The 65,707-nt window shown below is 43.5% G+C and overlaps 1 protein-coding gene across 1 annotated transcript; it reads right to left on the bottom strand.

The window, feature by feature from the left end:
- Nucleotides 1-6,678: 6,678 nt before the first annotated feature.
- dcaf5 (ddb1 and cul4 associated factor 5) lies at nucleotides 6,679-47,901 on the bottom strand. Its single transcript, XM_078406292.1, has 9 exons — nucleotides 47,507-47,901; nucleotides 36,707-36,850; nucleotides 36,008-36,044; nucleotides 32,556-32,692; nucleotides 29,077-29,206; nucleotides 27,393-27,606; nucleotides 18,740-18,806; nucleotides 17,380-17,507; nucleotides 6,679-9,247 (listed from the first exon to the last, which is right to left on the bottom strand). The coding sequence occupies exons 1-9, from the start codon at nucleotides 47,736-47,738 to the stop codon at nucleotides 7,382-7,384; spliced, it is 2,955 nt and encodes a 984-aa protein (XP_078262418.1). The 5' UTR covers nucleotides 47,739-47,901; the 3' UTR covers nucleotides 6,679-7,381.
- Between the last annotated feature and the right edge of the window lie 17,806 nt (nucleotides 47,902-65,707).

The following is a 65,707-nucleotide window of genomic DNA, read 5'->3' on the forward strand; positions in this document are numbered from 1 at the left end:
TATCTGCTCCTGCATTTGCAGATGTAACAGCAGAGACTGAACTCCAATATTATGAATTAGGTGGAAAGACAGTTCATGAGCAAGTCCTTTCGCCTATAACCAGTTAACATCAAAACTCAATAGTTTAACATTCTCTTGGCCCTCTTCTCATCTTTCACCATGCATATCCTGTACAAACTCTAGCTCAGGCTTCATCCATATCCAGACCCATCCAAATTACCAGGTTCTCCCACTGACTCAATTCTGAAAATGTCATCCTTGTTTTAAATCTCCTTGTGCAAACATTGGCAGCACAGTGGTGCAGCGGTAGAGCCGCTACCTCAGCGCCAGGGACTCAGGTTCAATCCTGACTACGGGTGCTGTCTGTACAGGTTTACATTCTCCCCATGACCGCGACGGTTTTCTCCCCGTGTTCCAGTTTCCTACCTGTAAGCTAATTGGCTTCTGTACCACCAGGTGGCGCCAGCAATGGCTGCCTCGCCAACAGTCTGTCTGTCCCTTTCTTCTTCGTTGTCTTTTTAGTATGTGTTAAATGTATGTGTTAGTGTTCTTTAGCTTGTTTTATGTGGGGGAGGGGGTTGGGGGAAACTTTATCTAATCTCTTACCTCGATGGAGATGCAATTTTTTTCCGTTACTTATCGCCGTCTGCACTGCGGCCTAACATCGAGGAGTTGGCGGCCTTCGCTGGAGACCGATTTCGAGAGCACCGCGGAAGCCTGCGGACTTAACATCACGGAGCCCGCGATCCCTTTGCCATGGATCGACCTCTAAGCTCCACCGCGGGTGCTTGCAGATTTTAACATCGTGAAGCCCACGGTATCTGGTCAGAGACCGACATCGGGAACTCCAAGCTGCAGGAGCTTCGACCGCCCCGATGCGGGAGCTTCGATCGCCCCGAGTCCCATCGATAGTCTCCATCAATGCATTGAACAGATAAACAGCTGGATGAGACACAATTTTCTCCAGCTAAACAAAGATAAAACCGAGATAATTGTCTTTGGTGCACATGACAAAAGATCGATAATCAGTGCCCACCTTTATTCTCTCTCTCTTCAGACTAAAAACCAGGTCAGAAATCTTGGTGTAATTCTAGACTCTGATCTAAACTTCAACAGCCACATAAACTCAATAACTAAATCAGCCTACTATCACATGAAAAACATTGATAGAGTTAGAGGTTTCATGTCTAAACAAGACCCTGAAAAGCTCATCCACGCGTTTATTTCAAATAGGCTTGATTATTGTAATGGTCTTCTGACAGGCCTATCTAAAGGGGCTGTTAGTAAGTTGCAGCTCATCCAAAACGCCACTGCTAGAGTCTTAACAAAAGCTAAAAAATCTGAACACATTACACCAATTCTCAGATCTCTACACTGGCTACCAGTCTGTCAGAGAATCAAATTCAAAATACTCCTAATTGTCTATAAATCACTAAATGGTCTTGGACCAAAATACATATCAGACCTTCTCTCACCTTACATTCCAGCTAGACCCCTTAGGACAGCTGGGACCAGTCTATTAAACACTCCAAGAGTAAAAGCAAAACACGGTGTAGCAGCTTTTAGTCACTCTGCTTCGTGCATCTGGAATAAACTCCCCGAAGAACTCAAACAGGCCCAAACTCTAAATATATTCAAAACTAGGCTTAAAACCTTCATGTTCTGCAGTGTCTATGACTAGCACTTTGATTCTTGTTACTCTATATGTCTTACCTTTGGTCTATTCTTATTACTTTTTATCTAATTCTATTACTCTATCGTTCGCTCGTGTGTCCGATGATGTTAGCTCGCTGTCGGCTTCTGTCGGCGTCGTACATGTTGACAGAATTTTCCTACCTTCTCTCCTTGTTCTGTATTTTTATGCTCTGTGTAAAGCACTTTGAATTGCCATTGCTGTATGAAATGTGCTATATAAATAAACTTGCCTTGCCCGATACGGGGGCTTCGACCGCTGGCTGTGGGAGCTTCGATCGCCCCAACAGATTGTTTGACTGCCCCGACCGCGGGAGAAGAATGAGGGAAGAAGTTTGGACTTTATTGCCTTCCATCACAGTGAGGAATGTGGGGAGTCCGCTGTGGTGGATGTTTATGTTAACTTTTATGTAGTTGTGTGTCTCGTTGCTGTTTTTTGGTATGGCTGCATGGTAATTTGCATATCACTGTACCTTAATTGGTACACGTGACAATAAAAGACCTTTGAAACCTTTAAATTGCCCCTTGTGTGTAGAATGTGAAAGTGGGATTACAGAACTAGTGTACAGGGATTAATGGTGTCTTCAGTGGGCTGAAAGGCCTATTTCCATGCTGTGTCTCTGAACTAAACTAATTTCTTATTACCTCTATTGCCCTTCTTGTGCAAAATACTATCTCTCCCTGAATAGTGCAATCCTCCACCCCCAAATATTCAGAACCCTTCACCCTACCAAAGATAGATCTCCTTTCATTAAGGCCTCCTGTTCCAAACCACTGACCTTTCAACCTCCCTCTTGTTCTAACAGCCAAATTAAAGCCAGGCTTCATCAGTCATTCTTCATCCTTTCCTCTCCATTGAATATCTTGGACTGAGTTTGCAAGTTTAAAAAAGGTAGCCACTTCTTCCCTGCATCCAATGGCATATTTACTTTGAAAAGTAGTTGTGACATTTACACATTATATTACAACTACCGTGGTAAGAACCACTGTTTACTGCTGAGCCAACACCAAAATAACAAGTTTGCCAATTATTTAAAAACTTCTTCAGAAACATCATCACCTGCTAAATGCTAGTGGTCTGTATTTTCAATTAAATATCTGGTTTAGAGCATTGATAGCGACAGAAAGGTCATATTTTGTTGAAATCCCAGTCTCTTAATGAGTACATTGATGAACCAGTAGTCTGGATAAAGTTAACTGTGTATATTGTAATTTAAAATTAAAGAGGAAATATTGATCAGACCACACCAGTCTTGGTTCAGGACACAATCAGCCAAGTTAGATTTATTAAAAGGTTCCTTTGCAAGTAATTTGACAAGCCACCTCTGCTTGGAATAGGGAGAGGTGGGGGGGGGGGGGGGGGTCACATTTCATTAAAGTTGGGCTTTGAACCCTGATTTATCTGGGGAATTAAATGCATTGCTACAAAATTGATACTCTGAATACTCTCTCTTTTGCTTTAAAAAAAAAAAGCCAAAACAAAACTTGGTATGTTTCCTGAAATAGTTTATCAGTCTGGGGTTTTGCACTTTATGGCAGTGTGAACTCAGTAGCAACTTTAACCGAGTCGGCAGGTTATTAATTCTAATCCCACTCAGATGCAACAAAGCATGTGTTTCACTTGGCTGACACTTTAGGGAACGCTGACATGAGATGAAATGTCTTCACTCAGTGCACTGCAAGCCTTTGAAATTTTCTATCCCAGGAGAATACGAATGCTGTCAATCGGTATGCTAAAGGCTGAGACCAACAGGAGGGTAATCAAAGGATACAGGAATTGAGCAGGAACATGCACAAAGATCAGGGTCAACCTTTCTGAATGGAGATGTAGTCCAGAGTGGTCATAACACCTGCGCCTGCCTTTAGTGTTCAAATGCTTCACTATCAGAGATGCTGCCTTTCAATTGAAATGCTGTAGCTGTTCTCCCCAGTGTGTGGAGGGGAGAGGGAAGAGAGAAAATCCCATGGCATTATTTTTCTCGAGTGGAACCGCTCTCACCAAGTGTTCTAACCAGTATCGATCTGGTCTCGACCCGAAACGTCACCCATTCCTTCTCTCCAGAGATGCTGCCTGTCCCGCTGAGTTACTCCAGCATTTTGTGTCTACCTTTGATCTCTCCACAGATCAATACAGCTTACTGCTCTACAGGAAAGTGAACATACCAAAGAGTAATAGTGGCAGGTAACTACAGATCTTGTCCATTCACGAGTTGTCATATATAGAGCCAACATAACACTTTGCACCCCCGGTAAGAACACTGAATGTTTATACAGATACTGGCGACAACCTGGACGGTGGTAGCACACCGATTACATGACAGGATGAGTAAACTGTGAGCCTGAGTTAACAGCGACCAGAGATCAAATCTCACTGTTGCCGTGTGGAATTTAAATTTACTTAATGACCTGGAATTAAGAGAAGAAAAGTCAATTGCACAATTGACTGGAAAACTCTCAGATTATTTTTAAAGCCTAGTTAGTTTGCCCTTCTTGAGATCAAATTTGCCATTCCTAACTGGTCTGCCTCGTATAACGCTCAGCACACCAATGTAGTGGACTTTTAAATACCTCTGCAATGATCTACAAAGGTCAATAGCTACTGGTCTATTTAATGGATTTTTTTTGCAATTTGCGAGAGGTCCCTGCCCTGGAAGAGAGAGAACTGATGGAAGAGGCACAAGAGACTGCACATACTGGAATCTGACAAAAAAAAGAGGATCTGAAGAACGGTCCCGGCCTGAAACATCACCCATCCTTTTTTTCTAGAGATGCTGCCTGACCCGCTGAATTACTTCAGCACTATCTGCTGGAGGAACTCAGCGAGTTAGACAACATCTGGAAAGAAATGGACAGTTGACCGTTTGGTTCAAGACCCTTCATGTGGCTGCATACAATGTCTTTATTGCATTTTATGTCTTGTACAAAACGTTAATTTTACCATTTGAATGTGTTGATAATATGAAGTCATATTTTCAGGTTAACTAAGTAGAAAATTGGTACTTTTACATCAAAAGTTCATAAGTCACAGGAACAGAAGTAGGCCATCCGGCCCATACTCTGTCATTCAACCATGGCTGATCCTTCTTTCTCTCTCAACTCAATTTTCCTGCCTACAACCCACAACCCTTGACACTCTTACAAATCAAGTATCTGTGAAACTCCACCTGAGAAACACCAAATCACTTGGCCTCCACAGCAGTCTGTCGCAATGAATTCTACAGATTCACCACCTTCTGACTAAATAAATTCCTCCTCATCTCCTTTCTAAAAGGTATGTCCTCTGGTTCCGGACTTTCTCACTAGTGGAAGCTCCCAGCTCACATGAAGCTCAGGGTAAACAATATACATACAGTAATTATAAATACAAGTGCTAAACAACAGAACAGTGCAAATTGTAGTGCGAAAGAATAAAACACAATAAGAGATCAAATAAGCTTGAGTTAAAAATAACAATACCTGGCAACTTCAGAGACTGTGAAAGAGGTGATTGGTTCAGGCATCAATCAGATAGCTGTAAGGTAGGTGTTCTTAACGGGATGGGACGGCACGGTGGCGCAGCGGTAGAGTTGCTGCCTTACAGGGAATGCAGTATCGGAGATCAGGTTCGATCCCGACTACGGGTGCTGTCTGTACGGAGTTTGTACATTCTCCCCGTGACCTGTGTGGGGTTTCTCCAAGATCTTCGGTTTCCTTCCACACTCCAAAGATGTACAGGTATGTAGGTTAATTGGCTTGGTAAATGTAAACATTGTCCCTGTGTGTGTCGGATAATGTTAATATGCGGGGATCGCTGGTCGGCGCAGACCCGGTTGGCTGAAGGGCCTGTTTCCGCACTGCATCTCTAAACTAAAATTCCAAGCTTCTTTTTCTCCTGGAGGTGGAAAGGAGGAAAAAAGGGAACAGCTAGGGTAACAGGCATGCTTTTGACGATACCACCGGCCTTTGTGAAACAACACATGGTGAAGCTGGACTTAATGAAATAAAGCGATGAGCCTGTGATGAGGCTGTGTTCACCACTCTGCAATTTTCAGCAGTCAAAAGCAATCAGTTGCCATACCAGGCTGTGTTGCATCCTGTATGACTGCTTTCTATAGCGCATCTGTAGACGTGGGAGAGAATCCTTGCGTACATGTCAAATCTTTTGAGGCACCCAAATAAGCTGATGTGCTTTCTTGATTACCGCATCGTTGTGAGGGGCTAGGTTAGTTTGCTGGTGAAATGAATGCCAAGGAACCCAAATTTGTTGACCATCTCGACAGCAGCTCAGTTGACGAAGACAGGATTTACTCCCTCATTTCCTTCGGTCCAAAACCATCTCTTTTGTCTTACGGTTTGGTTTCAATGGCTCAAAAGAGGGATCACGCAATGAGGTTTTGAGTTGTGATCAGAGAAGAGACTGTATGGTCGGGAGGAGAGAGAATAACACATATTGGGGAGGAATGGCATTAGAGCACAATCGAAGAGTGTTGAGAGTAGTGAAAGACAGGTAATGGCATGACAGTCATAAGGAACAGGTGAAGTGTGTGTGTGTGTGTGTGTGTTTGTGTAGATCTGATTTATGTTCTCACAAACCTTGTATGCATAGAAGAACTTTGTCTAAGAAAAATCAAACAAGCATCTTATGTTATTTAGTGTCAGGCCACATGCTCAGCAGCTGTAATGTGCTATTGTGTCATGCAAATAGATGTGCCAGCAATAATCTTGGTTGGCTATCTTCTGCTCTAAACTGGAATCGTCCAAGCCCAAAAGATGGGGCACCTCTACACCAGACTATGTTAAGCAAGTCCATTTTCCACTCTTTTGAGACGGAAGTACACATATGACAAACTCATTACACCTACAATGAGGATTGTGGTTAAAATTGACAATTGACGATCTCCTTTGGCCTGTGAAGCAGCTCTTTGCCTTCTCAGCTGCATTAGAACACCATGGCGGTAGGAACACAGAAAAACACAGATTGCAAATGGCAATGTTTATTTTTCTCATCAGATAAAGAAAGTGATAGCTGATCAGGTGCCCACTGTGCAGGTGTTGTGCTTCAAATAATTCTTCTTAAGAAATTAAACACAAAAACTTTATTCCTGACCACAGTTGTCTAACTTGTCTTCATCAACAGATCCATGTACACAACCAACTTCTAAACATTTTTCCTAAAGAATCAAACTGTTTTACCACTTGCGTGAATAAAAAGACTACCATAACAAGGTGGCAATTTAAAATAAAAACAAAAATACCTCGAACTATAAAGTGTTAGACTTCAAAAACACTTCATTTGTTTACTTGTTATTCTATGGGCTTTAATATTTTAAATTCAATGTCAGCCCCAATGTAGAAATTTGCAGAGTGAATACGAGGGAAAGCTCTGTAACAATATGATCTTTGAGACACCAAATGCACCATTAACCCTTGCTTGGCATAATGAATACTTAAACACAAGAATTACAAACCCTCTGGGCCAAAATGGATATTTGAATCCAAAGTTAGAAGCACTCCAAATAATTTGTATTTTATATACCATTATCATACACATTCTAAAAAAAAAATCTGTATTAGCATTTCTTCAGGAAATTTAATTATTTACATAATTGTTAAAAATTCTCACTCTTTTACAGACCAACAGTTTGTTGAGTTTGAGAAAAATGCTTTTAGTGACATTACTAAGCACTGGTATTGGATGTGTGCAAATCTATCATGTCTTCTGTTTCTTCTCAGCTGGGGAATAGTCCGGATCTCGTTCTTTTCGCAGTCTTTTTAACCCTCCAGAAGGCTGGTCAGCCTCAGCTGATGACAGAGTCCCTTGGGGACAATCAAAAATGTTTACTTTGGCTGCCAAGCCATTCTTAGTACATTCTGAATGCTCATTTATCCCAGGCTGGGAGCAGTCTTCCTTATGGTGCAATGAGGCTACCTGTGCACAGTCACCAGATTCAGACTTGGATGCCGTGGCTGATTCGTCCAGTTGGTTTGCATGTTGCTGATCAAATAGCCCATTGTTGTGAAGATTGCAGGGAGCCTCTGAACAGGATTCTTCCACGTCACAAGTCCTGGTTTTGGATTTATCAACATGGTCTCTCCACCATTCATCAGAATTACTTTGCGTTCCAACCAAAGTAATTTCTGTAAAAGGGGCAGTTTGAGATGATGTCAATTTAATGAATTTCTGTCCAGATTCATCTCTAGTTACTTGTTGAACATGCTGGGATTTTGCACATTCTAATACCTCTGTGCGGTCACACAGTTCTTGTGTTTGGTTGCCAAATATTTGATACGGGTTAGTTAAATTACTGTTGTTGCCCAAAAGGACCGATTTCCCATTAAGCTTTTTGGCCTCATAGCAGTGCTCTGTGCTACTCGGGACATCTTCTACACCATGTTCCTGTTCTCCAGGCATCATTTCTTTTGCAGATGCAAAAGTACCGCCTTCATGAATAAGAAGGGCAGAGTACTTGGTCCTTGCTTGCAGAGAGGTGCTGCTTTCCCCATTATGTTCATCCAAACATTTTTCTACTCTAAATCTTTGATGAGATCCTGTTGCACTTTTCCTCACAGCATCACTTTCTTGGGTAAACATACCCAATGTGCCATCCTTCTCACTCATGTCTGGTGCATCACAAAGAGATAAAAATGACATGGAACACCCTTTTGATTTCAATTGTGACTTAAAGGTACTTTGGATCTTGCTGTAGGCCTTATAAACCTTTCTTACCTCAGACTCGCTATCTGAGCAGGGAGATACCCTTCCTCTAATGTTTTCGACCTCGGCACTACTCCTTTCTGGTGAAGATGAAGCAGACGAAGAATGGTTACCTCTTTGTGATCGAGAATCGTTGGCATTATTTTCAGCAATATTTTGTTTTACTTTGAGGTGTGGAATATTCCTTTTTTCTCGGCGGAGTTTCTGCTTAGCTCTTGAAGCATTTCTTTGGCGCATCGATGCACGCCGCTTACCATTGCTACTGGAACTACTGGAATCATTTGCCTCTGGGCTTGGGGATTGAGGCCTTGTCACAGGATCAGTATCTGATTCTGTAGTTACTTGGTGAAAGTTGTTTTCTGAGGAATCAGAGTCATTAGAAAGAGTCAGAAGTAGCTCGTCTTGATAGCGTCTGAGCGCGGACAATCTTTGTTGACGAGACCGCACGTCCTCCCTGGTTGTTGAAGTGTTGGAGGGCTTCTGTCGGCCCAGCGTGTGCGTCCCCTCGTCAAATTCATCTCCTTGCTGGGCCGATAATGGCAAGGAGGCAGAAGATTCAGAATCACTGTATCCCGATCGTTCACTAGCCCCTGTATTTAGCTGAAGAACTGTATTCTCACTCAGGTCACTGTCAGAGTCAGAACTCCAACCCTCTATCTCTCGGCGTACAAGAGAATCAAAAAAAGCCATCATCCTTGGGTCTTCCTGAACCGATTGGTTAGCATAATCATGAGATAGACCACTGCCACTGTTTAAGACCAAGCTGATGTACTCTTCATGAGTATAAAGGTTGCGGGTGTCATCATCCACTTCTTCCTCCAGGTCTCCAGCACACTCTGGTTGGAGATATGGACTCCACACCTGGATTAATGAAAGCACACAAACATTTAATATTTGCACCTACATTAACATTGCAGAAAATATATATTTTTCAATTATAGGACGGCACAGTGGCACAGCTGTAGAGTTGCTGCCTTACAGCGCTAGAGACCCGGGTTCGACCCTGACTATGGGTGCTGTCTGTATGGAATTTCTCCCCGTGATCTGCGTGGCTTTTCCCCGGGTGCTCCGGTTTCCTCCTACACTCCAAAGACGTACATGTTTGTAGGGTAATTGGCTTGGGAAAATTGTAAATGTTCCCTGGTGTGGAGGATAGTGTTAGTGTGTGGGGATTGCTGGTCGGCGAGGACGAAAGGCCTATTTCCTCGCTGTATCTCGAAACTAAACTAAAGCACATTAATGTGACAAATATAAATCAAACCCAATTATTCTGGTTTTGTCATTTAATGATCTGAAGGTAAAATGTATTAGATTTCAAGAGCTTTGTCAAAACAAATCTAAATTGTGGCATAATCACATTTATATTGAATCCTTTTGTGAATAATTTATAAGAATCAACCAGAGGATAAATTATATATAAAATTAAAACCAATTCAGTTTTGTTATAAGCTTGCTGGTGTGTCTTGGCCACAACAACATTGGGCGGCACAGTGGCACAACTGGTAGTGCTGTTGCTGCCATCTCATAGGTTCGATCCTGACCTCGGGTGCTATGCGTGTTGAGTTTGCATGTTCTCCCTGTGACCATGTGGGTTTCCTCAGGGTGCTCTGGTTTCTTCCCACAGTCCAAGGACATGCCAGTTTGGAGGTGAATTAGCTTCTGTAAATTGCCCTTGGTGTGCAGGGAGTGGATGTGAAAATGGGATAGTACAGAACTGGTGTAAATGGGTGATTGGTGGTGTAGACTTGGTTAGTGTGGACTTAGTGTGCCTGTTTTCATGTTGTATCTCTACACTAAACAGCATGACCAAATTGCTTGTACTTAGTCCTAACTATTCCAAGTTACTGTGGACTGGTGGAATAGAACAGGAGATAGCCGAGGATGAAGAGAAAAGATTTTGTTACGTCAGGGAGCTAATGTACGAATATGGGAATGCATGAGCAGGGTTCAGTAGTGGAAAATAGCCAGATGCATTTTTCTAGAAGTGAAACATTATAGGGGAGGAGACATTTATAACAGTCAAATCAATGCTAAAAATTGATAGCTTTGATAATTTGTTGGTCTGTTGGAATTGTGGTGAATCTTCTGTGCCTTAAGAATTGGCAGACAATATAACAATTTTGAAGTGGTCAGTGATAAGAAAAGATGACAATTGTGGGCAGAGAATTGATAAAAAGCTGCAAGCTTGTATTCATGTGGTTAAAAGTTGCAAGCTGAGAAAGGATACATCTGGGAAAGGCTACAGAAAATATCATGGCTGGGTTGTGTGATCAGGAGATGGGTTAAGATGACATAGAAATTCAAATGTTGTTGGATAACCAAATCTGTCTAATTACCTCTTGTATGCAGGGAGTGGATGTGAAAATGGGATAGTACAGAACTGGTGTAAATGGGTGATTGGTGGTGTGGACTTGGTTAGTGTGGACTTAGTGTGCCTGTTTTCATGTTGTATCTCTACACTAAACAGCATGACCAAATTGCTTGTACTTAGTCCTAACTATTCCAAGTTACTGTGGACTGGTGGAATAGAACAGAAGATAGCCGAGGATGAAGAGAAAAGATTTTGTAACGTCAGGGAGCTAATGTACGAATATGGGAATGCATGAGCAGGGTTCAGTAGTGGAAAATAGCCAGATGCATTTTTCTAGAAGTGAAACATTATAGGGGAGGAGAAATTTATAACAGTCAAATCAATGCTAAAAATTGATAGCTTTGATAATTTGTTGGTCTGTTGGAATTGTGGTGAATCTACTGTGCCTTAAGAATTGGCAGACAATATAACAATTTTGAAGTGGTCAGTGATAAGAAAAGATGACAATTGTGGGCAGAGAATTGATAAAAAGCTGCAAGCTTGTATTCATGTGGTTAAAAGTTGCAAGCTGAGAAAGGATACATCTGGGAAAGGCTACAGAAAATATCATGGCTGGGTTGTGTGATCAAGAGATGGGTTAAGATGACATAGAAATTCAAATGTTGTTGGATAACCAAATCTGTCTAATTACCTCTTGCATTTGGAAAACAAGTTAATCACTAAATTCAGTACAAATGAGCATCTGACACAGGGAGATTGCTATCATCCAAACAGTTAACTTATTCCTAAACATGAAGCTTCGCTGGCTGGAAAAGCAAAGATTGCATGTCCTTTAATGGTTATGGAATGCTGAACAACTCCTTTGTTAGATTTTATTGATCCATTAATTTTCTAATCACCTCACGATTGAAACAACATGCTTGCACTCCAGTTTTGTGGGTTCTGAGATGACTTAATTGGTGTTGAGTTGTAATGTTTGCATGCACAATACAAACAATTCTATTCATAGAATTGCACAAAACAGAAGCTGGGCCTTTTATCCATCGTGTCCATGCTGACCTTTATGTCTATCCGTGCTGATCTTAGTTCCCAGCATTAAGTACAATATCAAAAAGATCTTTTGGGGAGTGGAAATTAGTCTATAAAGGTAATATTTTTATGTCCAGATTTATGTCCTGATTTCTATACTCGGGAAGCAAACGTGATAGTGTATAAGAACAGCACCTCATATTCTGCTTGGGTAGCTTACAATTCAACAATATGAACATTGAATTCTCCAATTTCAAGTATTACACCCCCAATGCCTTCACTTTTTCCTTTGTCAACCATCCACCAGCACCCATTTCTCCCACCCACCAGCTCCCATTTCTCCCATCCTGCTCCTGTTCCGTCCACTATACTCTCACCTCCCATCCTGGAGACCCTTATTTCCTTTTTACTTCCCCTCCCAACTTCTCTTTCACATTCATCTCTTCCTCAAGCTTTACATTTCACTCCTCCTCTCTCCTTATCGGACGGACACCATAGTCTTTGTCACTTATCTGCCAATTGTCCACCCATCTGCCAATTAACCCCCCCCCCCCCCACACCCTCACCTGCCAGGCTTAGTCCCACCCCCACCTGTCTTTTCCAGCTTTCTCCCTTGACTCCAATCCGTCTGAAGAAGGGTCCCAACTGAAAACGTCACTTGTCCATTCCCTCCACAGATGTCCCCTGACCCGCTGAGTTGCTCCAGCACTTTGTTTTGTGAAAAACAGGTGAATGGTTTAGCTGTGGCACACAACGTTTTTTCCCCTCAAATTCAACAATGCACTTTGGTTGCAGAGTCACAGGGAACATGTCGGTGAGGCAACCATCAGCTGAACATTCAAAAGCACCTCTTTAAATCCACTTTTAGGCAACATCTGGATTTACATAGATCATAGGTACCTCATATAGTGAAAAAGAACTTGTAGTGTTAAGATCCTCCATGCTCCCCAACATTTTTAAGTAGCTCATCTTTCAAATGCAGTCACTAACAGTCTGCAGGAAATTATTCCGGATTTTAAACCTGAATTGTAGTTATGTATTGGATATTCAGAATCAATTAATTTTATTCATTCATAAAAAGATGACAACTTTTGTTGTCGATCCTTAACTACCTGTGAACTGAGGTGACATTTCAGTGTCAATTACATTGGCGGGTCAAGTGTCATGTATGTGCCAGACTCGGTAAGAACAACACATTTCTTTTCTCAAGGACAGTAGTAAAGGAGATAGACTTCTAAGACAATCCGTAATTTCATGTTGACTTATGGAGAAAAGCATTTTTTTTTAAATTACACAATGTTTAAATGAATTACTCAAACATGCATATTTGACAGACAGACACACAACCACACACAGCATTTAAGACTCATGGGTAGTCTTGGACCAAATCTGCTGCAATCTTGGAATAACGTGGAATTTACACACAATTTATATCCTGCCAATATTATATATCGTGCTGACTGAGGTCATTACTTCCTGTAATTAAAATTTTAATACTAGAACACCAAGTTGGTATAATTTGGAATGGTTTCCTTTGAGATTGGTTCAGAACCCCTAATATAAAATAAATCTTGGAAGCACACAAATCTTTGCCCCGGGCTGTAAATATTTATTGAAAGAAAATCTCAGTATCACGAAGAAATCAATTATGATGAATAATTAAATACTGTCATTAGAGATTTTGATAATAACATTTTCCAATTCACAATGCAAAGTTACACGCCTACACAAACACTATAAACCTTAGATTTCTGGTATTTCAGAACATAGGAAGTAAGATGTAAAGTAGGCCGTACTGTACCTGGAACACACAGAACCAATGAATAAGATCTGGGCTGCTAGTATTTTTGATTGCAATTTCATTTTTCTTTCTGACCCCAATAGCCTTAAGGTAGACACAAAATTCTGGAGTAACTCAGTGGGAAAGGCAGCATCTCTGGAGAGAAGGAATTCTCTCCAGAGATGCTGCCTGTCCTGCTGAGTTAGTCCAACATTTTTTGTCTACCTTCGATTTAAACCAGCATATGCAGTCCTTTCCTACTCAATAGCCTTAATTTCTACAAAAAGCTAACTAAATCTCGTGCCTCGGTTATACTGAATATCTCAGCATAGACGACAGGAAGAAACTTATCCTTGGCACAGCTGCTGCACTAGTTCCAAATATGTGGCTAAGGGAATTATTAGTTCCAAATATATGGTTAAGAGAAATATCCTAAAACCATCTCGACTACATAATCTTGTGGATCTCAATGAGATCACGTCTCATTCTTTTAAACTCCAGAAAGTATAGACACAATATGCTTCATCTGTCCTCAGTCGACAATTCTCTCATCCCCCAAACCAAACTAGAATTTCTCTGCAACATTGCAAAGGTATAACCTTCTTTAAATGAGACCAGAGCTGCAAGGGGTATTCTAAATGCGGCCCTGTGTAGCGCTAGGAAAACTGTTCTTCAAATCTACCTTCTTTTTTTTTCTAGTTCCAATCTGATTTTGTGTTCTTCCTAAAATGGTTCTTTCACTCTCGTCTGATTCTTATCTCCTGAATGCCAACATCTGTGAAGAATGTTTCTTTTCAAAAGAATGTTGATCGGTTAAGAATTCATGTCCTTTACTACCTTTGATTGTGAACACAAAACTGTGTTGAATTCTTTAAATGTTCATTTCCCCATTGTACATGTGAGATCATAAAATCTTTTCAAAGCCGCAATATAAGCTTACTCAAAAGATTGAACACACATTGGCATGAAGTGACCACCCTTACTTTCACGAAAAAATCAGTGACATTAAAAAAGCTAGTAAGAGATACTGATATCTTTTCAAGAATTAAACTTGGCATTTCAAACTGCGTTTATCAAGGATGTAAAAAAAAGTTTTTTATGATTAGCTACCTCTAAAAGGTAGTAAGTAATAGAGAAAACAGTTACATTCACAAGCATTATGAAAACATAAGTAAAGAAATTTTAATCCCAGATTTCACTCACAAGACAGTTATTTTCCTGCATGGCATGCTCAACAAATATGTGCTGCAATTAAATTTAAATGTATTAATTAATTACTGGAGCTAGCCAAGGCCGAATGGAACAGGATCCCAGCAGGAATGACAATAGAACAGCAATGGCAGGAATTTCTGGGCATAATCCAGAAGATGCAGGATCATTTCATTCCAAATAGGAAGAAAGATTCTAAGGGGAGTTAAGAGGCAACCGTGGCGGACAAGGGAAGTTAGAGATGGAATAAAACTAAAAGAAAAGTTGGATAACATAGCAAAGAGTAGCGGGAAGCCAGAGGATTGGGCAACTTTCAAAGGACAACAGAAGGTAGCAAAAAGGGCAATACGGGCTGAAAAGATGAGGTACAAAGCGAAGCTGGCCAAGAATATAAAGGAGGGCAGTAAAAACGTCTTTAGGTACGTTAAGAGAAAAAGATTAGTAAAGACAAATGTGGGTCCCTTGAAGGCAGAAACGAGTGAAATTATTATAGGTAACAAGGAAATGGCAGAAGAGTTGAACAGGTACTTCAGATCTGTCTTCTCTAAGGAAGACACAAAACAATCTACCAGATGTACTAGAGGACAGAGGATCTAGGGAGACAGAGGAACTGAAAGAAATTTGCATTAGGCAAGAAATTGAATTGGGTAGACTGATGGGCCCGAAGGTTGACAAATCCCCAGGGCCTGATGGTCTGCATCCCAGGGTACTCAAGGAGGTGGCTCTAGAAATTGTGGACACTTTGGTGATCATTTTCCAATGTTCAATAGATTCAGGATCAGTTCCTGTGGATTGGAGGGTAGCTAATGTTATCCCACTTTTCAAGAAAGCAGCGAGAGAGAAAACAGGGAATTATAGACCAGTTAGCCTGACATCGGTGGTGGGGAAGATGCTGGAGTCAATGATTAAAGAGGTAATAACGGAGCCTTTGGATAGCAGTAAAAGGTTTGGTCCAAGTCAGCATGGATTTATGAAAGGGAAATCCTGCTTGTCCAATCTTCTGGAATTTTTTGAGGATGTGACAAGTAAAATGGATAAAGGTGAGCCAGTGGATGTAGTGTATCTAGACTTTCTGAAAGTCTTTGATAAGGTCCCACAGAGGAGATTGGTGAGCAAAATTAGAGCACATGGTATTGGGGGTAGGGTATTGACATGGATAGAGAATTGGTTGGCAGGCAGGAAGCAAAGAGTAGGAATAAATGGGTCCTTTTCAGAATGGCAGGCTGTGGTGAGTGGAGTACCGCAAGGCTCGGTGCTGGGGCCGCAACTATTTACCATATATATTAATGATTTGGATGATGGAATTAGAAGTCACACTAGCAAGTTTGCAGATGACACAAAGCTGGGTGGCAGTGTGAACTGCGAAGAGGATGTTAGGAGGTTGCAGGGTGACCTGGACAGGTTGAGTGAGTGGGCAGATGCATGGCAGATGCAGTATAATGTAGATGAATGTGAGGTCATCCACTTTGGCGGCAAAAACAAGGAGGCAGATTATTATCTTAATGGTGTTAGATTAGGTAAAGGGAGGTGCAACGAGACCTGGGTGTCCTTGTACACCGGTCACTGAAAGTAAACGTGCAGGTACAGCAGGCAGTGAAGAAAGCTAATGGCATGTTGGCCTTCATAACGAGAGGATTTGAGTAGGAGCAAAGAGGTCCTTCTGCAGTTGTATAGGGCCCTGGTGAGACCACATCTGGAGAATTGTGTGCAGTTTCGGTCTCCAAATTTGAGGAAGGACGTCCTTGCTATTGAGGCAGTGCAGCATAGGTTCGCGCGGTTAATCCATGGGATGGAGGGACTGTCATATGAGGAAAGATTGGACAGACTGGGCTTGTATTCACTGGAGTTTAGAAGGATGAGTGGGGATCTTATAGAGACGTATAAAATTATAAAAGGACTGGACAAGCTAGATGCAGGAAAAATGTTCCCAATGTTAGGGGAGTCCAGAACCAGGAGCCACAGTCTAAGAATAAAGGGGAGGCCATTTAAAACTGAAGTGAGAAGAAACTTTTTCACCCAGAGAGTTGTGAATTTGTGGGATTCTCTGCCACAGAAGGCAGTGGAGGCCAATTCACTGGACGAATTTAAAAGAGCGTTAGGTAGAGCTCTAGGGGCTAGTGAAATCAAGGGATATGGGGAGAAGGCAGGCACAGGTTACTGATTGTGGATGATCAGCTATGATCACAATGAATGGCGGTGCTGGCTCGAAGGGCCAAATGGCCCCCTCCTGCACCTATTTTCTACGTTTCTATGTTTGTACTAATTATGATGTACATGCCCATAAATCTGGAATTCAGAGCAACTTTGTAAACACTTGACCAGAAATACATTTATTTTGAGCCGAGAATATGCTGGATATTGAGGATTTTCTTTTGTTTCTAAAAGAGTAAATTTGTTGATGGCTATTTCAAACAATACAAAGAAACTATTAAACCAAGTATATTAATAGGAAAATCAATGCTGGAAACACAGTGTTAAATTCTGGCCAAAACACCATTCTGCTTTAGTTAAACATTTTGTTCAAGATGGCCGCGCCGTTGTGTTTGGCTGCCTGCCACTGTATGTTTCTTTTTTTTTTTCCTAATCAGATGTGCAGCACTTTGGTCAACGTGGGTTGTTTTTAAATGTGCTATACAAATAAAATTGACTTGACTTGACACGTACCTTGATAATTTTTTCCACTCCTGATGAGCAGATCATGTATGAATGAGGGTTGAAGCGCACTTGATTGACAATGGAGCGATGACCTTTCAATATCATGGATGCACCATTCACAATCCTGGCAGGGCCACCTGCGAACAGTTTATAATCAAGATTATGGCCACTAATCTTGCTTTTAAATACTTTGTGAAAAAATAGCAATGACATTATTCTTAACAAATGCAAATGATGCTCCATTCAGTTAGTTAAACTGGTTCTATACAAACTGTCACCATAATTGAAACCGAATGCATTATTGAACAACACAACTTTTAAAGGAAGTACAGATCACCCAATTACTTAACCCTAACAATTTCAGAATTCTTCACATTCTTTGTTCTTTTTCTAGAAGAATTGCGCCAGGGGGCAGGTGTAAACTTCAGCGATAACCCAAGCTGGATCCGAGAAGTCTGACAGCCTTACTCCGACTCTTTTCAGCCACAACTAATTATAAGGCTTCATTGTGCAAACTCCACTTCCAATATGGCGCTGGGATCCCACTGATCATATCCAACCCCGCTCCAAACATGTCCAAACATGGAAGGTGATCTCAGAGGTGTACTAGATCATGAGGGGAATAGATAGGGTGAATGCACAGAAGCTTTTACCCAGAGTAAGGGGATCAAGAATCAGAGGAAATAGGTTTAAGGAAAAGGCCGAAGATTTAATATGAACCCGAGGGCCATTTTTTTCTTAAACCACAGAGTGGTGGGTATACAGACGAGCTGCCTGAGGAGGTAGTATAACACCATTTAAAAGACATTGGGATAGGGACATGTACAAGAAAGGCTTAGAGGGATATGGGTCAAACATGAGCAGGTGTGTCTAGTGTAGATGAGGCATCTTGGTTGGCATGGATAAAACGGGCCGAAGGTCTGTGCTGTATGACTCTATGAGCTCTTAATAAATTTCTGAAATCTTGTCAAATTGCTCTAAGCAATTTCATTACTTGTCACAATGATCTGACATTAGCCAGAGAAAAAAAACAGGGCTTTCTCACCTGGAAGTCACCAAACCTCCCAGAGAAGATAACTAGACTAGCGACATATTTCTAACTCCAACAATTGGAATGAAACTGCTTGATCTTTGAACCAACATCATCATCCAAGCTCACTCTAAATGAAATCCCCCTAGCTGAAAAATGAAGATTTCTTAACAGGTCAGAGAATAAATAAAACATTTGAAGGAAATTAGTTAATCTAATTTAGCATTGGAAACATATTGTACTTGGAGCTTAAAGAGGGTACGGTCATTCTATTTGCATGTAGTTTTCTCTGCAGAGAAGCCATCAATAAAATTCAGTTCAGGCTGCTTCGTAACTCACCTGTCTCTAAACTGGAAGGAATACGCCACATGTAGAGATTGAAGTCATCTGAGCCGGAAAGAACAAACTGGAACGAAATGAAAAGGATCCATTATTCATGCAAATTTCAAACAGGTTGCTTGTTTTATAAAGCTGAAGATTACAAAACTTACAGGCTTGCTAACATTGCTTTAATACAGATAAATGAGAGGTGAATGCATACACAAGTCAAAACATATGCAGCCCAATGTGTTTTTTAAAAAATTCACCTCATGATGTATTGCTCAAAGAAACTGGCCAGAAAGCTTTTAGTTCAATTCATCTACCAAACTTTCTGCCTGAAGATTAAAAAAATCTTTACCACCTCTTATTTTTTGCTTCTCTCTCTCCATTTTTTTTCAGTTAGCGAGCCTTCATTTGGCACTAGCTAGCTCTAATTTCCAACCATGACATTCTACTTTTCTTTAGATTACAGATTATACTTCAGCAGTGCTATTTTGTCATTATTGTTAGCATTACTTCCCTCTCCTTTTGCAATTTTTCTGCTTTGTCTAAGCATCAAATAATACGAAGGGTGAAAGGAGACAAAGGGGGGGGGGGGGGGGAGTTATAAAGGGTGTTAGGTTAGTACCTAAAATTGGTGAATTTAATGTTTAATGGATCAATGTAAAATAGAGCACAGTGACAAAGGTATTAGGACTAGCATTTCACCATTGCTTGTTAACTCATCCAAGTACATCAAGTGTCACAATTTCCTGCAATTTGAAAAGCAGTCACATCTAACACAGAAATGAAAGAAACTTAAAACTAGCAATCGACCTAACAATGGAGCAAAATGAAAAACTTTAGCTCCATTATTCTAACCCCATGGATTGTCAACAGGGTTGTATCATTAATTCTCAAAATGCATATAAAAAAGCACCTTGAGTAATAAATAGACTTCATTTGGTACCAAACAGCGATAGGTTATCACCAAGTAAATGCATTTTATGCTGAGAATGTTAGCATAAAATAACTCTTGCAATAGTTTGCACTTATATCATACCTTTATCATAAAAAAATAAAACATTACATTTCTTCACAAAGTAATGAGCATAAAATGTATGTTGAGGTAGAGAAGTAAATGGATTTAAAGAAAAACCTTAGTCCAATTGGTCCATTTTAAGGAAGGTCTATGCAGTGAAGGAGCACAGAAATTTACTGAGGCAAACCAGAGTAGACTGCCTAAACAGCAAAGGAGATAGCAATCCAAGTTTGGTAAAATGAAAACACACAAGCCAGTTTCGCAAAGGATTTGAGAACGGTGCAGTGGGTTAAAAAAGTGTGAAGCAATGAAAAGATTTCAATATGACAGCTGAGAATGAGTCAGCTTGAAAATATTTTACATGAACGTGTCAGACACTTGGGAGCCCAAAGAGATGAATGAAAGCATGATAAACTAGACATGATAGAAAGCAAAGTATTGGAAATGCTGACATTTATGGAGAATGGAGTGTGTGAGAAAAATCGACGATATAATTGCTTTTGGATTTGACAAAGATATGAATGCGTGTTAAGATTGATAGAATGACAGGTTGAGAGCTTGATTTGGAGTCACAGAAGATTACATGCTCAAGGCTGATTGATACAAAATAGATTTTGAAATTACTAAAAATTTATGCTGGTATTTATACAGTAATGTATACACCTATTAAAATCAGGTAAAGTATGGTATTACATTTTCCACTTGAGTAAATTGTAGGCCTAATGATTGTGGGGCTTCATCATCTAACTACCAATTAATACGACAAACATTTTATTTGACAGGAATTGAAACCAGGAATTTTTGCAGTATGCTCAATCAAACTGATCGACAATACTTATTTTACAATGTTAAGTACAGATTGCTTGAAGTTATTTTTTCTATTCAGCACACACAATTGTTTGCTCGGGAAACATTAGGAAATAAATTCAGCTTTGCAAATTAAACCAAAGACTTGGGCCTTTTGGAAGGGTGGGCTGAAAGATGGCAGATGGAGTTTAATGCTGATAAGTGTGAGGTGCTGCATTTTGGTAGGACAAATCAAAATAGGACGTACAGGGTAAATGGTAGGGAATTGAGGAATGCAGTGGAACAGAGGGATCTGGGAATAACTGTGCATTGTTCCCTGAAGGTGGAATCTCATGTGGATAGGGTGGTGAAGAAGGCGTTTGGTATGCTTGCCTTTATAAATCAGAGCATCGAGTATAGAAGTTGGGATGTAATGTTGAAATTGTACAGGGCATTGGTGAGGCCGAATCTGGAGTATGGTGTGCAGTTCTGGTCGCCAAATTATAGGAAGGATGTCGACAAAATGGAGAGGGTACAGAGGAGATTTACTAGAATGTTGCCTGAGTTTCAGCACTTAGGCTACAGAGAGAGGTTGAACAGGTTGGGTCTTTATTCTTTGGAGCGTAGAAGGTTGAGGGGGGACTTGATAGAGGTTTTAAAAATTTTGAGAGGGACGGACAGAGTTGACGTGGGTAGGCTTTTCCCTTTGAGAGTGGGGAAGATTCCAACAAGGGGACATAGCTTCAGAATTGAGGGACAAAGGTTTAGGGGTAACATGAGGGGGAACTTCTTTACTCAGAGGGTTGTGGCTGTATGGAATGGGCTTCCGGAGGAAGTGGTGGAGGCTGGCTCGATTTTATTATTTAAGAGTAAATTGGATAGGTATATGGATAGGAGGGGATTGGAGGGTTATGGTCTGAGTGCAGGTAGATGAGACTAGGTCAGGGAGAATGGTCGGCGTGGACTGGTAGGGCCGGACAGGCCTGTTTCCATGCTGTAGTTGTTATATGTTATATATTAATAGTGTAAATTCAAAATCTTAAAACGGATAAGGAATTACTTGAAACAAATGAGTCATCACAATTTGCAACCAGAGAGAGCAGGGGATGAAATACTGTAACGTGTATAGCATAGTGATTGGACTTCACTGCATGCTAGACTATTATGGCCTTGTACAAATAGTTCCACAAACAATGTGCGCATTCTAAAAAGTGATGTTACAAAACCAATACTTAACCTAAACAGACTTGCCTATACCATTCGTTGTGAAAATTCCCAGGTTTAGTTCAAAACCAGTCTAAATCCAGATTACCAGTGTTTAATAGGAAATATAAAATTAACAGCTCCCACAATGTTGGTTTCCTAAATTCTTCTTGAACCTCAAACACAAAAAAGCCACTATTAGCTTCCCAAGCAGAAATGTATTCAAATAAATTGAAGGAACTATGAAGAATATATTCCATGAAGTGACTTTAAATAGTAGCTTAAATTTAAATCACAGGGCTATGGGCCAAACGCAGGCAAGTGGGACTAGTCCAATATGCCAACTTGTTCAGCATAGACAAGGAAGGCCAAAGAGCCTGTTTCTATGCTAGGCAGTTCCATGGCCTCTTTAAAACATGGAGGATCTTTCCCCAGGCAAAGGAATCTACAACAAGAAAAGTCAACGTGGTTATATGAAATAGGAACAAAGAGGGCACTTGGCCCATCAAGCTTTTTCTGCCATTTAATAAGATCATGGCCAAACTGATTGTACCCCCAATTTTGCATTCCCATCTACCAGTGGTAATTTTTCACGGGCTGCAAAGCAAAATCAGGCAGCACTGCTGGCGATAGTTCATCCCTCCCTGATGAACTTAACACATTCTATGCTCGTTTTGAGCAGATGGCTATCCCCTTATCTTGTAACCATGTCAATGTTTGAGATTCTTAGCTTTAGTTTAGTTTAGAGATACAGCGTGGAAACAGGCCCTTTGGCCCACCTGTATGTCTTTGGAGTGTGGGAGGAAACCGAAGATCTCGGGGAAAACCCACACAGGTCACGGGGAGAACGTACAAACTCCGTACAGACAGCACCCGTAATCAGGATCAAACCCGGGTCTCCTGCACTGCATTCGCTGTAAGGCAGCAACTATACCGCTGCGCCACCGTGACTGCCCCTTCTCTCACTGGAGGAAACATTTCGCCATGCACCTTGTCACAACCCGTGGAATGATATGTTTCACTAAAATCATCTAATTCTTCTAAACTCCAAAGCGGAATATGGATTCAGTTCTTTAGCCACCCCCTTATTTCAGAAATTATCCTTGTGAATAACTCAGACTGCTTCTGACACTAGTGTATCCTTTCTTAAATAAAAGGAACCAAAAGCGTACCCCTGGTGTGGACTCACCAACATCCTGCATAATTGCGACACTACTTTCCCCAACACCAAAGTCTAACCCCCTACAATAACTGAGTATGCAATTTGCTATCCTAACTACTTGCCATATCGGCCTGTTAACTTTTTGCCATTCACGCATAAGAACACCCAAATCCTTCTAAACTTCACTCATTTACAATTTTGTTCCATCTGGATATCTTTTCAATGAAGGCTGGATATTTCCATTCAAAATTAATGCAACCTGGCAGATCCACTCGCTGTTGGCTGACAAAATGCAAAATGTGTCTGGCCCAAAGACGCAGATTTACAGAACATGCCATGTACAGAGGGAGAGAACAGACGCCAAGTGTGTTGAAAATCTCACCTACAGAATTCCCCACTTCTGCATTGCAGTGTGCAGGAAAAGGAGTCTGCAACGTACCATTGCTAACCTGCAGTTGTCTATGAATCCACTAACCTACATCAGCACCATCCAGTACATACGGAATGAACTGATAGACCAAATGGTTGAGGCAAGTACAAGAAAGACATTTAAAAGACATTTGGACAGGTACATAGACAAGAACTACATTTCTTAGTGACAACTTATTTTAGCAAGCAAAAGCCCACATTATAATTTGTTTAAGGCAATCAATCCATAGATTTTCAGTTGTGCAATTTAAGATTTTTTTTGAAAAGATGCTTGTCAAGGAAATAGTTTTTGGCTGTTTTAGCCTTAAATGGCTCAAACTTTATTAAGGAGAACACACGACAAAAGTAAATGTGCAATCCAAACACAAAATAATTAAAAATCAAAGTTACTTATGCAATTATAATAAATGTCATGAAATGGAAACTAAACATCAGATAGCCAATTAATTCAGTGAAGAAAAAAAAGCAATAAAGAGTAAAATAGTGCACTGGAATACTAAACTGTTGCACCATCTAGTGCCCAGATATCTATATTACATATACTAATAGATCACCAGCACAGTCTACCCCTGTTATTATGGACCTTTATGTAACGGATTTCGTTAATAGTAGACGGAGGGTCTTTACAATAATCGGGTACCACTGACCTTTTAAGACCACATGATGTTAGTCACTGTGGAGGTCCAGAAATTGACAAGCAATTGCTTCAAACTAAACTCAGCAAGTCAAGCAGCATCACTGGAGAGCATCGATAGCTGACGTTTTGGGTTCAGATCCACTGCTGGATCTGCGCCCGACCACCATGAGACTGAGACCCACAGAAGCTCCAGAAGACACAGCACCAATATTCACCGCCACCCTGGTCTCTGAGGTCAGTACCACCAAAGCTACCGCCCACTGCACCACCACCTCAACCAGATCAGTCCTACTGACCTTCACCACGAGGTTGGGCTGCCAACACAACCCCTGGCTGATACTGCTTCCCCAGCTGGTTCCAGGCTGGACATACTGCTTTCACCACCGGCTCACACTGCCTACCCGGCCGTCTCCAAGCTGGACCTACCAAGCTCAACCTACAGGCTGGGCTGCCGACACCGGCCCGCACCACCTCCCCGGCTGCTTCCCGGCCAGACCTACTGCCAGTTTACTACTCTGTTTAGCAGAGAATCGGCAATAAGGAACATCATTGCCTCTCATGGTCCGATATAACGAGGGTTTACTGAACTTAACATTTATTATATTCTGAGCAATGGGACCAGAATTGCCAACTATTACAGATTTAGTACATGCAGCCTGGGAGATACCTTAAAGGAATGGCCACTTTTTTTTGGAATATGAGCATGTGAATGCAAGTTCTTCTGAAGAAGGGTCTCGACCCAAAACGTCACCCATTCCATCTCTCCAGAGATGTTGCCTGGCCCGCTGAGTAACTCCAGCATTTTGTGTCTACTATGTGAATGTAATCTCTCCAGGATAAGGATACGTTGTTGTATAGGAAGACGCAATGTGCTGGAGTACATTGAGAGGTGATGTTTCAGGTCGGGACCCTTCATCAGTCTGAAGAAATGTCCTAACCCAAAACGTCACCTATCCATGTTCTCCAGACGCTGCCTGACCCACTGAGTTACTCCAGAACTTTGTCTCTTCTGTTGTAAACCGCATCTGCATTTCCTTGTTTCTATGTAATTGTATCCTTCAAGATATAAGGCATATCCCATTGCAGATCTGTCCATAATAATCCCCCACCCTCCTTGGTTCATCTATCACCTACTGGCCCATTTCACCCCTAGTATATCCTCTTCGTACTGGCTAACTTACTTTGCCATTCAGTCCTGATGCAGGGCCACGATTAAAAATGTCAACAATTCCTTTCACTACTCCTCCTCCAAACACAGATGCTGTTCAATCTGTTGAATTCCTCCAGCATGTGTTTTTTTAAAATTGAAAATGGCATTAATATGCCCCGCACCAATCATTGGATCAAACAAAAATTGCACAAAATGTTAACCCCAACTTATATTTTAAGTTCCCAATAAAGTGGGAAACAACTTCCACATGGGAAATGTATTAAATGACCCAACTGGGCACTAAGGTGTTTTTATCTGCTTGAGCCCATCTGAATTTCCAACATGTTACATAACGGGTTGATTTTCAATGCTTATGGAAGACTTCAGGGATCATCTGCGTCACAGACTTCCCATTGAACAACAGGCCCATGCCTTATCATATCATATATATACAGCCGGAAACAGGTCTTTTCGGCCCACCAAGTCCGTGCCGCCCAGCGATCCCCGTACATTAACACTATCCTACACCCACTAGGGACAATTTTTACATTTACCCAGCCAATTAACCTACATACCTGGACGTCTTTGGAGTGTGGGAGGAAACCGAAGATCTCGGAGAAAACCCACGCAGGTCACGGGGAGAACGTACAAACTCCTTACAGTGCAGCACCCGTAGTCAGGATCGAACCTGAGTCTCCGGCGCTGCATTCGCTGTAAAGCGGCAACTCTACCGCTGCGCTACCGTGCCGCCTTGCTCTATGCACTTGCAGCATGGGCCTAGATTGTCACTGGCATCTTTGGGGTGGTGGTGGTTAATGCACGGTCAAGAAATATGCTCACCCTGTCCTGTTCTCCAATAATGTCCCTCATTCCTGAGCATGTTTTCACTAAGCTCTGGAAAATGCACCCGTGCAGATGTGACACAATTCCCAAGGACCCTCATGGCAAAGATGTGGCAGCAGAGATTTCTGCAGCCAACTAACACTAGGAACCATGTATGACACAAATTAATGCAGCAGTCAGGGTGAAAACCAGATTACTACCTTTTTTTTTAAAAAAAAGAGAAAACAAATGTTCTAAATTTCACTATTTTGGGGAGTTTCTGCTTGATTTTTTTTAATGACCTGCTTCATGCACAAGTGAAGGAAGAAATTCAATCTCCAGGTCTTAATTATCATTTCCAAACATTCTGTGCAGACTCTGCATTGAAACAAAAATGGTTCTGCAATGCATCAGTGCACAGCATAGCTATGAATAATAGGCTCAGAGCGATCTTCTCTTTTGTCATCAGTGTAAGATCATTTTACACAAGTAATGTTAAAATGGGGGATGGTATACAAAATGAAATGAGAATTATCACCAGCATATTGTATTACCCGTCTTTACAGCCCCATACATCTACAGTTCGCATGCTGTGAGCTACATTGCTTCAATGCCAAATAGTATAACTCTTCTGCCAGCTCATAACATGCATATTTTTGTTCTCATTTTGTCACCTTTTGCAAAAGGCTAACTCACTGCTCAGCTTTGTTAGAACTCATTAAAACTATGCCATTAAATATAATTAACTAGATCAAGTTAAAAAGCTCACTCAAATATAGAACTCTCCCTGGATAGGGAGGTACAAATATAGCAAGTTAGCTAGACATTACTAACATACAGATGCACTGAACAATATCAACATAATAACTTATTGTTGAAATGCATTGGAAATATGTTCCTAGATGTATATTAAAGAAACACAACCATCTCACTTTGAGAGAATCCAATCTCAGATATATTGACTTCATCCCATTTAATAGTAATATTGAAAGAAAAAAAATCATACGCGCAGATCTGACAATTTTGCATGCAGTTCTAAATGCTATTCAACAAATTCCGAGGAAAGCAAAATTTTCCCCATGATGGCATATTTATGCATCGACACAATAGCAAATGTAGATTTATTCACAAAATGCTGGAGTAACTCAGCAGGTCAGGCAGCATCTCGGGAGAGAAGGAATGGGTGACGTTTCGGGTCGAGACCCTTCTTGAAGAAGGGTCTCGACCCGAAACGTCACCCATTCCTTCTCTCCCGAGATGCTGCCTGACCTGCTGAGTTACTCCAGCATTTTGTGAATAAATACCTTCAATTTGTACCAGCATCTGCAGTTATCTTCTTATAGCAAATGTAGATTAACTGAACAGTTTAACAATTTCTTTTCATGCAATATTACGCTAACAGATACATACTTCAATTTCCCAACAGATATGACTATCATTTACTAAACAGCTTTCACTTACTTGATCACGGTCTCCTGCAAAGCAGCAGCTCTTCATGGTGCAGGAGTTAAAATAGCCTTGGTTATCAAACTCAAACACCGATTGCGGTGAATGAATGTCGTATAACACTGGAGGCAGACGACGGCGCAAGGCTAATAGCTGGGTTCCACTGCTGTTGAAGCGGACACTCATGGCACTCTGCATGGGAAGCTTCCCACCGTAACGAAGTAATGAGCTGCATTAATAAAAAATAAGGGTTACAAAAAGGTTTATCCACACGAAACAAACATTTGAGCATTTATCAGTAATGACTCCAAAATTATGGAGACACAGTATAAATCCATCTGCTTGGCATAAACAACCACCATTTCCATAGAAAAATCAATCCTTTCTTTTGAGAAGTACCTTGGTGGTGTAACGGTAGAGTTGCTGCCTCACAGCGCCAGAGACTTGGGTTCAATCCTGACTATGGGTGCTGCCTGTACGGAGTTTGAACGTTCTCCCACTGACATGCGTGGGTTTTCTCAGGGATTTTAGATTTTAGATTTAGATTCTACAGCGCGGAAACAGGCCCTTTCGGCCCACCAAGTCCGCGCCGCCCAGTGATCCCCGCACATTAACACTATCCTACACACACCAGGGACAATTTTTACATTTACCCAGTCAATTAACCTACAAACCTGCACGTCTTTGGAGTGTGGGAGAAACCGAAGATCTCGGAGAAAACCCACGCAGGTCACGTGGAGAACGTACAAACTCCATACAGACGGCGCCCGTAGTCAGGATCGAACCTGAGTCTCCGGCGCTGCATTCGCTGTAAGGCAGCAACTCTACCGCTGCGCCACCGTGCCGCCCTTCCTCCCACACACCAAAGACATACGTGTTTGTAGGTTAATTGGCTTGGTACATTTGTAAATTGGCTCAAATGTGTGTAGGATAGTGTTATAGTGTGCTGAGATCGCTGGTCAGCGTGACTTGGTGGGCCGAAGGGCCTGTTTCCACAGTGGTTACCTCTTAATCGTTTTACAGTCCACAAATAATTGAAACAGAAACCAAAATCAAGGCTCCCATCTGAATTGGCATGTAGTAATATTGCCTCAAATTCAGGAATATAGCAAACTAGTTGAACTAGTGAAATATAATTAGAATGAACTGCAAATACCAAACAAGTCCATACTTCACATTTGGATTCAACGCAAAGAAACCCAGAATTTAGATTCTTGTATTAAATAGTTAGGCGTACAATTTCTTTTCAACCAGTCTAAAAAGATGCCTTAGAACTAAATTGAATGCAAGTTATGAGCAATAGTTACATTTGCAATGCAAAACCAAAAAAAAATTTCAACACAGGCAATATTAGGTCATGTGGCAAAAGATTAATTTCTGTCCTCACTGATGAATTCAAGAATGTGGTCACAATCCTTTGGCTAATCCTACAAATGCTACAAGGTGGCCTGGTAATAAGCACCACCAGCATGAACTGCAATTTGTTTGGTAAATTATTTCAAGAAGAGCTCAGAACCAAATGTCATGCAGCCTGATTAAATACTGCAAATTTTTATTCAATATTATAGAATAAAATATAGTCCAGAATTATAGTCACAACACCCACCTCTCCCAAAGTCAAATAATTATTTACATGGATGGCCCTTAAATGACAAAGCAAAACCTCCAAAAATAAATTGCAAGCCGAGATACATTTCACCTTCGGGGCTTGCGGATGTCCCAAAGGCCTACTCCTTCTTTAGAATTTGCGGTGGCCAGAAGTCTGGGTTCCGTCGGGTTAAACATCACACTGTGAAAGGCTGATGGATAGTTTGCCAAACAAAAAGGTTCTGAAACAAATAAGACAGAGGTAAAGGTTAACAATTGTATACAAGTTGCATTTTTCTTCACTCACCTTGAAAGTGTAAGCAGATAATGCAGCACTGGGGGCATTTTGTGAAATTCAATACTGCCGTCTATCATCCTATCCAGAAAATGTTTAAGGATTTGAATTGTTGGGGAAGCTCAGAAGTGGCATCTTGGACGTTAACCAGAACAAAAAAAACTGCACTTCTTTATAATATGGTACAAATTAGATGGCCTATTGACCAGGGTTCAAATTAATTCTGTGCTTTACTACATGAAATTCAGGAATTAAAGACGGGTACATTAACATGAATGCTGTTTGTTATATAGCAATTAAAGTAAGTTCATAAGTTGCAGGACCAGAATTGGGCCATTCGGCCCATCAAGTCTACTCCGCCATTCAATCATGCCTGATCCATCTTTACCTCTCATCCCCATTCTCCTGCCTTCTCCCCATAACCCCTGATGCTAATTGTAAATAAACAAATACACCCATATGTTTCGATAAGTTGAAATAAATTTAGTACTGAGACAGAATCCATTGCAAATCAATCAGTATTATCAGTTAATAAATGAATTAGTCTTTAAATACAAGATTATTGGAAAATGAACCTATTTAAAAATATATTATACCATCAGATTATTTATAGAGTATGTTTAACATGTATTACAGGGAATTGAAGAAGTGCTTTGATACACATTGGAGGTCTATGACAAGTTCCTATTTTTACAGGCTCAGTGGTAGAGCGGAATAAATAAACCAATAACTTGAACTAATCTCTGTCTCCCTTTATACATCTTCTCCACCACAATTACATAAATTCAAACTATTAATACTGTGTTTTAATTTGCTGTTATTTTTTTGCCTACAAATTCTGGACTGGATAATTTAATGTCAGGTGCATTAAAATGACAAATTAACATACCAAAATAAACATCTGAAGGAAAGAATTGCATATCCTGCTCAAATGCAGATTATTTAAATTTAGACCTTCAAGTTTCATTGATGTGTCAAGATGTAAGTATTTCAGATCAACTGTGCATGCAAACAAATTAGAAAGCAAGAACGATGCAAGAACTTTAAATTATCACTCTTCAGCAACATAATCTGTACATTTTATAGTGGTAGCATTCTTCTGCTTCGATTCTAATTATATCACTTTGATATATTGTACAATTCTTAGACCTATCCACTAAATCAAGCCAGGATTCTTCTTTCTAATAAAACAGACAAAGTACTTGGGTAATTCTGAGGGTCAACAGAGAACATAGATCGATGATGTTTCGGGTCAGAACTCTTGAGTGGGAACAAAGCCTGGTTGGTAAATAGGTTGATATAGATGAGGGGGGGGGGGGGAAAGAGGAGGTTTGATAAACAGATGCCGGTCAAAGGACAGATGAAAAGACAAAAGGTGCGAGCCAAAAGGATTGAAGAATTGTGAAGCTAGAGGAGGTAATGTAGGTGGATAGGGAAAATAGGTGCAAATTATGCGTGGCGGAGCACTGGGGAGGGTGTTAGGGAGGCAGTTTGTGTGATTTCTTTAGTCAAGGATTGGTGTAAGTGGCAGCAAGAAGAAAATATAACATTTTAAGCTTATTAAGGAGTGTGTCAGTAGTGGTCTTTGATTTTTCTTAAATTATCCTGTAACCAATTTGGAGAAATATCACAATACATTCAGATCTATTTTTTCCAGTTTTAGCTACTTTTTGCACGATCACATTCATTGATCACTCAGCACATAGGTTAGGATTAGGTCAAAGAGAGAGAGAGCATTATATTAAATGAAGGCTATAGCCAGCCCAAAACTCATTTAAATGGAAGGAATGGTCTCTCCAATTATTGTATGAGCCATTCAGAATCCTCAGACAAGGGAAATGGCAGTGGCGATTGGCAGTGGCGGTCTTGGCACAATTCTGCTCTCCTGACTTGAAAATTTGCTCATAAAATGTAGTCCCTTTTATACAACAGCAAATTCACCTCTACCATCTTGTCGGTTTACATATCATCCCAAGTCAACTCCAAAGTGGCACTGGACATATTATACTCGGTCGTCAACTCGTCAATTATACTTGGTCAAAAACCCTGATCATCAACACCGGTGACTGCAACCAAACTAATTTCAGGAACGTACTATCCAATTTATATCAGCATGTCACTTTGTCTCGCATGGGGTCTTGACACACTTGACAACTGCTGTACCACCATCAAGTATGGCAATCGCTCCATCTCTTGCCCTCATGTCAGCCAGTCTTCACATCTCTCAGTGCTGCTCCTTCGCTTACTGACAGAGATTGAAGTGCGAGACACGGACTGAGAAAGTAACACGGCAATGGTCTGAAGAGGCTAAAGGCCTGTCAAGTCAGAGGACTAGAACCTGTTCAAGACTACTTCATCCAGCCTGAATGAGTATACAAATTAGTTGTCACCAGTCTCATCAAGAAAAGAGTTGATGACTGCATACCGGCAAAGATAATTTGGGTCTATTATAAGCAGAAACCTTGGATTAACAGGGAGATTCACCGTTTAATAAAGTCCAGCTTTGTGGTTTTCACGAAGGATGATCCTGCATTGTACAGGCGGCCATCTACAACCTGTACAAGGCTTTCAGGCATACCAGGGAGAATTCCAATACAAACCAGAGAGTCAGTTCAATCAACCGGATGCCAGGTGATTGTGGCAAGGTCCAAAGATCATCACAAGCTATAAGCTGAAATCAAGGGGAATTCAAGAACTGGAGGGCACAGGTTTAAAGTGAAAGAGGAAAGATATAATGGGACTTTGAGGGCCAACTTTTTAACTCACGGTGTATGGAACAAGCTGCCAGAGGAATCAGCTCAAGCAGGTATAATAACTACATTTAAAATACATTTGGACATGTACATGGATAGGAGAGGTTTGGAGGGTTATGGGACAAACACAAGCAAGTGGCACTAACTTAGATGAGACATCTTGGTCGGTATGGACAAGTTGGGCCAAAGGGTTGGTTTCTGTGCAGTATAACTCTATCTGGGGTAACCTCCGTCATTGGCACATCTCATGCCTTTTTACGCCCGTTTTGAACAGGCAAAGAAAACTCCATCTGGTGCATAGATCATCCTCCGCTGGCTCTGTTCCAGACATCTCAGTGGCAAAAGTCAAATTTAATTTAGGGAGAATAAAATTTGAGAGAGATCCCAATTTCTCTCATCAGTCACCTCAGTACTGGAGAAGAACGAGAGTGGAATCGAGTCATCTTTGATCGAGAGGCCATATCCAGAAGATCTCACTAGCGACACAATATATTATTTCAGTTTCATTGCTCACATTGCCTGGATTCATTTGCTAACACGTACCTCCATGAGAATCCCGTATATCCCAGATAAGAACTCTGCCATCATCTGAGGAGCTGGCAAACACCTTGTCATTCACAGGACTGACGGAAAGGCCATATACTGCATCGTCATGAGGGAAAACGTCCACAATTTCAGAGCTGAAAAACAAGACACAACATGGGAATGTACTTAAATTTGCAGAGTTAACAAACACACTGTTGACTGTGGAGTGAAGCAGAATAAATCTAAACTCATCTCCCAACAGCAAGCAGGAAGTGAAAGCGACTTTGAAAAAAATTGTCCCGAATAACAACGTGTGTGCAAAATAAATAACGTGCAAACCATTTGTCACAGCAAGGATGGAGGTGGTCATATTGCTAGATGACATCCCTTCACCAACCTTCCTTTAAATGTGCTAGTGCCTTCCAAATTAATGCCAAAGTCCCAAAGCTGCTCATGTGAAAAAGCACTACTCGAATTATTATTATGGGCCACTAGAATCACCTCACTGCCTTTTCTTCCTGTGCCTGCATTTTTAATGACAGCGTTCCAAGGATCCAATTTAGCCTCCCTTCTAGTTTTCCATCGTCATGCTGCGTCACAACTACAACAACAATAACAGATAAAACATAGCTACTATGTTTATGTTCCACCTCCGCTCAGTCCACCTAAACCTACCTGATCTGCCGGTTGGTAAACACTTTAACTCCCCCTCCCATTCCCACCCTGACCTTTCTGTCCTGGGCCTCCCCCATTGGCATAGTGAGGCCCAGCACAAATTGGAGGAACAGCACCTCACATTTCACTTGGGCCGTTTACACCCCTGCGGTATCAATATTGACTTCTCTAACTTCAAGTCACCCTTGGTTTTCCTCTCTCTCCAACCCTCCCCCTTCCTAGTTCTCCAACCAGTCTGACTAAGCTAGTTACATTTTATCTGTTTGCTTTGTCGTCACCTTCTCATAGCTACCAATATTCTACATTTTCCTTGAACCTCATCTCTTTTGATGTCTCGTTCTCATATCTTACCCCTCCTTATCTCTGTATCTCCCTCTCCCCTGACCCTCAGTCTGAAGAATGGTCTCAACCCAAAACGTCACCCATTCCTTCTATCCAGAGATGCTGCCTGTCCTGCTGAGTTACTCCAGCATTTTGTGCCCATCTATAGCTTCTACAGAGTCAGTGACAAGACTCATGCATACTCTTCTTAATCTACAATATTAAGACAGTGTGTCCTATGTCCACTTGCAGCAGACATGAAATGTTCTCCAACTAAAGCCAAGGAAGATCGAAAGCATTGCCATCTGTCCTAATTCCAAACTATTCCTCAGCCTAAAAAAAACTGTTCACAGCCTTGGTATCAGATCCAAGGTCAAGACACATTTGTTTCAACATTAAGATAGTTCATTTCCACCCATGTTATTGCTTGATTCGGCACCGGTCATGGATATCTGCTGCAAAATCTTTCATCCGTGCCTATGTAACATCTGCATGGCCGAGGATTCATTTATCTCAATGAAAGTCCTGTATTTCCCAGATAAGAACTCTGTTATCATCAGGGGAGCTGGCAAACACTGTCATTCACTGACAGAAAGGCCATGTGCAGCTTTGCCATGTGGGTAAACACGACGATGCTGTGTATGGCTGTATATCAACACACTGTATATTACTTTTCCTCATTCCACTCACCTTAAACTCATCATTCAAAATTCTGCTGCCCCAGTGTTGACTCACACAACGTCCCAATTTCACATAAATGTGGTTGTTGACCAATAACAATCTGCCTTGAGTTAAAAATATCAGTTTTCTCTTCAATCTCCTCATATCATGTACTCCTTGAAATATTTATGCTCCTTTAATTATGATCTAATATCAAATTTAAAATCACCCCATTACTGACTGAACTTTGTTTATCTAGAATTCCTTCCCCACTTCTTTCCTACTTTAAGATGCAACCTTAAACTTAAATTTAACCTACTGTTTTGACCTAGTTTCCCATAACTGCCTTACTGTCAAATTTGCTTGACAATGCTCCAAGTATCTCAAGATGGTTTGCCACATCAAATGCATTAATAAATACAGCTATAGCACAAATAATGATCTTTACTTCTTCCACACCCTTCAATGCACACACAGACCTTTAGTAAACACTTGGCACAATATTTTCGGCTTGTGATCAATTGGATGGTAAAAGTGAATATGATATTCAAAGCAGACTTATAAACATACATCTGCAGTATAGGTTGTGTATGACCTATGCTCCAACAATATCTGCAATCTGAGTTTTCAAATGTGAATTTAGTGTACACCAGATAGATCTGTTTGGACAAAACATTCATTCATTTAAAGCTCTCTACTCCACAGATAATGAGTAGACAAGACACTCCTTGCTGCAACCCGTTCAGTATTTCAAATACTGTTTTTAGCTTAAATCCCTGTTCCCACCATTGCTTTCACAGTTAAAAAAAAACTGGCACTACTCATGCTATTCTGTTCTATTCTCAAACACAAGCACACCAGCCCTTATTCCACCAATCACTGGGATCAATTGGTCAGAAAGACACATGCTACTGTCAGATTCCAGGTATAATGTCAAACCTCACTTTGTCATCATTTGCAGTGTCTATTTTAACTTCCGGAGCATCACTGTACTCACTCTATTTATGTTTTATACCAGTTCTCACCAAGGACAGCTGCCTTTTCATTGCAAAATATTGGCAAGATTTAAAAAAAAATCATTCTGCACTTGTACTCCTCCATTGGTTGCCCGTTCCACATCCAATTCCAAAACCCTTGCCCTCGATTCCAAATCCATCTAATGTCACTGTCTCCCTACCCACCTCCCTCTACACTTTTAACTTCATCCAGCATAATGTCCTACTTCCTACATTTGGAAGTGTGAACATGTATGCCCTGCATTAGATCCCCTTAATGGAGAGTCATTAAAATTATGTGATGGCAATGTCTTCACCATCAGACAATGGCCAAAATTCAGAATGGCTTAGAACTAGCCAAAAGGGCTTGATCTTGATTAAATCACTCAAACCAGTATACCCAAAAAATGAAAGAATATTTTAATGTATGGTTAACATTCTGAATAAGACATTCAACTCTAACCACTCCATTAGGCATGCCAATCTGACAAGACTTTTCTTTTAACTACCAATCTAAAAAGCGAGCTATAATTGCAGTAGTACACTGAAAACTGAGCTTTGATCTAATAATCGGTACTTTAATAACTTCAATGTACATGATTACACCGTATGTTTTGTTTTAAACAATCTGGATAGAAAGAGTTTTCGAGAAATATGGATCACATATCATATCATAGGATAAGGTAGCCCAGAATACCAACTTGCTTGGCATGAACAAGATAGGCAAAGGGCCTTTTTCAATGCTGTGTAGTTCAATGACTCTATAACATCTTCCTTTACACATATCATGCCATTGATTAAAATTTCTCTTTGACTTACGTTTCAACATCATGAACAATCACCTGTTCATCATTTCCTATGAAGGAAAATTGGGGAAAGAATTAGCCTTCAAAACAACCTCTAAGAATTGCTGTTAACAATATTCCACATCTGCTTTGTTAAAAAGAAACACATGGTTGCTGAAATATCAGGATTAGTTCAAGGTGATAACACACATCAAAATGATACTTGTTTTCACACCTAAAATACAGTAGCTGTTGCAATACAATGGCGTACGGCGCATTAAAGTAACTGAAAGAATAATCATATTGCTTTGTAAAGATTTAAATGGCAGAATAATTATTCTATTTATGTAACAATAAACTGAAAATGCACTTTCTGGTTTGCGATTTTCAACTCAGATGTTCAACTACAGAGTTAGTCTCTTTGGTAACTGCAACATAAATTAAATTTTCACTTTAAAACTGAATAGTTTAATTAAACCGTACCTATTAGATAGAAAGGAACAATGCAAGCATGATTATTCTTGTTGAATAACCTCCCTCAAATAAGATTAAGCACTGTATTTAGAGATAACCAAGAACACAAAAGTCTATACATTTTATATTCATTATTTGCAATATGTTTAAATATAAAGTGCACATAACATAATATTTTAGTAAGCCACATGATGTTTGTTTGATATTCAAAAATATTGTTTAAGTAGTGGATTGTTATGTTGTCCATATGGTTTCTTACCTCCAGAGAATAGATGGGTATTGGTGCTGTCAAATGCCAAGCAGAAAATGTTGGATAGATGTTCACCTTTCAATTGGGTAGGCTTAGCTTTTGAATGAATGGATTTATCAATATGCCACAACAAGACACGACGGTCATCTCCACCTGCACAAACAATGTTGCAAGTTACTCTCAAGTTATACTGCTGCACAATTTACTTTTCATCACATTAAACAGTTTGTTGTTGCTTATACAAAATCAGTCAAAAGGATTTAATGGCTTTCAAAACTAATCAGAAATAATTCTGAAGCACAGTGATTCTCGGCAACATTGGCACTTTTGCATTTACCCAGTGGCAAGTGGACCATATTCAGTATGGATCCCATGTGGACAACTCGATTCCAAACCTCATTACATCCTACGTTTAAAACATAGATAAACGTTGAAAGAGGCAAGGCAAGGACCCTTCGAGTCAGCAATTTTCCAAATCACGTGGAACATAATCTAGCGGCTCTCTGTGGGATCAACAAACTACAAACTAGAGTGTCTATCAAGAAGCCCTAACAACGCACATAATCACTCATAATCAAGGATAAAACTTGCCAGAGTCAAACCTAATACAAAGAAAGATGATGTTGATGTTGATGTTGATGTTTTAACCCAAGATTAACAATACAGAAGATAGACACAAAATATCAGAGTAACTCAGGGGGTCAGGCAGCATCTCTGGAGAAAATAAATATGTGATGTTTCGGGTTGAGACCCTTCTGAAGAGTCACATCTTTGGCTGCAGTTTGGGATGTTTTTAAAAAGGCTGGAATATATATATATATATATGTGTGTGTGTAAATGCAAGCTCCCTTTTTCCTAGGAGATCATTAATTTCTGGAAGAGGCAGAAAAATCTGCAATCTGTTCAAGAAAATTTTGCTCAAAGTTCTTGGCAAATAGGTTGTGTTTGGGGGAGGGGGGTGGTACTGGAATGATACCAAGTCGCAGTTAAAAGAAAGCATTGGATTATTGGATTGGATAAACAGAGTAAAAAAGAAAGCAAAGGCTTTGACATCATGAAAAATGGATAAATAACAAGACCCACCTGAAATATATCCCAAGCTTTTCACAGAAAAGAGGGAAAAAATTACAGAAGCTCTAATTGCATTCCAATACATCGTGTCTAGGGAAGTGATGCTAGTGAATGGATGCATTGAGAATGGTGAAAAGCTATTGAATAAGGGAGGAAGAAATAAATAAATCAGTTATCACAAACCTGTTGTTTAAATTCAGTGGTAGAATTTGCCTTAATTGTTAAAGGATAACAAAAACCTTCATTTATAAAGTAACAGAATCAATAAGCATCTCTTTAAAGGGACTGACCAAGTTAGTCACCCAGAACCCACAAATCCAGACTCAAAGCAAATCATTCTCAATCCTCTAACAACTGGGGAAGTGGAAACAAGGCATTGTATTCATATCCTTTGTTCTTAGTATTGAAGTAACTATTAACTGTAGAGAGCAGTATAAAGAAGATTGCGTGCAATACAAAAATTGGCGACAAGGTTAAAATCTTCAGAATGCAGGAATTCTGTCCAATTATTTGGGCAGAAAAAAAGCCTGTGTTTAACTCTGTGCAAAATAATGTAAAAAGCAAGGAAATACACAAGAAATACCAGGATACTGAGATGACTGGAAGAACAAAGAGACTTCAAAGTGTTCACAGATACTCAAAATTAGTAGGACTGGCAGAAGAGGTGACAAACGCATGCGGATAAGGTGTTTACTAAAAGGCATGTGGAATGTTTTATTGACCAAAGCACAGAATAAAGAGCATGGAGGTGAAGCTACAACAACATACAACACTCATTAATCCACAGGCCAGAGTATTGCATAAAGTTTTAGTGACCACATTAAATGAAAAATGAGATTGCGCTAAAGAGTGTGCAGAGAAACTTTACAAGGATATTGCCTGGACCAGAGGATTTTAGCTAGGCAGAAAGATTATACAAGCAAAAGTTGTTTTCTTGGTAACTGAGGAGGGCGAGGGAGGTATCTAAAATTATGATGTGTTTGAATAGAGTAAACAGGAAGTATGCATTTACTTTAGCAAAGGGTTATAAGTGTGTATTTAAAGTAATTGTATGAACAGGGGAAATGCAGTGTTTATTTTTCCTCAACCAGGTCTTAGGATTCTAGAGTTCATTGCCTGAAAGGGTGGTAGAGACAAAATCTTCCATGAGATAAAGATATGGATGTGTACTTCAAGTGCTGTGACCTACAGGGCTACAGAGTGAGCACTGGAAGGCAGAATTGGTTTGAACATTTCTTTTCCAACTGAAAAATGGCATCCTCCAGCAGAGACTCTGTGGCTTCCTTCTGTGCAGCTACAAAAAATAAATGCTGGAAACACTCGGCACTTTTGAAAGCATCTTTGGAAAGAGAAATAGAGTTAACATTTCTGGATAAAAAACACTTTGCCCAAACTAGGAAGGAGAGAAGACAGACCCAAAAAGCTGGAGTAACTCAGCGGGTCAGGCAGCATCTCTGGAGAGAAGGAATGGGTGACGTTTCAGGTCGAGACCCTTCTTCAGTCTGAAGGGAAGGTCTCGACCCAAAATGTCGCCCATTCTTTCTCTCCAGAAATGCTGCCTGTCCCGCTGAGTTACTCTAGCATTTTGGGTATTTCTTCGGTGTAAACCTGCATCTGTAGTTCCTTCCTACACAAACAGTTACAAGGAATACATTAAAAAACTGCACTGGGATAGACAAGAGCCTTTCTCCACTGAGATAGTGGGACAGATTTGTTACAAGGGATGAAGTATATGTTTTTTTCTTGAATTTAACCAACTGTTTAAACAGTGTTCAAGACAATTATATTTTCATTTTTTACCATCTCGCTTAATAGAATAGCTTTGAAATATTTACAAATACAAACACCATCAAAATATAAAGAATGTTTAGGAACCATTTAAGGTGGGGATAGAGTTTCTCCTAGTCATTTAAAAAAAAGGTGTTCTGTGAGTGAGGAGAGATCTTGTTTGAATGGGATTTGTATGCATAAGGCCAGCTGCTGGGAATCTGGCTAACATTATTCTTGCTACTGGAACGTCAATAAGGCAAGTCTGGACTTATTCTGGAAATTAGCAGTGGGTGTGGGTGACTCTCCTGCAAGCACAGAAAACTGCAAATGGATTAATGAGTAGCCATTGATGGTCTTTGCCATCAACCCAACACACCCTCAGCTCTCCACCCAAAGACCATGCAGAATAATTGATAATTTGCACACACGGAGCAATAATGTTTGATAATCAGTCAATCCCTCAATGTTAGGGAATCACCAACCCTCCACACTCAAGATGGCCTTATGCTCCTGCTATCGATGGGAGATGAAAGTAGATTACAGAATCACATAATTTAGTTTGGTGACACATTGTGGAAACAGGCCCTTCGGCCCATCAAGTCCACGCTGACCAGCGATCACCCACGCACTAGTTCTATCCAACACACTTGGGACAATTTACAGAAGCCAATTATCCTGCACACCCACACGTCTTTGGGATGTGGGAGGAGACTGGAACACCCAGAGGACACCCACGAGTCACAGGGAGAATGTCCAAACTTTGTACAGACAGCACCCATTGTCAGGAACGAACCCAGGTCTTTGGCGCCATAAGGCAGCAACTCTACCACTGCGCAACCCCAAAAACTGCAGAGCACAGCTGGCAGCAATTCTGCCCATAATGTCAAAAAACAATACTGCAGAGCCATTCCAATATCCCTCAGAAGCACTGCCAAATCAGGTCATGTTGAAGATTTTTTAATTTTAGTTTGTTTCAGTTGCAAGTGCTAGAATTAGTTATTGGACATTTTCCATAATCAAGAAAGTTAGCTGAAGAGTGCAGTCTGAGTTGCTCATCCTTTTGTAATAATATGTAATGAAAGTTTTAGCAAATGAATTTGCAGATGTTGATCATAATGTTTGCTCTCCATGCATACTCCCTTCCATACTACAGCTCATCTTATTGAGTACAACCTTTGAATTGGAGGAGCATATGGAACCAAAGACATTAATTTATACAACTGTGAGGGGCTGTAGCTGCAGTCTTTTGGCATAATGCTGTATAAGCAGGTGCAGGGCAAAACTAGTACAGACCAGAATGTACTAAACATAGAAATCAATTATTGCGACTAACACTGTGAATCAAAGATATTGCTCTTATATAAGAAATCTCATTGATATACTGTGCTGAAACCATAAGGCGGAGAGATCAGAGGTTCTCAACTGTGTCTGAATGTGGGATTTGTTATTGGGGGGGGGGGGGGGGGGGGGAGGAGATGGTGCTGCACCAATGCAGGAGAGGTTTGGGCCCAACTTGGTCTAGTTACGTTTTAAAATTTTTGAAGTTTCAATGTTAATGGATGTCACAGAAACTAGAAATGCAGTCACACTAAGAATTATATTGTATTCAAAAAGATGGACTCGTTATGTGGGTAGATGCATCATTGATGATGACATTTATCAGACAAATGTGTGTGTATGAATATGAAAATTGCTAATAAAATTTTAGTAGCAACATTTAAAAAAGGTGCCAAAATAAAAGATTTTGACAGAGGGTGAATAAATTGATAAGGTTATTAAAATGATGCAAAGCACTGTGCACAAGTGTAAAGAAGCAATAAGCCTTTACAAGTCACTGGTTAGGCCTTGCTGGGAGATGATACAAAATGAAAGTCTGCAGAATAAATGGACAAGAACAGTATTCTATTTGTTATATCCTCAAAAAAATTCCAGGTTAGTCAAGCATGATTTCCCCTTCATAGATCCATGCTGACTTTGACCAATCCTGTCACTGCTTTCCAAATGCATTGCTATTACATCTTTAATAATCGACTCAAGCATCCTCCCCACTACCGATGTAAGGCTAACTGGTCTATAATACTCAATTTTCTCTCTCCCTCCATTCTTAAAAAGTGGGGTTACATTAGCTACCCTCCAGTCCCCAGGAATTGATCCAGAGTCTATAGAACATTGGAAAATTATTACCAATGCATCCTCGATTTCTGGGGCCACCTCCTTGAGTACTTTGGGATGCAGACCATCAGGCCCTGGGGATTTATCTGCCTTCAGTCCCAATAGTTTATCTAACACCATTTCCTGATTAATGTGGATTCCTTCAGTTCCCCCCTCCCACTAGATCCTCGGTCCCCTAGTATTTCTGGGAGATTGTTTGTGTCTTCCTTAGTGAAGACAGAACCAAAGTACTTGTTTAACTGGTCTTCCTTGTTTCCCCATTATAAATTCACCTGTTTCTGACTGTAAGGGACCTACAGTATAAGAAAATAACTGCAGATGCTGGTACAAATCGATTTATTCACAAAATGCTGGAGTAACTCAGCAGGTCAGGCAGCGTCTCGGGAGAGAAGGAATGGGTGACGTTTCGGGTCGAGACCCTTCTTCAGACTGAAGAAGGGTCTCGACCCGAAACGTCACCCATTCCTTCTCTCCCGAGATGCTGCCTGACCTGCTGAGTTACTCCAGCATTTTGTGAATAAATGTAAGGGACCTACATCTGTCTTCACTAATCTCTTTAGTTTCCTGTAAAAACTCTATCCCCTACTCCCAATTCCTCCGTCTACGCCGCATCTGAGCCCAGGATGAGGTGTTCCATACTCGGGCATTGGAGATGTCCTCATTCTTTAGGAAACGGGGATTCCCCTCTTCCATTATAGATGAGGCTCTCCTCAATATCCTGCAGCTCTGCTCTTGCTCCCCCTCCCCCCATTCGTAACAAAGATATAGTCCCCCTTGTCCTCACCTTCCACCCCATCAGCCGTCGCATACAACAAATTATCCTCCAACATTTCCGCCATCACCAACGGGATCCCACTATTGGCCACATCTTCCCATCTCCACCCCTTTCTGCTTTCCGCAGAGACCATTCCCTCCGAAACTCCCTGGTCCACTCATCCCTTCCCACCCAAACCACCCCCTCCCCAGGCACTTTCCCCTGCAACTGCAGGAGATGCAACACCTGTCCCTTTACCTCCCCACTCGACTCCATCCAAGGACCCAAACAATCTTTCCAGGTGAGGCAGAGGTTCACCTGTACCTCCTCCAACCTCATCTATTGTATCTGCTGTTCCAGATGTCCTCTTCTCTACATCGGCGAGACCAAGCGCAGGCTTGGCCATCGTTTCACTGAACACCTCCGCTCAGTCCGTCTCAACCAACCTGATCTCCCGGTGGCTCAGCACTTCAACTCCCCCTCCCATTCCCAATCTGACCTTTCTGTCCTGGGCCTCCTCCATTGTCAGAGTGAGGCCCAGTGCAAATTGGAGGAATAGCACCTCATATTTCACTTGGGCAGTTTACACCCCAGTGGTATGAACATTAACTTTACTAACTTCAGATAGCCCCTGCTTTCCCTCTCTATCCCCTCCCCCTTCCCAGTTCTTCCACTAGTCTTAGTGTCTCCGTCTACATCCTACCTTTGTCCCGCCCCCGCCCGACATCAGTCTGAAGAAGGGTCTCGACCCGAAACATCACCCATTCCTTCTCTCCAGAGATGCTACCTGACCCGCTGAGTTACTCCAGCATTTTGTGTCTACCTTAGATTTATACCAGCATCTGCATTTTTTTTCTTCCTTCACTAATCTTTTCCTCTTCACGTATCTAAAGAAACATTTAGTCATTTTTTAAATTCCCCGGCAAGCTTTCTTTCATGCTCTATTTCCCCCTCTTAATTAACCCCTTTGTCCTCCTCTGTTGAGTTCTAAATTTCTCCCAGTCCTCCGGTTTGCTACTTCCTCTGGCCAATTTATATGCCTCTTCCTTGGATTTAACACTATCCCTAATTTCCCTCGTTAGCCACGGTTGAGCCACGTTCCCCATTTTATTTTTACACCAGACAGGTATGAACAATTGTTGAATTCATCCATGCGACTGTTAAATCTTTACCATTGCATCTCCACCGCCAATTTAATATTGTATTCAAGCTATCGTGCATCGGTCAGTGTCAAGGGCGGCACAGTAGCACAGTCAAAAGGGTTGCTGCTGTCTCACAGTTCAAGTGACCCGTCTTTGTGGAGTTTGCATGTTTTTCCTGTAACTGCAGGCATACTCTAGTTTCCTCCTACTTTCCAAAGGTGTGCAAATTAGTAGATTAATTAGCCGCTGTATATTTCTATAAGTGTGCAATTGAGTGATAGAGCATGGGAGGAGCTGACAGGAATGTCAAGAGAATAAAATGGGATAAGTACAAATAGTGCTTGATGCTCAGTGTGGATTGAAGGGCCTTTTTTGTGACGTGAGCTCTTACCATCAATTTTATTTTTGGGAGCCTAGCTACATAACCTACTCTAATAAACCAGCAAAGCTGCTTCACTTTTTCCAGCATGCATATAACTTTTGGCAAAACCAACAATAGATAATCGAATTTTGGGTACAGTTGATTGCTTTAAATATATGCTCATATACTCAAGAAGTATACAAGTACGAATAAAATCTTGGAGAAGTTTTGAATACTGAAATGAGGATGTAATATATCAATTTAATGTGGAGTACTGCATCCAGATTAGGGAAACAAATTTCAAGCATACAATGGCTTTGAAAAGGGTGCAGTAGTAATTCACCAAAATAACAACAGGGTTTAAAGGATTGAACTCTGAAGGAAGACTGCAAAAGCTGCTTTGTATTCCCTTCAGTTTTGATTCACTTACCCATCAATATTCAAAAAATCAAATTATTAAAGGAATCAGTACAGTTGATACAAATAAACTATTGTCTTATGGTCATAACTCAATTTAAATTGGTCTGCACAGCATTGTAATCGTGGACATTTTTCAATGTGATGGAGATTTGCAACACTCTTCAACTGACAGGTGTTCAGTTTGGGTCTGAAAGGCCAGTCAATTCTAGAACTCATTACAACGTTGGCCCACATGTTGATAAAATAACTGGATTTTTTTTTAAGAGAGTTGGCGTGGTAAAAGGTACAGAACATAAAGACAATATTTCACTGAGAATACATCAAGGAGCCCTGACAAAACTGAAGTCAGTATGAATCTAGTGTCTTTGTGTGTGTGTGTGTGTGTGTGTGTGTGGGGGGGGGGGGGGGGGGGGGAATGCAGTCATATGTAAAATCAAAAGGATTTTGGGAGGTCAATCATATCAATACCATGCCATCACCATAAGCACTGTCAGATTTTTTACAGGGCATTATCATAGAGTCACACAGCATGGAAACTGGTCCTTCGGCCCACCTCTCCCATGTTGACCAAAATGCCCCATCTAAACCTTTCCTATCCATTAATCGAACCATTTTCTGCCACATTAATTACCTTCCATCAGTCCCAATGTCAGCAGTGTAGATGTTTACTAATAATTGTACAGCATTTAATTCCATTCATAACTCAAATAATGAATCAGCACCTTCCCTCGTGTAATTCAGCCTTGACCGGGTGGCGCGAACAATGGCTGCCTCGCCAACAGTCTGTCTGTCATTTAATTCTTTGTGTTTTAATTGTACGTGGATGTATGTCCACGTTATGTATGTTAAATGTATGTTTTTAGTGCTCTTTAGCTTGTTTTACGTGAGGGGTGGGGGGAGTTTGGGGTAAATATTTTCTAATCTCTTACCTCGACGAAGATGTGATTTTTTCCGTATCAAATCTCCGTCCGCCCTGCGGCCTAACATCGAGGAGTTGGCGGCCTTTGCTGGAGACTGACTTTGAGAGCTCCATCGCTCAGACCGACTTCGGGAACTCCAAGCCGCGGGAGGCTCGACCGCCCTGACGTGGGAGTTTCGATCGCCCCGACGCGGGAGTTTCGATCGCCCCGACGCGAGAGTGCAATCGCCCCAAAACGGGAGTGCAATCGCCCCGATGGATGGTTCAACTGTCCCGACCGTGGGAGAATAAAGAGGAAGCTGATTGGACTTTTTTTACCTTCCATCACAGTGAGGAATGTGGGGAATCCGCTGTGGTGGATGTTTATGTTAACTTTTATGTAGTTGTGCGTCTTGTTGCTTTTTTTTCCGCATATCACTGTATCTTAATTGGTACATGTGACAATAAAAGACCTTTGAAACCTTAAAGGTAATTGAAAATCTATTCCGAATAGAGCTTCCAAATGACATCCACGGTAAATTAGGCTGTTTGACTGGCACTCAATCCATTACCATGAACATTCATTAATTTCACCACTAGCTGTGGACATACAACCAACCACATGCATTGCAAAAAAGGGCCGACATTTCGGCACTAACACCACCCAAATATGTGGCATCCACCACCAAGTGCGGAGCAGCAGCAAATTGGAACTTCATTTCCAAATCGTTAACAATCTGAATAATCACTGTTCGCTCACCATTGCAAAGTCAATTTTTTTAAATTCCTGACTTCTTTCAAGTGGAAATAGTTTCATCTCAAGTATTGAGTGGTTCAAGACAATGACATATCACCACCTACTCAAAGGCAATTATAAATTAATAATAAACATCGGGCAATCATCCAATGAATATAAAAAAGTATTAGTGCATTATTCTGAAATTGATATATTTTACTAGATAACAGAGAATATGAATTAACATTAGGAATTTAATTGCAAATCAGTTGTAAATTAATTGAATGGGGAATTGATCCAATATCTTTGTAACTTTATTCAACCTCAAGTCAGAGATATCTGCTTATTTCCTATTCTGGCTTCTTTAGTATCTCAGATTTTAATTGCTGCACCTTGGAAGCCATTGCCCAGAAACCAAGTTAGGAAATCCACTTCTTAAACCTCTCTGCCTCTCTAAAGCTATCTGACCTTGTAACTCCCGACAAAGGTGATATCAAATTTGTTTGATGACACATTATTTGAGTAACCAGAGCCATTTTCTATTACATATAAACATATTTACACTACATGAAAAGGCAGTGGTTGAATAAAGGAGGTTTGGAGATATTCAATGACCTACACTTATTTCAAAAGATTTGTCTTGACGTTTGTTACCACTCAAGCCTATCTTGTAGAAACGTGAGCTCCTTTGCAAAATTGTGTTTCCAACATCATTTAGCCCAACGACACCAGCCTTTCAACAGCCTACCACCACTCAAGATATGTATGTTCCTCGGTGCAAACCCTTGTTAATGCTCCATCATTGCACCAGTTCATCACCTTGATGTTGGAGTTACATCCCTGAAGCGCTCTGCTGCTCTACTTCTTTCCCCCTTTGCAATGATCCTGAACACCCATCGTTATGACCGTCCATCATCAAGTACTGTCTAATTCTGTTTCTATCTAGTGTTAGGATGTTCAAATGCACAGTGAGCTTTGCAAATACCCCGTGGCCACAGACACAGGCTGACAACGTAATGCTGTAAACAAAATCCTTTCATTACTAACCCCAGTAAAAGGTAATATATGTCCCCAAAAGCATTGAATTTAAAGCATTAGATGCCCCCCAACTTGTCGGCCAATACTGATCAGACATTCTCTGCCACCACACAAACGTGAAATGGGAGGTTAGCACCTGGGATTTTAACTAAAACGAGTGGAGTCCCTCCTGGAAGAGAAGCAGAGACAACGGGCAGGGGTGACAGGTAAGTATGGGAGGCTGGGGCGCGGCCTGCAGCGCTTCCTCAGACCACGGCCTCGATTTCTGATGGCCCAGGAGGCGTAGGGGGTAGTGGAGGCGGCCTCCTGCAAACAAGGGAGGGGGACGAGGGGTGGGTATCCATAACAACTGGCAGCCTCCATGAACAGGCGGCGGTCCGGCCTGGTCCTCGTCCCCATCCCCGAGCTCGCCCCTCGCCCCCCGCCCTGCCCACGGCCCCCTCTCACCGGACACCAGCAGCTCGCCAGCGCCGCTGCTGAACTCGATGGCGTTGACGCAGCCGAAGTGGCCGAGCAGGTCCTTCTTGAAGAGGTTCCTGCAGCCCGACAGGCGCTGGCGCTGGAAGCCCTCCTTGAGGAAGCGGTCGCCGCTCAGCGCCCGGCGGCCCAGGAACCGCAGCAGCGGCCCCGGCCCCGGCTCAGGCCCAGGGCCCGGCTGACAGTGGCCCAGCTCCCGCATCGCTCCACTCCACTCCAGTCCAGTCCAGTCCGCTCACTCGCCCTCGCCGCCGCCGCCGCCGCCACCGCCACCTCCCCACATCAACGCGGCTCCCTGCAGCGGATTAACGGCAGCCGCGGCCCGACATCGACACAGACGCTGCAGTGCAGCCGCCTCCTCCTCCGCCTCCTCCTCCTCCTCCTCCTCCTCTCTGACCAGCCGCTCCTCACCCTTCTGAACTGGAAGTGGATGATGCCCCTGGGCTGGCTTCAACACTTGCTAAAATCACAGCCACAGCCAACACCGTTTACAACGTTGCCCGTGGCTCGCAATTTTACTCTCTCTCTCCCTCCCCCCGAAAATAAAACCCTTTTCCAGAACAAACTTATCACCGCGCTCATAAATAACGCCGCCTGCTTCTGTAGAATCAGGGATGTCAACTTCTGGGGGTGGGATTCACCCAGAAGAATGTGTGAGACTGATCACATGCCACTTGGGTATAGGCAGAGTTTAATGATCATATCTTTGAAACAAATACATATTTTAAGTGGAGAACTTTGTGTGTTGTCTTTTGCAACATCTAAAAAAATGCTGCTTTTGCATCTGTGACCCATGTTTTGCTTTCTTGTCCATAACTAATCTTTCATACATAAACATCCCTGCTGGCAGTTACAGTGGAGAGAGAAAAATACTTAACATCTCCTATGTCATCAACACAAACATGTTTTTACTCAGCAGATTTCCAGCATTTTCTGTTTTTATTTTGGATTTACAGCAATAGACAATAGACAATAGACAATAGGTGCAGGAGTAGGCCATTCAGCCCTTCGAGCCAGCACCGCCATTCAATGCGATCATGGCTGATCACTCTCAATCAGTACCCCGTTCCTGCCTTCTCCCCATACCCCCATACCCCCTCACTCCGCTATCCTTAAGAGCTCTGTCCAGCTCTCTCTTGAAAGCATCCAACGAACTGCCTCCACTGCCTTCTGAGGCAGAGAATTCCACACCTTCACCACTCTCTGACTGAAAAAGTTCTTCCTCATCTCCGTTCTAAATGGCCTACCCCTTATTCTTAAACTGTGGCCCCTTGTTCTGGACTCCCCCAACATTGGGAACATGTTTCCTGCCTCTAATGTGTCCAATCCCCTAATTATCTTATATGTTTCAATAAGATCCCCCCTCATCCTTCTAAATTCCAGTGTATACAAGCCCAATCGCTCCAGCCTTTCAACATACGACAGTCCCGTCATTCCGGGAATTAACCTAGTGAACCTACGCTGCACGCCCTCCATAGCAAGAATATCCTTCCTCAAATTTGGAGACCATTTAATCACTTCTGCTTTGCATTCTTCATACACCTTTACCTTTGCTTGTCAGCCTCATTATCTCACTTCTAAATATATATATTTTTTTATTTTTTGCTTTTTTTTTTACACAGAACACCAACAAATAGTACAGGACAGTACAAGACATATATAACCCCCCCCCCCCTCCCCATCCCCAAGGCTAAAAAAAACCAAAAAACAAGAAAAGAAAAAAAACGAGTCCGTGTGTTCAAATGTTACATGTTAGCAACAACAGCATACAAATATAAAAAAATGATTATGACTGTGTAGACAATATTTTCAGATAAAGGAAAAATCTTTAATAAAATCTATAAAAGGGTTCCAGGTCAGAGCGAAGTTTCTGCGGGCCTTGCGCCATCTTTTCCAGAGGTAAAAAGGAGAGCACCTCCTTTAACCACTGAAAAAAGGATGGAGCTTTTTTTGACTTCCAGTTAAAAAGAATAAGCCTGCGAGCAAGCAATGATGCAAATGCTAAAGCATTTGCTTGTAGATTTGTAAGCTTACAGTTTGGGGGTGGTATTTCCAAAGTTAGCTGTGTGCAAATCAGGATTTATAGTCTGCAGATATGGGAGAATACCTCAAATATATTTCCCCAGTAGCTGTTGAGAGAGGGACATGTCCAGAACATGTGTCCTACAGAGGCTGGGCTATGGCCACATCTAGGGCAGCCAGGGTCTGTAATAGAAAAGATTCTGGCAAGTTTGTCTCTTGAATAATGAAGACGGTGGAGCACTTTAAATTGGATCAACCCATGGTGTATACACAGCGACGAGGTGTGTATACGAATTAAGCTCTCTCGCCACGCCTCATCAGAAAGCTCTACACCCAGGTCCCTCTCCCATGCCATTTTTGTTTTGTCCCAGGTAGCTTTGCTAAAACAGTGTTTCCCTCATTTCCTCATCTGTCCACTAAGAGCCAATAAGACACTATTCTGGAGCTGGACCCCTTTGACAGGAAACGTGTTTCAACAATTTACACATTAATACAGGAATTAAAACTATCTCACTTCTAATGAAAATTCATTAACCTCAAAATTTAACTCTCCATAAAGGAAAATGTATTACAGATCATAAATGGCACATTATAATGCTTTCAGGCAACTGAACCATCCTCCCAACAACTACAGAGCCGTCCTGAGCCACTATCAACCTCATTGGAGACCCTCGGACTATCTTTAATCGGACTTTACTGGACTTTATCTTGCACTAAACGTTATTCACATTTTTCCCTTTAAGATATCTGTACACTGTGGATGATTCAACTGTAATCAGGTATTGCCTTACCATTGTCTTGCATGGTTAGCATGCAACAAAAGCGTTTCACTGTACCTTGGTACATGTGACAAACAAAACTAAAAATTGACACAGCTGGTGGAGCTGCTGCCTAACAGGTCCAGTGGCCCAGATCTGGGGCTGTGAGGCTTGGCTCGACCAGCTGCGCTTCTCAGTATTCGGAAAATGACTTTGGATTCACTTAATTTTAAACTACTGTTTAAGAAAATCTATCAATAATATGCGTTAATCGCAAGAGGTTTCCTGACTTTGAATATAGTAGGAATATAACTGTGACGTATTCAACTAATGGTTATATTATAGACATAGGGTCATTTTGGTATCCAGGAAGCAAACTTCCAATGGTCCATTGCAAGGTGGTGAATACATGAATTTATTTAATTGAGTCTGGAAATGACAAATACGTAGATACAGATTTGGTGCTCTGGGGATCATCTTAATGAGAGAGACGAGAAAGAATCAGACATTGAGTACAGCATGGTTTAACCCGAAACAGACCAAGGAAGGGGATAGACAGGCAAAATCTTTTCCCCAGAGTGAAATTTATTAAAAAAAACTAGAGGGCATATGTTTAAGTGGCTCAATGTCATCTGTTAGTTTCCCTTTATGGAGGTTGGTGAAATTCTTTGCCAGGTGCACACGAGTGACGTCTCCATTCTCCAAAGGAAGTTGAAGCTGCTCCTCCGTGATGCAATCTGAATGATTGATTATGTTAAGTGGTTTGTTTGAATGACGATGACTTTGACATTCCCATCATTACATTGTTAATTCAGAAACAACGGTTCTGAACTTAAAGAAAGGTAACTTTGAGGGCATGAGACGTGAATTGGCCAAGATAGACTGGCAATTGATTCTTAAAGGGTTGACGGTGGATATGCAATGGAAGGCATTTAAAGACTGCATGGATGAACTATAACAATTGTTCATCCCAGTTTGGCAAAAGAATAAATCAGGGAAGGTAGTGCATCCGTGGCTAACAAGGGAGATTAGGGATAGTATCAAAACAAAAGATGAAGCGTACAAATTAGCAAGAAAAAGCAGCCTACCAGAGGACTGGGAGAAATTCAGAGTCCAGCAGAGGAGGACAAAGGGCTTAATTAGGAAAGGGAAAATAGATTATGAAAGAAAACTGGCAGGGAACATAAAAACTGACTGCAAAAGCTTTTATAGATATGTGAAGAGAAAAAGATTAGTTAAAATAAATGTGGGTCCCTTGCAGTCAGAAACAGGTGAATTGATCATGGGGAACAAGGACATGGCAGACTAATTGAATAACTACTTTGGTTCTGTCTTCACTAAGGAAGACATAAGTAATAGACAATAGACAATAGAAAATAGGTGCAGGAGAAGGCCATTCGGCCCTTCGAGCCAGCACCGCCATTCAATGTGATCATGGCTGATCACTCTCAATCAGTACCCCATTCCTGCCTTCTCCCCATACCCCCTGACTCCGCTATCCTTAAGAGCTCTATCTAGCTCTCTCTTGAATGTATTCAGAGAATTGGCCTCCACTGCCCTCTGAGGCAGAGAATTCCACAGATTCACAACTCTCTGACTAAAAAAGTTTTTCCTCATCTCTGTTCTAAATGGCCTACCCCTTATTCTTAAACTGTGGCCCCTGGTTCCGGACTCCCCCAACATTGGGAACATGTTTCCTACCTCTAACGTGTCCAACCTCTTAATAATTTTATACGTTTCGATAAGATCCCCTCTCATCCTTCTAAATTCCAGTGTATACAAACCTAGTCGCTCCAGTCTTTCAACATATGACAGTCCCGCCATTCCGGGAATTAACCTAGTAAACCTACGCTGCACGCCCTCAATAGCAAGAATATCCTTCCTCAAATTTGGAGACCAAAACTGCACACAGTACTCCAGGTGCGGTCTCACTAGGGCCCTGTACAACTGCAGAAGGACCTCTTTGCTCCTATACTCAACTCCTCTTGTTATGAAGGCCAACATTCCATTGGCTTTCTTCACTGCCTGCTGTACCTGCATGCTTCCTTTCAGTGACTGATGCACTAAGACACCCAGATCACGTTGTACGTCCCCTTTTCCTAACTTGAAACATTCAGATAATAATCTGCCTTCCTATTCTTACCACCAAAGTGGATAACCTCACACTTATCCACATTAAACTGCATCTGTCATGCATCCGCCCACTCACACAACCTGTCCAAGTCACCCTGAACCTCATAGCATCTTCCTCACAGTTCACACTGCCACCTAGCTTTGTATCATCGGCAAATTTGCTAATGGTACTTTTAATCCCTTCATCCAAGTCATTGATGTATATTGTAAATAGCTGCGGTCTGTAAGGGGTTTCTGCGCCGAGCATTCGCCCGACCTAAGGTCCCCGTGCCTTGCTCTGATCCCTTGACCAGGCCGCGCACACTGGTTCCCCGTGAGTGGTTCGACCCACTCACCCCCTACGGTTCTAGACACTGGACTTAGATGCAGGAGCGTTTATAGTGCAGAAAATTCAACCAGACCAGATTTGAAGACCAGGGTATAAATGGAAAAGGCTTTTATTGAGCGCTTGGGACTATTGTCCATGAATACTTATACAGTTCTATAAGACATATCTATAAGACACATACCGAATTACATGAATACTTTTGACTATGAATTCTAAAACGCACAGTTCTACAAGACATATACACGACTGTAAGATGGGGAACGTACGACACATCGCAAAATTGACCAACACATATTCCTTTACACACCCACGTTTATTCAAACCACCCTCCCCTCTACACTAAACTATGTCCAGGATATGCAGGATCGGGGTACATGCTCACCATGGGGCTATTACTGGGGTTACTGGCTGTTCGTGCTGCTTCTCCGCTGCTTTCCGTGAGGGTCGTGCTTGTCCCCTGAGTTTCTTCCTTCCGTTTCTTGCGTTCCTTGCAGGTTTTCTTGCAGTATTTCTTCTCGAGTTGCGTGCCGGTTCCTCTCTCTTGCACTTCGCTTCTTCTTGCCTGTCTTTTCTTCCTCCTGCATCCGTTTGACTTCTGCCTTGCATCAGTTTAAAACCCAAAAGTCGTGGCCAGTTATACTATTCTGACCCGTCCTATCTCCCGCCAGATCTCGGGATCTCTTTGTTTAAAAGATATGTATTGAGTTTTCTCTCTGATCTGCGCTTATGTCCGGGGGTACCGGGGATGGCCAGACGGTGTTAATTGGTATTTCGTTGCGAGGTGATGGGTTTAATTGGTTTCCCATCACCTACCAGGTAGTTTTCTATAGGCTATTGTGCCCCCTTAACGAGATTAACTGTGTAGGTTGGCTTGGGGCATTGTGAGTATGCTGATGTCAGCACCCCAGTGTCTGGACTTCGACCTGGTTTCGCAGGTTTCTGCATGGCCAATACCCATCCATTGTTATGGCCGTGGATTTCATATCATATCATATCATATATATACAGCCGGAAACAGGCCTTTTCGGCCCTCCAAGTCCGTGCCGCCCAGTGATCCCCGTACATTAACATTATTCTACACCCACTAGGGACAATTTTTACATTTTACCCAGCCATTTTACCTACATACCTGTACGTCTAGACTGGGCTGTAAGGTTTTTACTTTTGTGGCTAGTCACGAGGTCCTGCAGCCATCTTAGGACCCACAGATAGTGACATCCCTTGGTAAACTGACCGCAGCCTTTCTCCGCTATCAGCCCCAGTCTCCCGTTTAAAATGTCCAAACTGCAGCTCTTTGGTTTGGTGTTGCTTGCAGAATGAGGGAAAACTTCTCAAATCTTACAGTCCCTCCTGTTGATTTGCATAACTCCAGCTTATCGAATCAATTAAATAATGTGGTTGAGCAATGTTTTCCCGATTCTCCACATCCAGACCCCTGAGGTTTTAACTAACTAGTGTTCCATTGCGAACGTACAGTCCCCATCTTTTAGGCTGACCTTTACTGCCCGTGTCCCGGGCAAAACTATATTACAAGTATTTACATTTTCATGTCAGACATATACACCTACACCTTGTCCCAGGCCGATGCCTCCGCCATCCTCCTACTGGTGTCAGCTTTAATGTAGGACATGAAAACAACACAACAGCAAAACGATACATTTTGTACATTCCTTCACAATCATTCTTTATACAATTTTGAAAAAGGACAATGCAAAACACATTTCACTCGGTGCGGAGGGGGCCCGTCCTCCTAGCAGCTTGCGGCTGGGTCCTGCTCGCCCACCCGCACGTCAGCGATACCTCGAACCCCACATACACATATAGATCCCCTCATCCGGTTCCCACCATTTGTCCCAACACACACTCAACTGTTCTTTAGTCCCAGAAATAGTTCTGTGAGTGTCGTTGTCAAGTCTCTCCCACTCAACAGTGGAGTTGGCCATTGTCCTGCTCGTTTTCCTCAGCTACCACCGCCTGCTCGCGGGGACCTTTCCCGTGCATACCAGGCAGATCCTTTTGCCAACGGTGGCGCTTACCCTTTGGGCGATGATCTTGACTCTCGGGCACAATAACGAAGTGTCCCGATAAGCAAAGCCTGAGGCGCTGGAATACTCTGAAGAGTTCGATCCCAGCCACCCCGGCCACCGGCCTTCATGGAAGTGAACTGCGGTCTCCTCCGTTTCTCTCCTTCCAGTCCCATCGGTCGCGATGGGAGCCGTGTCCCCGGAGCAGCCGTAAATGATGATGTCCTTGGTGCGGCCCCGATAGGCCCACCCACATCCGATCGCCGTGGCAACGATCCACCATATGAGTGCCTCCTTCCACTCCAGAAAAACAGATAAAATATGGTATAGCCAGCCTCTTGGGGAGCGCTTGGCTTTGTTAACGCCTCTGCGGGCGGGTCTCTTGACCCCCAGCCTGCACCCCACACCCACACATCCTGGACGCATCAACTTTATTTACAACTATCCCCACAAAACTTATCTATATTACCTAATCCTTATCTATCTAAAATATAATACAGCGCCGCCTTCCCAGGGCGGCTCAGCTAATCCCTGTCAGGGCTGCAGCGGGTCGTCTCCTGCGGCTGCACCACGCTGTCTCCCACCTTTGATCCTCCGCAGCCTGTCGCTGCCTGGCGGGGGCTAAACCTCCTCTGAAACGTTAGCTCCCTCCTCCTCACTTGGCTCCGGTACCTCGGGGCGTGATTGACCTCTGGCCAAAACTTTCTAGGTTGGGGTCCCCTGCTAGACCTACGGAGAGTCACCTTAGGCACTGCCCCCTGGACAGCCTGGCTGAGGACCGGTTCCTGCCGTGCCGCAGCTCGGGTACCCCCCGCAGCTGCCGACCCTGGCCCGACCTCATCCAGCTCTGCCCCCTTGGTGCTGGGTATACCCGCGGCATCCGACCTCACCCTGCCTGTACCTACAGGTGGTGAGCCTCCGCCCGCTACCCCCGCCTTCCTGGTGCTTGAGTCGGGGACGTTACTGTCGTCCCCCTCCGACTCCTCTTCCTCCATAATGGGATCCAGCCCCTGGTCGAGCTGATCAGGCTCTTCCTCACCTGAATCCCACCCAAAACGCAAGACCCTCCATTCCTGGGGAATGTCCTCCCCCCTCACGCAGGCAACCTTGCCTGTCTGCGTGACCTGCCTCATCCTTGGCTGTGAGTCCCCACTCACAGGGCTGGCCCCTGTGCTTGACCCCTGTGCTCCAGGCTTGTACAATTTACATTGGTTGATATGAAACCACTTAATCCGCCGGGGCATCTTCACGGCGTAGACCATGGGGCTGGCTTTATCTACAATGCTGTAGGGCCCCGTGTAGAGTGGTTCGAAACTACCTACCCTAGCGTAGTTCCGAACCATTACCAGTTCTCCTACCTCCCACTCCTGCAGCTTGCGCGGCTCCAGCAACAGCTTGTTTCCCAGGTGCTGCCTTCCCATGTTCCCAGCCGCCTGCCCGTGGACCTGCTTCAGATGCTCGAAGAGGTTCTGGACAAACCTGTCCCTCTTAACCTCTTCGAGCTGACCCTCCGTGAGCACCGGGGCCAGAACATGGGTGGGAGTGCGCATAACCCTGCCAGTCATCAGCTCGTACGGGGAATATCCCGTGCTCTTAGACTGGCTGGCCCTGATCCCCATGAGGACTAGGGGCAGGACCTCCGCCCATTTTTGGGGAGAGCCCATAGCCTCCTTCCTCAACCTTTCTTTCAGTGTCCGGTTCATGCGCTCCACAATCCCTGATGACTGGGGATTGTGGGCTACGTGCCACTTCCCTTCAATGCCCAGGAGCATGAGGGTGTTCTGCATTACCTGTCTGGTGAAATGACTCCCTTGGTCGGACTCCACAAAACGAGGGAGCCCCCACCGTGAGAACACCTCCCGGACCAGGATCTTAGCAGTACCCAGTGCCGTAGCTGCCTTGCAGGGGAAAGCCTCCACCCACTTTGTGAACACGTCAATGAGGACGAGGCAGTACTTATAGCCTCCTTGGGTGGTGGGCAAGGGCCCGATGTAGTCGATCTGGATCGACTGCCATGGTCCCTCCACCCTCCTGACGTGTCCCATGGGCACTTTCCTTTTCTGGGGGTCTGGGTTATTGGCAGCACAGACGAGGCAGCTGGCACAGAACTCACAGACCTCGTCCCTAAGCCCCGGCCACCATCCCGCCTGCTCTACCCGCTGCCACGTAACCTCCGGTCCAGGGTGCCCTGCCCCTGGACCCTCATGTGCCAGCTGGAGGAACTCCCTCCTGTGCTGCTGTGGCACAACCCACTGTTCGGCATGGAATAGCATGCCTTCTTTTACGGAGAAGGCTGCCTTACCGTAGAGACCCTCTACCTGCTCGCCCTCACTAACAGCTCTGAGGACGGCTTTTAAAGCAGGATCCTGAGCTTGGACGGTCCTCAGGTCCAGAGGCAATGTAACCTTTGGGGTCCTAACGTTACCCTCCTTACCCTGGATCGCTGCTATCTGCCTGTGCCCATAGGGGTCCCAGAAGATGCCACTGCGGGCGCCCTCCTTAGCCAGGGCGTCCGCCTGCTTGTTGCCCTCCCACCGGGGCTCTGTGGCGGAATGGGCCTTCACCTTATGAATAAAAATCTCCCCTTTCTCCCCTACTGCGGCCAAGATCTGCTCTAACAGGGGTTTAACAGTTAAAGGCCTCCCGTCTGAGGAAGTGTATCCGCGACGGGACCAGATGGCCAGGTACTCGGTACATGAATTGCAGGTAAACATACTGTCCGAGCAGATCGTGTACGGGGTTGGGAACGTATCTGGGTGGGTGATAACGTGCGCCACTGCGGACAGCTCGGCCTGCTGCGCGCTCATGATACTGGGGAGCTTAAATTCCACATCCCGTGAGTCGTTCGCCAGCTGACACCGTACTGGAGCCGTCCACATAGATCTCCCGGCCTGTGGGATGGATCCCAGCCCGTAGATCTATGTCGACGTCCCAGACCCCCTCCACGGAACACCGATGGGCCGTTCCGGGATATACTAAATTTGCCGCGAGCTTGGGCTCGCACAGACCTTCAATCTTCAGATTCAGAAAGGAGGAGGGTCCAGCGCGCGATGCGGGCGCTGCTGACAGTCCCATCCTTGATCCTTCCATCCAGAAGCATCTGGGTGGGTTTGTGATGGGTGAGGAGAGTGACTGGAGAGGTTCCTGTGAAGATTAAAGCCCTCTTCACAGCCCAATGCGTGGCTAAAAGGTGCCTCTCGCAATTGGAGAAACTCCTCTCCACATCGGTGAGCACCCTGGAGGAGTACACCACTGGTCGCAGCCTACCGTGCCGTTCCTGCAGCAGCACGGCACTCAGGCTGTCCCCACTGGCTGCCACCTCCAGAGAAAACCCTTTCTCCCCATCTATGGCTCCTAAGGCTGGTGCGGTTTGCAGATCCCCTTTCAACTTCTCGAACGCGGCCTGGCAACCCTCATCCCAAGCCCACTCCACTCCCTTGTGTAGGAGTCGGAGTAGCGGGGCTGCGGTGGCCGCGTAGTCCTCGATGAAGTCTCTGCAATACCCGGTCAGTCCCAGGAAAGACCTCACACCCGTTACTGTACAGGGAATCGGCAACTCCTGCACTGACTCCCTCCTAGCCTGATCTATAGCCCTTTCCCCGGCGAGGATGGTCAGACCCAAGAATTTTATCTCTGCCAGACCGAACCGTGCCTTCTTCGGGTTTATCTTAAAACCCTTCCTAGCCAGCAGCTCTAGCAGCTCGGCCAGCAGTGGACCATGCTCCTCCTTTGTGTCTGTGAACAGGAGGAGGTCGTCCACATACTGCACGACCTGGTGGCGCTGGCTAAACTCCCTCAGGCTATCCGCCATGCACTGGTGAAAAATGCTGGGGCTGTTGTGGAAACCCTGTGGTCAGCAGTTCCAGGTATACTGTTGCCCTTTAAAAGTAAAGGCAAACTTGTACTGGTCCTCCCGCCGCAGCGGAATGGACCAAAACCCATTGGAAATATCCAGCACCGTGAACGTGGTCGCGGATGCTGGGATATTTCCTATGAGGTCGGCAACTGCTGCCACCGTGGGTGCGCAGGCGGGGATATTACTGTTGAGGACCCGGTAGTCCACCGTGGCCCTGCATGAGTTATCCGGTTTCCTAACCGGCCACAATGGAGAGTTCACGTGTGTGGCTATCGGCCTCAGTACGCCCTGCTGCACCAGTGAAGATATGGCTATCTCCAAATCGGGTTCCGCCTCCTTGGGGAAATTGTACTGCCTCTGGGGTCTGGTCATGGGGTCCCCGTCTATGCTGACCTCGAACCCCACTACCCCACCACAATCGTGTTTGTGGGTCGCAAACGCGTTCAGGTTGCTCCCCACACACTCTTGTAGTTCGGCCGGGACCTCCGCCACCATGCACTCGAGGTCGTAACCCTCGGGCAGCTTCATGGTGCACAGAGTCCCTTTCCCCTCCTTTCCCCTAATAACCATTATCTCACCCTTACCGCCCTTGTCCACCCAAAGGCAGTGGTTCCGTAAGTCCATAAGGATCCCATGGCTTACTAAAGAATCGGATCCAATGATCCCCTTTCCACCCCCTTCTGTCCACTTCATCAGGATACACTCCCATGTGGTATGGAGTGCCCCCAAATGAACGGACAGCGGGATGGAGCGTGCGCCAGCCTGTTCCTTCCCTGTGAACCCCGCCAGTGCGAAAGGGACCCCTGTGGACAGGGGAGAGTCAAAGGGTTCCTCTGTGTGGACCACGGTGCATGAAGCCCCCGTGTCCAACAGATAATTGCCCCTTTGCCTCTCCACTACCATCTCCACAAGCGGCCTCTTCCACGCATCGTAGCGGAGAGGACACAGATAGGCAGGCTGCGCGGGCTGATGTCATTGGGGAATGTCCAGTGCCCCCCCGCACCCGGGGAGCCGGTAGCGACTGCCACCTTCCCCTGTGCGGCCATGAGGGACCGCATCACCTCGATCATCGTTTCGATGATCTCGGGCTTAACTGGGACATCGGCGCGCAGGGTGGTGCCAACCCTATCTTCCTTGGTGTGGGCCCTGCAATCCTTCCGCCAGTGCCCCACCTTACCGCATCTAAAACACTTGGACCGTGCGGTAGGGTTACCCTCCTGTTGCCACCCCTTTTGGGCCGGTGTAGTAGCCTCCGCTACGTGCACCTTCCCTTTTACTAGTCGGGTAGACGTACTCCGGATGTTCCTATACCCTACCGTGAGATGGTCCAAAACCGCCTCCTCTGTACTATTTGTGGGATCAAACCAGGCTTTCGCCTGTTCCCTGACGGCTGCCAGGCTGTTTGACACCAAGCATGGGAGCCACTGGGCTCTCCCATTCCCGACCAGGACATCCCGCGCGGGGACGTGTGGGCAGCTGCTTTGATACACTGTCCACAGTCGCGCCGCAAAAACCCTTGGGGGTTCTCCCTCCATCTGGAGGGTCTTCCCTAATCGGGCAAATGGACCCTCATCGCCCATCCCCAAAACTTCCAGGACCTCGTCCCGCAGGAGATCGTAGGTCCTGGTCCCTCTTTTACTCTCATCTGAGAGGCATTGGAGGATTGAGCTGTCCAGGGAGAACAGCAACAATTTTGCCCGTTCTCCCTCGTCGCAACCGTTGATTGCGGCGGTTTGCTCGACCTCCCTAAAATGCAGTGAAGGGTCCCCTGATTCGGACAATTTCATTACATGCCCAATCATGGCTCTTAACTGCTGGGAGCTGTGGGGCACCACGATCTCGCTTTGAATGGGTCCGGCGTCCCCATTCAGCGCGGTGGGTCCCTGTCTGGTTTCCAGGACCGGGCACATGGGCGCCGGTGCCGAGCCCTCGACCGGGAGCTCCTCTCTCTCTCTCTCCCCTACACTACCCCTTTCCCAGGATGCCTCGTAGCTAGGGGAATTGTGGAGTTTGGGGGCTGAAGCCACCATGGTCTTTCTAGGGACCGGAACCGGGACCTTCGCACCCGCTAGTGACTGGCTCGCTGGGGGGTTCATCAAACAGACCAGCCCGCTTGCTTTATTTAAAGCACCCCGCAGATCCTCTATCTCCTGCAGGCAGGCCCCGTGGTCGGCCCCTTCCGACCTGTCCTCCAAAACCATCTTGTAGGCTGCCCTAACCCCCTTGAGGTTCTCTTCCTGGGTCTCCAGCTGGCGGCTCAGGGAAGCGCACTGCTCCCTGAGCTTGCCCTTACTGCGCATGGCCTCAGTGATCTGGCACTCCATCAGCTCTACCCTGGCCTCGTGGCGGTTGGTCACGACCCGGCGCTCCTTGTTTAAGGAGTCCAGAGCCTCAATCAATTGGTGCCCACCCGCAGCCTTCTCCTCTACCTCCTCAAGAAGGTCCCTGATCTGGGCTGCCTGTGCCACAACCACGCGGTCCAAGAGCTGGACCTGCTTTTTGTAGCAGGTCAGCCAGACCGCCTTTTCTACAGATTTCTTGTGGGCTTTACTGGCCGTCCACCGGATCGCTGCATCCAGTGGGCGCTTGTCCTCTAACAAACCACACATCCATTGTTTGGTGATATTCACCTTGCTAAAAACATAGTCCGCAATGCGCTCGTCCATTACATCCCTAGTTTTAAAATCTTATTCTGGTACACTATCAACCTGCTGCCAGTGTCCCTTCGTGGTCGCCATTATCTGTAAGGGGTTTCTGCGCCGAGCTTTCGCCCGACCTAAGGTTCCCGTGCCTTGCTCTGATCCCTTGACCAGGCCGCGCACACTGGTTCCCCGTGAGTGGTTCGACCCACTCACCCCTTACGGTTCTAGACACTGGACTTAGATGCAGGAGCGTTTATAGTGCAGAAAATTCAACCAGACCAGATTTGAAGACCAGGGTTTAAATGGAAAAGGCTTTTATTGAGGGCTTGGGACTATTGTCCTTGAATACTTATACAGTTCTATAAGACATATCTATAAGACACATACCGAATTACATGAATACTTTTGACTATGAATTCTAAAACGCACAGTTCTACAAGACATTTACACGACTGTAAGATGGGGAACGTACGACACATCGCAAAACTGACCAACACATATTCCTTTACACACCCACGTTTATTCAAACCACCCTCCCCTCTACACTAAACTATGTCCAGGATATGCAGGATCGAGGTACATGCTCACCATGGGGCTATTACTGGGGTTACTGGCTGTTCGTGCTGCTTCTCCGCTGCTTTCCGTGAGGGTCGTGCTTGTCCCCTGAGTTTCTTCCTTCCGTTTCTTGCGTTCCTTGCAGGTTTTCTTGCAGTATTTCTTCTCGAGTTGCGTGCCGGTTCCTCTCTCTTGCACTTCGCTTCTTCTTGCCTGTCTTTTCTTCCTCCTGCATCCGTTTGACTTCTGCCTTGCATCAGTTTAAAACCCAAAAGTCGTGGCCAGTTATACTATTCTGACCCGTCCTATCTCCCGCCAGATCTCGGGATCTCTTTGTTTAAAAGATATGTATTGAGTTTTCTCTCTGATCTGCGCTTATGTCCGGAGGTACCGGGGATGGCCAGACGGTGTTAATTGGTATTTCGTTGCGAGGTGATGGGTTTAACTGGTTTCCCATCACCTACCAGGTAGTTTTCTATGGGCTATTGTGCCCCCTTAACGAGATTAACTGTGTAGGTCGGCTTGGGGCATTGTGAGTATGCTGATGTCAGCGCCCCAGTGTCTGGACTTCGACCTGGTTTCGCAGGTTTCTGCATGGCCAATACCCATCCATTGTTCTGGCCGTGGCTTTGCAGAAACCTAGAGACTGGGCTGTAAGGTTTTTACTTTTGTGGCTGGTCACGAGGTCCTGCAGCCATCTTAGGACCCACAGATTGTGACATCCCTTGGTAAACTGACCGCAGCCTTTCTCCGCTATCAGCCCCAGTCTCCCGTTTAAAATGTCCAAACTGCAGCTCTTTGGTTTGGTGTTGCTTGCAGAATGAGGGAAAACTTCTCAAATCTTACAGGTCCCAACACCAAGCCTTGCGGTACCCCACTAGTCACTGCCTGCCATTCTGAAAGGGACCCATTTATCCCCACTCTTTGCTTTCTGTCTGTCAACCAACTTTCTATCCATGTCAGTACCCTACCTCCAATACCATGTGCTCTAATTTTGCCCACCAATCTCCTATGTGGGACCTTGTCGAAGGCTTTCTGAAAGTTGAGGTACACCACATCTACCGGCTCTCCCCTGTCAATTTTCCTAGTTACATCCTCAAAAAATTCCAGTAGATTAGTCAAGCACGATTTCCCCTTCATAAATCCATGCTGACTCGGAACGATCCTGTTACTGCGATCCAAATGCTCAGCAATTTCGTCTTTTATAATTGACTCCAGCATCTTCCCCACCACTGATGTCAGACTAACTGGTCTATAATTTCCCGTTTTCTCTCTCCCTCCTTTCTTGAAAAGTGGGATAACATTAGCTACACTCCAATCCACAGGAACTGACCCGGAATCTATAGAACATTGGAAAATAATCACAAATGCGTCCACAATTTCTAGAGCCACCTCCTTAAGCACCCTGGGATGCAGACCATCAGGCCCTGGGGATTTATCAGCCTTGAGTCCCATCAGTCTACCCAAAACTTTTTCTGCCTAATGTGGATTTCCTCCAGTTCCTCTGTCACCCTAGGATCTCTGGCCACTAGAACCTCTGGCCACTAGAACATCTGGGAGATTGTTTGTATCCTCCTTAGTGAAGACAGATCCAAAGTACCGATTCAACTCGTCTGCCATTTCCTTGTTCCCCATAATAAATTCCCCTGCTACTGTCTTCAAGGGACCCACATTTGCCTTGACTATTTTTTTCCTCTTCACATACCTAAAAAAGCTTTTGCTATCCTCCTTTATATTATTGGCTAGTTTACCCTCGTACCTCATCTTTTCTCCCCGTATTGCCTTTTTAGTTATCTTCTGTTGCTCTTTAAAAGAGTCCCAATCCTCTGGCTTCCCACTCTTCTTTGCTATGTTATACTTCTTCCCTTTTATTTTTATGCTGTCCTTGACTTCCCTTGTCTGCCACGGGTGCCTCTTACTCCCCTTAGAATCTTTCCTCCTCTTTGGGATAAATTGATCCTGCAACTTCTGCATTATTCCCAGGAATACCTGCCATTGCTGTTCCACAGTCTTCCCTGCTAGGGCCTCCTTCCAGTCAATTTTGGCCAGCTCCTGCCTCATGCCTCTGTAATCCCCTTTGCTATACTGTAATACTGACACCTCCGATTTTCCCTTCTCCCTCTCAATTTGTAGATTAAAACTTATCATATTGTGGTCACTGCCTCCTAATGGCTCTTTTACCTCAAGTCCCCTTATCAGGTCATGTTCATTACATAACACTAAATCCAGAATTGCCTTCTCCCTGGTAGGCTCCAGTACAAGCTGTTCTAAGAATCCATCTCGGAGGCACTCCACAAACTCTCTTTCCTGGGGTCCATTACCAACCTGATTTTCTCAGTCCACCTGCATGTTGAAATCCCCATGACCACCGTAGCATTACATTTGCGACATGCCAATTTTAGCTCCTGATTCAACTTGCACTCTATGTCGAGGCTACTGTTTGGGGGCCTGTAGATGACTCCCATTAGGGTCTTTTTACCCTTACAATTCCTCATCTCTATCCATATTGATTCTACATCTCCTGATTCTATGTCACTCCTTGCAAGGGAGTGAATATCATTCCTTACCAACAGAGCTACCCCGCCCCCTCTCCCCACCTGCCTGTTTTTTCTGTACGTTGTGTACCCCTGAATATTCAGCTCCCAGCCCTGGTCCTCTTGTAGCCATGTCTCAGTGATTCCCCCAACATCTGCCGGAAATAGCAGGGGACCGGGGGTCAAATGAGATGGAGGAACTGAGTGAAATCCAGGTTAGTCGGGAAGTGGTGTTAGGTAAATTGAATGGATTAAAGGCCGATAAATCCCCAGGGCCAGATAGACTGCATCCCAGAGTGCTTAAGGAGGTAGCCCCAGAAATAGTAGATGCATTAGTGATAATTTTTTAAAACTCTTTAGATTCTGGAGTAGTTCCTGAGGATTGGACGGTAGCTAATGTAACCCCACTTTTCAAAAAGGGAGGGCGAGAGAAAACGGGGAATTACAGACCAGTTAGTCTAACATCGGTAGTGGGGAAAATGCTAGAGTCAGTTATTAAAGATGGGATAGCAGCACATTTGGAAAGTGGTGAAATCATTGGACAAAGTCAGCATGGATTTATGAAAGGTAAATCATGTCTGACGAATCTTATAGAATTTTTCGAGGATGTAACTAGTAGAGTGGATAACGGAGAACCAGTGGATGTGTAATATCTGGACTTCCAGAAGGCTTTCGACAAGGTTCCACATAAGAGATTAGTATGCAAACTTAAAGCACACGGCATTGTGGGTTCAGTATTGATGTGGATAGAGAACTGGCTGGCAGACAGGAAGCAAAGTGTAGGAATAAACGGGTCCTTTTCAGAATGGCAGGCAGTGACTAGTGGGGTACCGCAAGGCTCAGTGCTGGGACCCCAGCTATTTACAATATATATTAATGATTTGGACGAGGGGATTGAATGCGACATCTCCAAGTTTGCGAAGCTGGGGGGCAGTGTTAGCTGTGAGGAGGACGCTAGGAGGCTGCAAGGTGACTTGGATAGGTTAGGTGAGTGGGCAAATGCATGGCAGATGCAGTATAATGTGGATAAATGTGAGGTTATCCACTTTGGTGGCAAGAACAGGAAAGCAGACTATTATCTGAATGGTGGCCGATTAGGAGAAGGGGAGATGCAACGAGACCTGGGTGTCGTGGTACACCAGTCATTGAAAGTAGGCATGTAGGTGCAGCAGGCAGTGAAGAAAGCGAATGGTATGTTTGCATTCATAGCGAGGGGGTTTGAGTATAGGAGCAGGGAGGTTCTGCTGCAGTTGTACAGGGCATTGGTGAGACCACACCTGGAGTATTGCGTACAGTTTTGGTCTCCTAATCTGAGGAAA

This window comes from Rhinoraja longicauda, chromosome 10 (assembly GCF_053455715.1).
Source record: "Rhinoraja longicauda isolate Sanriku21f chromosome 10, sRhiLon1.1, whole genome shotgun sequence".
NCBI classification, from domain to species: domain Eukaryota; kingdom Metazoa; phylum Chordata; class Chondrichthyes; order Rajiformes; family Arhynchobatidae; genus Rhinoraja; species Rhinoraja longicauda.

Excerpts from the sequence above, each read along its gene's own strand:
- dcaf5 (XM_078406292.1), bottom strand. The coding sequence starts at position 47,738 with ATGCGGGAGCTGGGCCACTGTCAGCCGGGCCCTGGGCCTGAGCCGGGG. Across the intron at positions 29,207-32,555 it reads TATACGGGATTCTCATGGAG|AACCTTTTTGTTTGGCAAAC; the intron begins GTACGTGTTAGC and ends TATTTGTTTCAG. Across the intron at positions 17,508-18,739 it reads TCCTTCCAGTTTAGAGACAG|GTGGCCCTGCCAGGATTGTG; the intron begins GTGAGTTACGAA and ends AACTGTTCGCAG.